The sequence below is a fragment of the Lactuca sativa genome, chromosome 8 (assembly GCF_002870075.4).
Source record: "Lactuca sativa cultivar Salinas chromosome 8, Lsat_Salinas_v11, whole genome shotgun sequence".
Taxonomy (NCBI): Eukaryota; Viridiplantae; Streptophyta; class Magnoliopsida; order Asterales; family Asteraceae; genus Lactuca; species Lactuca sativa.
The window spans coordinates 204,023,467-204,095,555 of NC_056630.2; positions in this window are offsets into that span (position 1 = coordinate 204,023,467).

Sequence of the window (72,089 nt, forward strand, 5' to 3'; positions counted from 1 at the left end):
AGCAACTATCGACTTAGTAATGAAGACCCTTTTTAGTTCTCCAGTAAGTAACTCTAGTAACACAAAATACTCCTATATTATTTTAGACTTAGGTTCTGTTATAATGTTCTCATTGTGGTAGTGTTGGTAAGTTTTTAGACTTGTTGCCACATCACAACCATTCTTGTGCATGTGCTAATCACTCCTCGGACCAACATAGTTGATCAGGCTATGCAACTCCTAAGACTGACCATACATCCCCGAGCTTACTTGTGATATTCAACAATCGTAATACTTTTTTTCTTGTCATTGCGACACGGATTTTAGTATGAATGCGGGTATGTATACTTAGTTAAATATTTTATTATTTAAAAGTATAAACTCTGGGACAGAGTATATTTAATCCCACTGTATTTATAGTTAGCATATCTTTTATGGGTTGATATACTCAATTTACTATAAACAATGCTCTGATACCAATCTGTCACACCCCAAAACCGAGAACGGCAGAAATGTTCTGGGGTGGAGGACGTCATGTAAAGTATCACAACAATGCAAAGTAGTAAACAAGCAACAACATCATACATTGCATTATTAGTATAATTTTAAATACATATGTGTTCTTTCATAGTATAAAACAACATAATGAATAATCAAAATAAAAGACGAGTCTTGACTGCTCCGTCTTCACAAAACTTGGTCGTCGTACCTGTCTATATGAGACCTGAGAATACAAGTTATTTTGAAAGCGAGTATCAGCAATAAAGCTAGTGAATTCACAAGTATTAATGTGTCTTTGATTTGTAAAACTATAAAGTAAGGACTTGTAAATATTTGGAGAAAAGTTTGTATAAGTATGAAAATGTTTGTAAGTAATTGTAAACGTTTGAAAATTCTAGAAAATCTCATATTTCCTACTAGTATAAAAAGTAGTCTTCTACCAAGACTCGACTGTTTTGAAAGTAGCCTTCTACCAAGCCCTGACTGTTTTGAAAGTTTGAACCTTTAATTAAGTGAAGGTTTTTCCTTGTGCAACTATTATTATTCAAATCTAATCTACCTCATCGATTATGTGAATATGACACATAGTAAAGGTATTAATAATATATTAACTAGAATTTTATCCTTTTGTAATTGTCGTATGTAAAGTGTTAGTACTATAGTATTTGTAATAAGTGAATACTATTGTACTAATTGCCTTAATTGAGGGTTAAGGCATAATGTGATGGCTAGATCCCATACTAAACGCTCCCCTATCAAGAGATTCTGGGAACCAAACGCGACCCCTGCAATGATTGCAAGCTGTGAACATCCACATTATTATGATCATGTATACCCAATATAACTATCACCTTTTGTTTAAAACAATGCGTTAGTGATTCATTGGTATAGTTAGATCTTGTAATTGTTCCATGCTATATCACCTTATTATGTTTGTTCTGTTATCGTGTATTGTATCTTCCTCCCTGTTTCTCTTTATTATGTGTTCTCTTATGTTATCGTGGATTGTAATTGTATTTCTGTAATTGTATCTCTTCATATAGTATATATTGTAATAGTATAGATTCATGAATGAACTGACTCTTGTGTGATTCGTTGTACCTGGATTAGTAAGTAATATATCCTAACTATACCTATTATAGTTACTATAATGTACGTGTATAACCGAAAGCATGCCTTTGCTACCCAAAGGTACTGAACTGACTGATGGTACTTTTATGTATATATATGTATACATGATATATAACTAATATTTAGACGACATTCGGATGAGTAACCGATACCCTAAGGCCACATCCCAACGAGGAAAAGGAAATAAAGCGAGCTAGCCATCCTAAGTCCTTTAAACATTAATTATATAACTATAGATATCTAGGCATGCATTTGACAATATAAAAGTATAAAAGAAGTTTTGTAAAACTTTTGAAAAGTTTAATAACTAAGAAATTATGACTTGATGTCAGTTTATAAAACGATTTGAAAGTAGTTTGTTTCATAAGACAGTTTTAAATATAAGGAAAACCTTTGTTTGAAACACATTTGTAACAGAGTTTGAAAGGAAACATACAATATGTAAGACAGTTTGATAAATAGTTTTAACATGTAAAAACGGTTGAGAAAGTCATTTGAAGTAATAAGTTTGGTAAAACAGCTAAACATATAGTAAATTCGTTTCTTAGCTAATTATTAATCACATGTGATTGATATAATAACTAGCATGATTCAACTTGTATCCCCCCCCATAAAGCATTTATACTCCTAATTTGCTCCACCGATGGCCCACAACAGAATGCATGATAACATAATTCTAGATCAACAAGATGTGATCCACTCTTGACTCTCGGTTTGAAAATATGGTATATGACAACCCTTGATAATATTAACCAGGTAATGATAATGAAACTACGATCTTTAGGCGGGGACTTAAATAAACCCAACATAACGTTTCAACATCTAATCACATATGCAAAATCAATTAAAATATATTAAGGAATACATACACATGAGGTCTTGAAGTCTTGGCTTTACCTCCTGAAAGATCACGAGTGATGGGGCCTGAGTCGTCTCAATCGACAAACATGGGTAACATGCCCTAATATGACTGGGTTGATGACAACGATGAGACAATTCTACCTACAGGGTGCAATCTTGGCGAACATGACCCTTCTGATCGCATCTTCCTTATTTATACTTGCAATGCACAGGCTCGTGGGTTCCTCCACCCTTGATGAAGTTTTTGTGGCCTCTCTGGCCTCCAACAGTATGCATGCATTATTAAAAAATACCCTTTAATGACACTCATTGCATGTAGTAAAAGCCACAGATGACACGCAAATGTGTCTCAAGGAAGACCCTGTCATAAAGGAAGACGACACACTTTTGCGTGTCGAAAACTTACGACGCACATTTATGATGCGTGTTTACGACACGCATTGCATGTCAAGGAAGGAACTGTCATAAAAGAAGAAGACACGCATTTGTGTGTCGTAACCTTACAACGCGCGTTTAGGACTCACATTGTGTGTCATAATTTTAAATGTTATATATATATATATATATATATATATATATATATATATATATATATATATATATATATATATATATATAATTTATAGATTTTTTAATTTTCAAATTAGATGACAATTAATGTCTCATAACACAACATAAATTACATTATAAAACAAAAAAAAATCTATTTCATATAATAAATTACCAATATTCATTCATTTAATCTACTTTGTGTTTCATACACAAAATCTATTTCATACAATAAATTCCTCTTGACAACCTAAGAAGAGCATAGGACAATTTACTAGTCTTGTGTCTCTGATCTTTAACTAAGCAAAGCTTTCTTGACATCTCAGCACCTCTTCTTGATCCATGTAACACATAATAGATGTATAGCCTATAAAAATAACAAAAACAAAATAATTACACAATGGATTATAGTATGTGTGAAAATAGTCTTTTTACGAAGGGTCTTTACCGGTTCACATAAATATCAATTTTTCTTTCCTTTAAGAACAAGATCCGGGACCGCTTCACGATTGAACCGGTCGAACCTGCCGGTCCGGTCTGATTTTTAAAACATGAAAAAAAAACAAATAAAATTACAGACCATGGGCTTGAATATAAAGGATGTAAGAAAAAGAATAAGAAAAAATGATTTGCATCATGTTATGAACTACCTTCTCCATTTAATTCCAAAATTTAAAAAAGGTTTTAATTTTTGACCAAACATGGTGAAAGTCATAAAGTACAAGACACAATGACCATTTTGTAAATGAGTTAAGGGCTTTAAATAGGGTCCAAGACCCAAAATTAGGGTTTGAGACTGAGTCGCGTACGCCCAACTTACATCTGGTATGCCTAGCGTACCAGAGTGGACATATCGATCATCATAAGCTAGTACGCCCAATGCACACACCACACATGCCTAGTGTACGCGGCTTAACCCCAAAATCCATAACTTCTAACAGTCACAACTTTCGCGTCCCTCATTCTTTTTAAACATTCCTTATATGCTCAAAAAGGTAATGAGAAGCCCTCTACTCCTATACACTCTCCTTCACCTTAAAACCTTCTGAACTTAAATCCCAAATTCATGAAAGGCCGAGCGATCGCCTTTTTACCATTATACCCTTGGGCTCCAAAGCACAAACCAAACTCTAGGATCATATAATCTACATTACCCACATCCAAATGGGTCTAAACCTCTCTTTCCCCAAGGCTCGAAGCCTTATTATAGTTGATCTTTGGGTCACAACCCTGAATTATGATTCGACTCGATACAGAATGTTACAAAAACTTAACTCAGATCATAAATTTGGCATGAAAACTCCATTTGAGCTAAATTTGTTTTCATTAAGTTGTTTGACTCATTTTTTATGCCGGCAAGTCATACTTTTTTAGTTCCAAAGTAGGTTATTCAGTGAAAATTATGAAAGAAAACATCATAAATTTTACGTACGAACTTAATAACAATTACCAGACTGTCTAGACTCTCCCAATCACTAATGGTCACCTACAAAAAAGTGACAACTCGGAATTTCAATCTTGTTCAGTTATTTAAATCAATCAAGGTCAGACTCATTTTTGCTATCTTCTAGCATTGTTTAGAGTCAAATTGAGTGTTCTAAGCCTAGTATAATCAAGGTATGGGTCTTGGGATGAGTGTATTTGAGTTTAACACCTTTCAATTGAGACAAACACCCCTTCATGAGGTATGTGCGGCCGCACACATGGGTATACGGTTGTACACCCATCCTAACCGTACACTCTCATGTATAAATGAGACTCTCAGACTTCATTTACTTCTTTTCACACTCCTAATCCAAGAAATCAACATCTTTCTCAAGAATCATCTGATTTTTCATCGAGATCTTCAAGTTGTAAGTGTTTCTTCCTTTGAATTGTCAATTCTTTACACAATCTAGTAAGGATTCATGACTTCATCCATGAAATTACTTCTTTTGTTTAGATCTTCAAGTGTTCTCCAATAACACCAAGAACACACACTAAGTTTTTGGACTCTAAACACCCTTTCAAGCTTCTAACATGTGAGTACTCATTCCATAGCTTATTATTGTAACATCCCGAAATTTAGGTAAAGCTATTTAACCCTTCTTCTTTTTCCAAGTTGTCAATTAAGTCCCTTAAGTAAAAAGTTAGGCTAGTGAGTACACTGGGCGTACAAAGGAGTACGCTGTGCGTACTCGCACACTTAATTTGGACGCAGACTCGATTGGGTACGCTGGGCGTACCTAGGGTTACGCTGGGTGTAGCGAGCCCAGGTGTAAACCCTAATTTGGGGCTTGAGCACTATAAAAGGAATGGTATTGCCTTGACCTTAGCCTCCATTCTAGAGAGTGAAACCCTAAAAGAGAGTCCTCCTTCGTTTCTAGCTAGTGTGTTGGCGTTCTAAGCTTCTAAGTGTCATTTGAAGGTGGTGGAAGAGAAGCAGAGGTCATTTTGGAGGCTAGAAGTTCATAGGAAAGAGTAGATCTGAGCTTTTCAGAGGTTGGAGCTTGTTCCTGAGGTAAAAAGCTCAAAACTTGCATTGTTATTTGTGTTGTGTGCTTCTTGGACGACATTCTTGGGTTTTTGGTCCCAAGATGGAGAATTTATGAGCAAATGGTCTCCATTGGCCTAGATCTATCATATTTCAGGACTATAAGAGTTGTATGTTCATAAAAATGCAATCTTGGACGTACACATTGAGCCATGCATGAGATCTAGACTTTTGGAGGAAAAAGGAAAGGTGTTAGAGGGTGTAGGGACCTCTACAGCCATGCCAAGGCTTAAAGGTTCCGACTTTGTGGGATAAGAGGCCTAAGGAGAGTCAAATCTGGGAGTTGAAGGAGTGTCTTAACCGTTTAAGACCAAAATCCATGGAATGGCTGAAACTGAGACTTATGTTGGGCGTAACTCTCAGTATGCACAGCGTAAGGGGTTGAGACCCCGATTGTGGTTCGCCGGCGTACGCCCCGCGTACAGAGAAGGTACGCGCCGCGTGCAGCCTCATGTTGACTTTCGTTGAGTTTTAGGGTTTTGGTCAACCTTTGGACTTTTGGGTCAGAGAGGGGTAAAATGGTCTTTTACCCTTCTATGGAAATCATAGAGTGGATTTAATCTAGCCTTTGAGAGACGTTATTTATTTGAGAGTATTGTTTTGTGTTTAGGCGGGGGCTAGACCTGTGCATTCGAGTGCAAGATTATCCGAGATATCGAGGAGAGTCTTCTCACTATAATGTACCTGGAAGGGTACCTATGTGTGACTGGAAGGTCTTGTATGCTTTGAGATGTATGTGCTATATGATGTTATGTGATATGTATGTTATGTATGATAAGGACCGGAAGGTCAGGAGGTTACGAACCGGAAGGTCGATATGGGTAGGACCGGAAGGTCTACCGGGATTCGGGATGGAAGTCCCCTGAGACACTTGGATCGGAAGATCCTACAGAGTTATGGCCTGGAGAGGCGTATGTGTTGTATGTGGTATTTTGGGGAACTCACTAAGCATTTATGCTTACAGTGTTGTGTTATGTGTTTCAGGTACCAGTGAGGATCGCGGGAAGGCGCCGACCTGATCAGTACACACATGAGGAGTTTTTACATATTATGATCTTAGGAAGTAATGTTACAGGTTATTATGTGATACAATGACATTTTTATAACTATTATGAATGAAAATGTGTTTATAAAATGTGAAAAATTGTTTTGAAATTTTGGTTGTTACAGTTATGTACTAGAAACTCTTGATTCACCATGAAATAGACCATTTTTACAAGATGATCAAGGATGTACGGCCGTAGACTCCTTATGTGGCCGTACACACCCTTTTTGAGGTCCAAAATGGTAATAAACTTCCCTTAAGACTAAGCAGCGGTTAAAACACACTCCCTAGAAGCTTCATAAGAGTTTAAAACACACGTTGGCATGTTTCAGCATGAGTGTGCCGCACACCCACTTGGGCCGTACACTCTGGACGTATACACACATGAAACACACCATTCTGGACATATACACCAATGTGTGGCCATACACACATTATATGCAACCCTTGGCACTTCTAGCACTTCAATCTAAGTGTTTCCTATTGATGGGTTTTGAGCATTCTAACACTTCCTAAGTGTACATGCAACCCTAATAACCTTGGATCTATGTTTGTCTAATAATCATGCAAAGTTGAATTCCAAGGTTATATTCCTATCTAGCATACATGGGGAACAATTTTTAACTTGAATGAAAGATAGAATAACATACCTTGTTATTGCTTATGATCCTGGAAACCTTGTGAGCCTAGCACCCCAAGTGTGATTCCTCAAATGCTTCACAAAAAACCAAATGCTTTTGGAATGACTTTAGAGAGAATACACACTTCTAAAATTGGCCTAGACCTCTTGTTTCTTATGTGTAGCCGATTTTGGTGGAGAATATGTTCTTTATATAGTGTTCACACTTCTAGGGTTACACCATGTAAACCCTAATGTGTCATGACTCTTCATTTTCATGACCCATGGGTTTGTAACTCCCATGGAGCATCCTATACGTGAAACCCAGCTTGATAATCCATGGAGCTTCTTAGCTTACTATACAAGTTATGGATGATTTACATAATCAACCCATATATTTAATTAATTATCTTTTGATCACTTAATTAATTCTAAATTAATTATTAATCAAACTAATTAAATAATATTATTAATATATTAGAAGTTATAATATATTAATAAACCACAAGTGTTATTTCTCTCATTTAGTCTATCCAATTGCTTAGTGCCATGCAACCCAAATGGACCATGATGGGTCGGGTCAAGTACATACCAGAGATAGTTATGGATTTAGACACCTTATCCAACACCTATGTCGTAGGGTGTTTTTCCTTGCATGATTAGTTGTTTAAACACTAATTATATACATATATGTTTCATTATATGCTTACTAGGATCCGTTGTGCTCAAGTCTTCACTTGACACTTATCATCCTACAAACCGATCTTTCATTCGTATCACTCACTGCAGGTGAGTTCATACCCCTTAATCTACATTTTAAATGATTTTAAATGCTTTTATGGGGGGGGGGATACAAGTTGAAAAACATTATAGTTATTATATCAATCACATGTGATTAATAACTATCAAACAAGTGGACCCTATATACTTCAAAACTGTTTACTAAACAAACTCTTTAAAACATTTTATAAACTGACATCAAGCCATCCATTATTATTCAAATGGTTAAACCTCCTTTTTATGTTAAACTCTTTTATGCTAAAATTCGTTGTTAAACTCTTTTAAACTTATATATTGTCAAAATCATGTCTATATAGATATAGTTATATAAGTAAGGTTGAAAGGACTTAGGACTGATAACTCGCTTTATTTCTTGTTCCTTGTTTGATTGTGGACTTAGAGTATTTGGTTGTTTGTCCGAATGTCGTTTGAACCTTAGTTATATATTATGTATATGTGTATAGATATAAAAGCTTTTATCTCAGTTCAACACCTTTGGGTAGCAAAGGTGTACAAACACACTCAATCATTCAAACAACATTACTAGTAAACTATAATAGCTATAGTTTAGGAGATTACTACTCACTATTTCTAGTACAATGAAACATACAAGAGTCAGTTCATTCATGAGTCAATACAAACTTACTATTATGAGAAACAGAAAGAACATACTATGATGAGAAACTAAGAGAACATACATTATACTATATTGAAGAGAATTGTAATCGAGATTTTAGAAAGCAATCATGATTATATGAATGAAAAGGAAGAACACAAGGAGTACATATTAATCAGATCTTATATTGATGAGGAAACTAATTACAGACTTAAGTAGAGAAACATGCGAATGACTACTGAATCACTCGTTCAATTATTCTCTACTTCTAACCTCAGTCCCTATTTATAGGAAACATGAGTGTATAAAAAATATACTAAGTCCTTAACAATACGCTTTGCACAAATGAAGACTTAGTAAAATAATTAACATGCGAAACTAAGAACAGACACTTCGACTTTTACAATTTCTAGACTCTACATTCTCCCCCTTTGTAAACAGTCGAAGCTATTCAGTTTGTGAGATTCTGAACAACTGAGTGCATTGTTCTTCGGATAATTGAATACCAAGTGATGATCTTTTTAAGCTCCTTCTTGTATCCTTCATTATTCTTCGTGCAATTATTCATACGAACAATGAAATTCGTATATTGCGAAGTGTTGTATCTTTCAATCTCTGAGATTTGAAACAAAAATCTTTTAGGCTTCCCCTTGGTGTCTTTGCCTGCGAAAACCATGCCAAAAGGTTTAAGGCATATCTCCCCGTCTGCAAACTTCTTCAGTTCTGGTTGAGGCAATGTTGATTCCCAAGGAACTATGACTTTTCTTCCAAGGCCTGATGCGAGTTCTTCATCAGTTAAAGCCAAGCAATCAAAGTAGTTATCTATGAATATCTTGATATGTGCGAAACCAAGTCTAAACACATCAGTATAATATCCTTTGAGCTTGTTTTCTTCCATGTATTTCAGGATAAGAGCCACCTGAATGAGATCATTTAGATTCATTAAGGGAAAGTCAGCAATGGTAAAATCGAAAGGCTTGTTATTTGCTCGGACAACGAAGTATCATAAATTTTGAAGCATGTTCTCGAACAATTCATCCTTCTTGATAGTTAGCACTTTCTTTATCTTCACCAGAGACAAAACTTCCTCTTGATCCTTCGCAAGTACAGCATGAAATCTGATTTTCTTGTAGGTGTATTCATCAACATTTTCAAACTTTTCACTGATCTTGTACTGCGCTGTGATAAACATCATTTCGTTTATCGGAAAGTCAAGTTGGCATCTGTCTGAATTCGCAACATCATAACTTCTTCTAGGCTTTTTCTCAAATTCGTACATGTGATTTCCCAAGACTTTGGATTCGATGGTTTCGAATGAGTAAAACTTCGCAGGATCACCCTTGTTCAAAGTTGGTGGATCATTTGCTCTTTGCCTTAGAATGCTCTGAATATGTCTTTGTTTTTCCATTTCAGCTTCAGCCTCTGCTTTCTTTTCTTCTTTCGACTTTTCATAAGCCACCTCTTTACCTTTTCCAGTATCCACTATTTGAGGTTTCGCACTCGAACTCCCTCCTTCTGTTGAACCAATTATAATTACCTTAGAAATTGGCTTTGTAAATGACTTTGTTGTTACTATTGTTGAAGGAATTGGTTTCGTGAGTACAGGCAAAGTTGTTTTAAGCTGATTCAAATGTAGCTTTCCAATGGTTTTCGCATCATCCCCTTTACTTCCTTTTCTTTCTCCCCCTTGCACCCCTGTGAAAGCAGGTGGGGCATTCTTCGGTAAAACGGAGGTAAAATTTGTGATTGGGGCCTATGCCTTCTGAATAGCTTGCTCCAAAGTATTGACTTTAAGCGTTAAGAATTCCGGAGTAAGAATTGATTGTTGAGAAGGCTTCGAAACACAACTTTTTAATTCAGTGGCCAACTGAATTAGTTTTGCGAACTACTCCTTATTTTCTTTGTGATTGGCTTCGATAATTGGAGCAGGTAACTGATAATCAATGACAATCTTGGTAAGTGCTTCAGCATCAACATCAACACGTTTTTGTACTTCCAAGTTTTGCGAATTAGGATTTTGAAGCTCTTTTGCAATCTCCTTCTTTAACTCCTCAACCTTGAAGTTGACATCTTCCCTGACCTTCTTCACATCTTGTACAAAAAGAACGTACCGTTCTTTTGTAGCAGTTGTCAGAGCTTTTACATCACCATCAAAAGATTTTCCTTGAGCTTGAATGCGAAGCTCATTATTCTTACCAGAGTCATCAACTTTCGCAACTATTCTTTTCTCTGCAGCTTTGATCATTGTTTCAACCTCCAAACCCGATACAGAAGACTTTGTACCAGAATCAGCTTGTGATTGAAGAATTGTATTCAACTTTTGATTCAGGATTTTAAATTGCTTACCTGACATAAGCATATGATCAGGGATTTCCTCCTCCTCTGAATCAAAGTGTAAAGCTTCAAATGTTCCTCCAAAACCTCCTCCTTCGGTTTCTTCATCATACTGAGCTTGCGAAGGTATAGGTTTTGGTGCTTTAGGGGATTGTGATGGAAACAATGTAGTGAAGGGATGTTGTAAAGGATGATCAAAGATTGATGATGTGGTTATATTTGTATTCGGGAGAATGAATGGTGGTAATGAAGTAGATAAGTTCTCAGATGAGATGGGTAATGAAGTAGATAAAATGATTGGAATTGTAGTTTCGACACTCGTGATAGGTGCCCCCGTATCAGATACGTTAACAACCATATCAGAAGTAGGTACCTCCTCATGAACTGATTTGGTAGTGACTACTTCGAGTGGAATGGTTGTTGTAGTGGAAATTTGTGAAGTAATGGGAAGAGAGATGTTTACCATTGGTGAATTTGAAACAAGTGGAGTCTCAAGAACCACTTCATCTTCTGATGACTCATTGCGAATAATCATCTTCTTTTTCTTGTACAGTTTCTTAGTGATGTGCTTCGCAACATCTTGAGCTCTTCTTTTCTTTGACATAGGAGAAACAGGAGCCGAAATTTCTCTAAACATAGCCCCCTTACTACTCACTTTAGTTTTGTGAATAGTAGGAGAGGAAGTCTTCTTATGTGACAACTTGCGAAGCTTCTTTAAGACCCCTGACTTAGTCGGTATGATCTCCTTCGCAGTTTTGGTAGAAGGCTCAACTTTCTCAACCTCTTCAGCCTTTGATACTTTTGGGGCTTCGCGGTTTTCCTCCTTTTGAGTCTTCTTCTTCTTCTTGGATGACTCACCACTGACTTCAAGTAGCACTCTAGTTCGCACATAAGGATCAAAAGTCTTGATGTATCGAACTAACACCTTGTGAGTAGAGGACACTTTGCGAAGCATTGCATCAGGAATTCTTGCAACACTTGTGAAGATATTCGCATCATCTTCACCAACTTTGGGAAATTGGTACAAAGAGAACTCTGCGACATCTCCTCCGTCAGGAACTTGAATTCCTTCTTTCGCATATACTTTTTCCAAAATCAAACTCTAGTACCTTGCACAAGAAATCCACTTATCAACACTGGTGTTTTCTAAGTTTTTGATGAACTACTTCCAAAGCTGAGTTCCATAATCGACACTTAGATCATAGTAAATGCCCATAACCATTGCATAAACCTCCAGTCTTCCCCTGTCTAGACAAACACTCCTTCTGGTCAAGCATCGTAGAAAGATTCCAAACAAGAAGTTCCAAATGCAGGGTAAGCTTGATTTCCTGAAATCACTTATCTTTTCAAGAGTGGGTTGATGTCCCATCTCATTGAACATGAAGATAATTTGTGAGTTGGTTGGCTTAAAGAACAGTGGGTTATGAGGAATGTTCAAGAAGTCGATGAACATGTTCTTGGTAAGACGAACCCTCTTGTTATTCACCAGGTTGAAGGTTATCACATCTGTTGCATAGTTGAATGATGCAGTTGATGCCGCCATTGACAACCAAGTCATAGGAACTGGGAATGAACTGAACATAGCAGTTGACAATGCTGATTTTTTCAGTGCAATGATCAACATCTTCAATTCTTCTGGGTAAGATGAGACACTGGGATCAACTTGGAAATTTGTGCTTTGAATCTTCATGAGGGACTCTGAAATAACTTCTTCTGTTTTTGATTTAGTAGCAGCCATTGTTAATCTGAGAAATTTCTTGAAAGAAAGATTAGGGCTTTTTTTTCGTCTGACAATTTTGAATCATGTAATGATTCTTAAAAAAGATTATCTCTTTTATATGTTAATCCCAAAGATGAACCGTTTCCAAAAATAGAGTAGGCTACCTGTTCCTAGAAACGTGCAATCCATAGCCGTTGTAATGATCATGCCCCATAAAATGCCTTGAAACTAGGGCCAACTGTTACTGGAAACTTTTCGTGAGTACAACTGTGTGAAATAAGACCCTTCGGTATCGAGGTTGGGCTCTTTCGTTTATGGGATTTAAACGAAGTCATTTACCAGTCTTGCGAAATCTTCAGCCTAAGTTGGTATTACTTAGAACCTCAAGGATTTCGTGAGTGCACGTGATTCAAAGAAACGAGATAAGAAGCAAGTTAATTTTTTTGGGATTCTATGATGTCAAAATTTATTGACACAAAGCAGTAAAACCCCAGGCAAAGGTTACTTCATTAATTACCAAGAGAGGTAATCAACTGCTTTCGCTTTTTCCCGTGACATACAATCGAATACTTATAGAGAAGTATCGAACAGCTTCTTTTATAGGCTTAATATGGTGGTTTGCGAATTTCGTTACATATCATCCTAAACATAACGTGAGTAATTGTAACCGAAATTACTTGTTTGAACATTGTGTTCAGGGACAAGATTGCTTTGGATTATTTTTGAAAAGTGACAAGGATTTCAGATATATATTCACACGGAAATTATATTGAAAAAAAAATTTAAGTGCTAGACCCTGTTGGGAAACAAACTTCGTGGGCTTCGAAAATTTGATTAGGATCACTCATAAGAATGAAAATAATTTGGAGTATATGAAATATTAGGTACAGAAACAAGTGTTTCATAAAATCTGCAACATAGTTCTCTGTCAATTCCTTAATTTGTGAAGTTTGTGGGTTTCACTTATTTCACGGACTCATGAAACACGATCATTAACACAGAATGATGACATGTCTAAATCACGATTGGTTTGATCAAGTGACCTCATGAACATGTGTCTTTGTGTATGTATCGTGTTAAGAAATTTTGTGATGAAAAAGATTGGTTATAAGATCGAATGTACCTCTATTATTTGTGGACCAAAAAGAAAACTCTTTACTCATTTGAGAAGAGTAAGGTAGCTCTATTGACTAATGCGAATATAAGCCTGATTGGGAAGAAATTTTCATAAGATAATTTCATTAAGGCTTTCGTTTCTCACACATAGAGTCATATGAGGCTTAGGTCAACATGCTGCAGCATGCTTCTAGGGACATCCTAACTAGTACATAGTTGAAAGAAATGATACCTTCCCATAGAAACATAAGCATGACCTCTTCGCATTTTGCTCTTAAGTAATATTGAAAACACACAAAACTTAAAAAAACAAAGTTAAAAGAAATTTTTTTGTGATTTTGTATTTTTCAAAAATGAAAGATAAAATAAAAGAAAATCTTTTTGTTGTTTTTGAATTTTTCAAAAAAAAAATAGACAAACAAATGAAAATATTTTTGGTTTTTTGTGTTTTTCGCAAAGCAGAAAAGAACAAAATTAAATTGAACCTCAGTTACCAAATGTGCGAATGCGAAGCCGCTTAACGCATAGTAACTTCTGAATGATTCTGATTCAAAGCTGCTGAATGGACCTTTCATTCTTAAGTGATTGATTTTGGCACTGAATTCGCATCGATCATCCCTAAACCTACTAAAATTCTCACAAATGATTTTTCATCAAGATGTTTAGTAAAAATACCAGCAAGTTGTTCAGTGGTTTTAACAAAATGTACTTCGATATTCCCATCTTCCACATGATCTTTTATAAAGTGATATCGAAGAGCAATATGTTTTGTCTTTGAGTGTTGTACTGGATTATGACAAATGCGAATTGCACTTTGAGAATCACAATACATGGGAATCTTTTTCATATTTATAGCATAATCACGAAGTTGACTCTGAATCCAAATGATTTGCGAAGTGCAAGCAGCAGCTGAAATATATTCAGCTTCAGCAGTTGATATAGCAACACAAGTTTGCTTCTTCGACTGCCAACTCACCAATTTTCCATCCAATAGTTGGCATCCACCACTTGTACTTTTTCTATCCAAAAGACATCCTCTTAGATTAGCATCTGAAAAAGCTTGAATGAAGAATCCTGATTTCGAAGGATACCAAAGTCCGAACGAAATTATCCCCTTAAGATAGCGAAAAATATTTTTCACTACAGTTAAGTGAGGTTCTCTGGGATTAGCTTGATACCTAGCACAATTACATACTGAGAACATAATATCAGGTCTGCTTGCAGTTAAGTACAATAAAGACCCTATCATGCTTCAATAAAGTGTTAAATCAACAGCAGGAGTATCCAACGAAGGAGTTAGTCTTGTTCCCACTGCCATTGGTACTCTAAACTTCGTGTTGTTTGTCATTCCAAACTTTTCGAGCAGATTCTTTGTATATTTTTCTTGGTTGATGAAAATTCCATCCCTGTTCTGTCTTATATTTAAACCAAGAAAATTACTAATTTTTCCCATCATGCTCATTTCAAATTGACTCTTCATGAGATTTTCAAATTCAGTAGACAATACTGGGTCGGTTGAGCCAAAAATAATATCATCAACATAAATTTGAACAAGCATAAGATGATTCCCAACTTTCTTGCGAAATAATGTGGGGTCAACTGATCCTTGTTTAAATTTAAATTGTTTCAAAAAATTTGTAAGTGTTGCGTACCAGGCTCTTGGTGCTTGTTTTAACCCATAAACTGCTTTGTCTAGTATGTAAACATGATCAGGATGTTCCTTATTTACAAATCCTGGTGGTTGTTCAACATAAACTGTTTCTTCTAGTTCTCCATTTAAAAATGAATACTTAACGTCCATTTGAAAAACATTGAAGTCTTTGTGAGCTGAATAAGCTAAAAATATGCGAACTGCTTCGTGTCTTGCAACAGGAGCAAATGTTTCTTCATAGTCTATTCCTTCTTCTTGCGAATAGCCTTTAACAACTAGTCTAGCTTTATTTCGAATAATATTGCCATCTTTTTCGGTTTTATTTTTGAAATCCATTTTAATCCGACAATCGAAACATCAAAAGGTTTAGGAATTAATCTCCAAACCTGTTTTGTTCAAACTCAGCCAGTTTAGATTGCATAGCAACTACCCAATCTGAGTGTTCCATAGCATTCTTTACTATCTTTGACTCTATTTTCGATATAAAAACATTAAACATACATAATTCTAGGTTCGCATTCAGTACCTCATTTTTCGCACGAATTTGAGCTCTTGTCAACACACCATCTTGTGGATTCCCAATCACCTGTTCCTTGGGATGATTCCTTGTCCATTTCTTAAGTGGTGGAAAATCTGGATTGAATTCCAATGGTGCATCTTCATACATATCTTCATTTTCAGATCGTGCAACAGAAAAATTATCATTTAATTCATGAATTTCATCATTTTCATCAAGAATAATTGTCTCTGTTTCATCATGCTCCCCCTCAACATGATGTTCATCTTGATGCTCCCCCTCAAAATGATGTTCTTGTTGATCATTTAAAGGTAATTGCGAATGCTCCCCCTCAACTTGATGACTCATAGTCTCATTCTCCCCCTCGAAAGTTTGTTGACCCTGTATATTTGTGGTCATATGCTCCCCCTCCATACGAACTTCAGGCACACTTTCGTCAGTTATTGAATTCGTAGTAAGTGTTGAATCATCAGTATGTTTTGAGGATTCTGATGTTTGATTATCAGGAGCATGAACTTCCGAATCAATTGCCCTGTCAGGAATTCCGAAAATTAAGTCATAATCAAAATCATTGATATCTGAATTTTCAATTTGAGTATCTGAATCAACAAGAATTGATTTATTTTCAAATTTACTATCCGTTTGTTTAAGATAGTAATCATCGAAGGTTAAGTTGAAAGTTTCTTCAACTTTTCTTGTTTGCTTGTTTAACACCCTGTATGCAATAGAATTTTGCGAATATCCTAAGAATATGCCGTCATCAGATTTCGCTTGGAACTTGGTCAAATTATCTTTTAGATTCATTATAAAACACCTGCAACCAAAAACATGGAAAAATTTTACATTAGGTTTTCGATTGTTGAGTATTTCATATGGAGTAATATTGAATCTTCGATGAATGAATGAACGATTCTGAGTAAAACATGCAGTCGACACAGCTTCAGCCCAAAGATATTGAGGTAAGTTCGCATATGTTAGCATGGTCCTTGCCGCTTCGCATAGAGACCTATTTATTCTTTCAACAACACCATTTTGTTGTGGAGTATATGTTGATGAGAAATTATGCGAAATGCCTTTGGCTATGAGAAATGAATCCAACGTTTGATTTTTAAACTCAAAACCATTCTCACTTTTTATTTCTGTGAATATTCTTTTTTAAGACTCATCTCAATCTTTTTGATAAAATCAATCATCGTCTGAGCAACTTCAGATTTTAACCTGAGAAAGAATACCCATGTAAATCGAGAAAAATCATCAACAATAACTAAAATGTATCGCTTTTTATTGATTGTAGCAACAGTCGACGGTCCACATAAGTCAATGTGAAGAAGTTCCAACGGTTCCACGATTTTTGAATCTATCACAATTGGATGACCTTTTCTATGTTGTTTTCCTTGTTCACAAGTTGCACACAAAGTATCATTCTCAAATTTTAGTACAGGTAAACCTCGAACCAAATCTTTAGTGACAAGCTTGTTAATATTGCGAAAGTTCAAATGAGACAATCTTCTATGCCAAAGCCAACTAACATCATTAGAGGCCTTTGACATTAGACATATTGCAGGTTTGCCCACAATCGGTTCTATGTCGAGTGTGAACATGTCTCCATATCTTTTGGATTTGAGAAGTACTTCATTTGTCTCTAACTTTCGAAATGATACTTCCTTCTTCATTGAACACAACCTGATTTCCAGTACCCATAACAAGTTGCGAAACACTAATCAATTTATGTTGAAGACCTTCGACATAAGCAACCCGGTTAACTGTGAACTGTCCATTTGTGACTTTTCCATAACCTTTCACTTGACACTTGTGATTGTTTCCAAATTTGACTACTCCAGCATTTTCCAAGCTTCTATAATCTCGCAAGTTTTCCTTTCTTCCAGTCATGTGACGAGAGCAACCACTATCAATATACCATTTCGCATCATATTGCTCGTCAGATATCACCTGCATTTAATGAAAGAATTTAGGAACCCAAGATTTGTTGGGTCCTTCATTAGTAGCGTTGAACAAATTCTTTGAATTTAAAAACCACGTTTTCACTTTGTCTGTGAAATTATCGATTAAATCAACATCATCAGATCTAGATATTAAAATATAGTTGTTCGATAGTTTTGGATTTCCATTGAATTTCACCACATCCTTCACAACCTTTGCAAATTTTACAACTGGTTTCCACTTTTGTACTGGAACTTGCGAATCATGAGATGATGAACTACCAGTAGAAGACTCATTCACAAACTTGTCGAATGCAGTCTTTATCTGTTGCTTTGAAAACTTTCCATTTTGGTATTGTTTTCCTTGCCCTTCAAGCTGATGGGATTAAAACAACTTTTAATCTATGAAGATCGATTAGATCTTGAACAAGTATATGAATATGAAACAGTAAAAACGCAATAATAAGAACAAAGCAGCTTGAACCAAACGTGTCGAATGATTAAATAAAATCCTCAGAAGAGCTCGATTAAGAACATCAACTGTAGAGGATTAGAAGATTACAAGAACGATTAAAGAAAAATATTGTACTCTGTATGAATCGCTATCACGATAATCTCTAAAAACGTTAACCTAATATGCATGCAAGCATTAACTTATATACAATACATAAAAGGCTCTCGGTTGGACAGGCCCAAACCGGAGAATACAAGGCTAAACTAACGAGCCCAAAAGACGCAACATCAAAACTATCTTCAGCCCAATAATCTCCCCCTCTGCGTCAATTTGGAGCGAGACCTTCACTTGTGACTTGGGCCGGCAGCTGAAGCTGGTACCTTCTTCTTCACGGTGTTAAACAGACACTTGGTTATGGAAAGGATGGTCTGTCTAAACCGAATGTACCAATTGATCATATCATTGAAGTACTTGATGTCATCAGCCGAATTCTCCTTACACCGCTTGATGATTGATAAGACGTGTTCCAAGCAAGCTGTGGTGTAAAGGTGCTTGTCAGCTAAAGCGAAGAGACATTTCTGTCCTTCGGCTCTAGTGAACATCACTGAGTTTCGCCTTGGATCTATCTTGCCCATTTGCATTGTGTTTAGATCACTGGCCGATCCCACTGGTGCTACCTTCGGTTTCTTTTTGAAAACAGTGGCGACCTCCTGATCCATTTGGGCAACCTCCATGATGTAGCAAGCCAACATCCTTTTGACATGGTCTATGATGGGACCATATTCAGATTCATCTGTCAGCAGGATATTGTACAAGACTATCCAGTCATGAGGATTCAGATTCGGCAGATCCGCCAGGGTGATAATGTGAGCAGTTCTTGCAGATCCACGAATAAGCTTGAACTTAACGTTTGTGAATCTCCCCACGGCATAAGGCTTCAGCACCCGAACATTAACAATCTTCTGGGCGCTCCATGTAAGGTATTGAGGGCGAGCGGCCTCCAGGTAGAAGTCAATGAGCTCCCTGTCAAGCTCATCGTTCGGATGCGGGACTTCAAAAATGTTAGAGAAGGCGTGGAAGATGAACGCCTTTCGAGTCAGCGGCATATCAAACTGCGAATTGATAGAGTTGTTGCAGTCGAATGATATCACCAGCTCGAGCCATAGTATGCTTGGAGTCTCTATGGCCTCTTTTATCATACGATCCCTGGTCCAGGCAGGGAAGAGCAACTTTCGGCTCTCAAGGAGATCATGGGCTTCTTTTTGCTTTTGTTCGGCTTCTTCAGCCTCACGCGCCACACGATTGACATCGTCTTCAGCATTGCGACTGTTCTTTCTCTTTAACATGTCAGCAATGGTCTCCTTGTCTTCATCTTCATCTTCATCTTCATCTTCATCTCCTCCCTCAACTATATTTTTGCCCTTGTTCTTCACACCCGAACCCGAGGCATGACCAGTTGGGGTTGGTTCGGTTGTGTGAGTAGCTTTGGAGGAAGGAGGTTTCGATCCTTTCAACTCATCTCCCCCTTGTTTCAGAATGGACACGAAACTCGGTAGGCCTTCAATTTTGCTTAAAAGGTCCATGGCCGGAGAGAGTTTTTCAGCGAGGGTACGCCTCACTGAGTGGTTCAGGATGGGGTCATGTGCTTCCAGGATGTTTGATAATGCTGCGTGGACATCTGAAACACACGATTTGATCACCTCCCGTTCAGATCGAAGAGCATCCAGTTGTTCTTGAGAGTTGGATAGTTGTGTGCTCTTGACCTTTAGGGCGGTTGTTTTACTCGCCAAGACGTCCATCAGAGAATTTTCTGCCGCAAGATCCTCTTGTAGCTTTGCCAGGCGGGCATCGATGGAGGCACGAAGTGCCGAGTTGTCGTCGCTAAGATGTTGTTTGAGAGTAGCGAACGAAGACAGCTCCGTCGAGACAAACCTGGCCAATTGTTGAATAACTGGTTCCAGAGTTGTCTTAGTGGCTTCGGCGCTCTCCTGCAATGACTGCAGTAGGACAGAAGCATCATTGAATAGTTTATCGACTTTTTCGGTCGCTGCCTCACAGGCTCGGGTGGAGGCGTCGATAGCAGCAGTTGCTGAGGCCACAGAATCATGTTGAGCCCTGGAGAAGGCGTCAACGATCTTCTGAAGGACAGCTTCAGACAAAGATGATTGCTGGTTGGAAGAGGAGGCGAGAAGTTGATCAACCTTCTCGTTAAGCTCGCGAAGATGCTTCTTTGTTATAGGAGCATCATCCTCCGCGTCACTCTGAACTTGAAACGGACTATAGTAGACCGAATCGAAGTTCATGTGATCACCACCAAGGTACTGAGCATCGCCATCAGAGGCGTCTTCTGGAGATTGAGGTGGTGGTGAAGCTGGGGGTGTTATGGGTTTGGTTGGTTCAGGTTGAGTGGGTGGGGGGTTAGTTTTGGGTGGTGGTTGTGTATGGGTAGGGTCGGTTGTATGTGTTTGAGTTTGTGGTGGTTCGGTTACCGGAGGGGTTTCGGTAACTGGTGGTGTTTCGGTTGATGTGGTGAAAATGGGTGGTGGTATAGGGTAAGAGGTTGGTGGAATAGTAGGGTTTACGGTTGGAATGAAAATAGGAATCGTTGGTGGGGGTGAAGGAACCGGGGATTGATGAAGTTCCATCTCTGGGGTTGGGGACCGAGGTGGTGTGTTGCCTCGTTGAGGAGATTCGTCTCCTTGAGATCCTTCAGAGTCCGAACTTCCACCCTCAGATTCGCTTGAAGAAGAGGGAATAGTAAGCTTGCGCTTCGGTTGAGTCTTCCTCCTCTTCGGCTGTAGAGACGGAGCAGCCTTCGGTTGTTTCCTCTTTTTGGGAGAAGGTCCCTGTGGAGCTTTGGAGACTTGCTTCCCTTTGTCACCCTTTTTGCCCCTGGCCACTGGTTTATCGGCATCATGAATCGATCGCAGCATGTCCGGTGTCAGTTCCCTCGGACCAGCTGGCCTAAACTCCTTGATCGTCCTGATCAGTCTGCTATCGGCGGGCACATCGGCATACATCAACTCCGGGATAGAGCCAATGAATGAGAATTTTGATGCATCGGATACGATGATCTTCTTGGTATGAAACGTACCAATAGAAGACATCGATACACCATCGGCTGTTGGAACATTGAACTTGTCCATGGCCCATCTTGTGATCAAGATCCAGAACCGGGCCAACGACACCTCAGAGTGTCGGGAAGAGGAAGAGAGGCTCTGAATCAGCTGTTGCCAAAGGACAAACCCATAGTCCAGGTTTATCCCATTGTACACCCCATACATTATCGAGAGGAAAAGACGACTTGCACCGTCAGATCCTGAGCTCCTCTCTGACAGTCCCTTGAAGAGAACTATAAATAACCCATTCCACTGGGGCGGTAGGCAGGACTTCTTAAACTTGGCGACAGAGGTGAGAACCTCTGTGTAGCCCATGTTGTAAAACATACTGTACAACATCCCAACCGGAATCGTCTCTGGGTGAACTCGCGATGGGTCAGCAGCAAACCCTAACATAGTGCAGAAACGGGGGCGAGAAATCAAGGTCTTGTGTTCTGCCACTTCAAAGAATACTCTGTCGACGGCCTTGTCGTAGTAAGCCGTCGCATAGACCTGCGATAGAGCCACCATCGGCACGGTTTCAATTCTGGTCAGTGCAGGTGCAAGCTGGGAGTACTTAAGGCATTCTATGATCGGCGACATGTAGGAACCGTTTCCATTTCCACACGCGCCTCTAATGCCAGAGTGATGACGCTTCAATATCGCACACGCGCCCTTTAAGTGTCAGAAAAAGCGCGGCCGTTTCAAATTCACGCGCCCTCCTTTTTACCGTCGTTTGAATTTTTATCCTTTGAACTCCCGCCGCGTCAGCAACCTTTCGTCTTATCCCTTTTAAATGGCATTGTAGAATAAATGAACCACGTGGATAGTTTCTGACCACAATTTCATTATTTACCATCCAGTAATAATCCAGCCTGTAAAATAATTAGTAACGGAATTTTGGAAAATCTAGGATTTTCGTGCAAAGAGTGTAAAAGAAAAAGAAATAAAGCAACTCTTTTTAGGATATTCTGTGATGTCAATAATGACACGAAACTGTGATGTCAATAAGGTCAAGAGAGTCCTCAAAGTGTTAGTTTGGAATCCCGTTGAATTACGATCAAACATTTATTAATAAATGTTGAAAGGCTTCGTTTAATAAGGCTAATTAAAGGTGGTTTCGCTTTGATTCATCAATTCTATACTTGATATAAGAAAGAAAGTGAACAAAGTACTTGTGAGACCGGTGTAGTCTGTTGAACAAGTAGGTTGGAGTTGATTTTGTTTTGGCTTTGATTAAGATGAAATCTCATATGAAAATTTAAAACTGGATCCCTTGGGAAGAAATGTTATGGTGTGTAACAATTTCATGGGAATCACTCAAAAGAAAAATTGAGATTTCATGAGGGTACATTCGTCAATTCATTGGTGAAATCTTGATCAAATTAATTGGTCACCGTCAATTCGTTGGTGTTGAATTTTGGGTTTCACTCAGCTCGTAGTGGCACGAAACTAAGATCATAAACACAGATGTTGTGTAACCATAAACCTCAGTGGTAGTTTCTGATAGTCTCAAGGGTTACGTTGATGAAACGAATGTAATGGAGAAGGGTAATGGGGATGGTGTAAGAAAACATAGTACCTCTGCTGCGAACATAAGGACCAAGCAGGAAACTCTTAACTCATGTGAGAAAAGAGTGAGGTAGCTCACGATTAGAATAAATATGTTAGCCTTAGTGGGAAGACAAGGTTTGTGTATACCAGGTCATGAAGGCTATTATTCAAAATCTTATGAGGCTTGGGACACATACAGCAGCATGCTTCTAGGGACACTTAAGTAGGTCATCAAATATATCCTCGTAAACAAATGAGCACACACAAAAAAAATAAAATATTTTTGGAGTTTTGATAATTAAAAAAAATTATAAAAGAGTTAAAAGAAAAAAAATACGATTTTAAAAAAACTTTGGAAAAAAATTGAAAAACCGAACCCGAACGTTCGGTTGGTTTCGGTTGGGAAAAAGTTGAAAAACCGAACCCGAGCGTTCGGTTGATTTCGGTTCAGGAAAATTTTGAAAAAACCGAACCCGAACCTTCGGTTGGTTTCGGTTCAGGAAAATTTTGAAAAACCAAACCCGAACCTTCGGTTGGTTTCGGTTGAGGAAAATTTTGGAAAACCGAAGGAGTTTAGATATGCAATTTGGAAAAACGTTTTACACAAAGAAAAACAAATTTTGTACAAAGAAAATGTACAACTCAGAAAAACTACCTTTGAAGTAATGAGCGAGTCAGATGGTGGAACCGAACCCGAACGTTCGGTTGGTTTCGCTTCTTACGTTTGAGTTTGAGAGGTAGTGTGAGGTACTGACTCTGATTCCATCATACCTAGCCCTTGCAATATTTTATTGAATGATGCTTCAGGAAGAGCTTGGGTAAAGACGTCAGCCAGTTGATCAGTGGTTCTTACGAAGTGAACTTTGACATTTCCATCTTCCACATGATCTTTGATGAAGTGATACCTCAGTGCTATGTGTTTGGTTTTAGAATGTTGCACTGGGTTATGACAGATCCTAATTGCACTTTCAGAGTCACAATATAGTGGGATCTTCTTCATATTGAGTCCATAGTCTCGAAGTTGACTCTGGATCCAAATCACTTGGGATGTGCAGGATGTAGCGGCAATGTATTCCGCTTCGGCAGTAGACAACGACATAGACGTTTGTTTCTTTGATTGCCAGCTGACCAACTTCCCATCAAGAAATTGACAGCCACCAGTTGTTCTTTTACAGTCGAGTCCACATCCTCCAAGGTCAGCATCAGAATAGGCTTGAACGAAGAAGCATGAATTGGATGGATACCATAGACCTAAGGAGGTGGTTCGCTTGAGATAGCGTAGGATGTTCTTTACTGCCAGCATGTGAGGTTCGCGTGGGTTAGCCTGAAATCGAGCACAATAACACACAGAAAACATGATATCAGGCCTGCTAGCAGTTAAATACATCAGTGAGCCTATCATTTGACGATAGAGCTGTTGGGTTTTGAGCATTCTAACACTTCCTAAGTGTACATGCAACCCTAAATACCTTGGATCTATGTTTTCTCTATTATACATGCAAATAAGAACTTCCAAGGTATTATCCTAATCTAGCATACAAAACAATGAATGTAACAAGATAGAATACATACCTCTTGATGTAGAAAGTCTTCATGAAGCTTGAGTGCTTAGTGCCCCAAGTGTGACACCTCAAATGGAATCACAATCATCAAAACACTTAGAATGATTTGAGAGAATTCTACACTCTTCAAAATCGGCTAGCCCTTTCTTCACACACACTAGTGGCCGATTTTTCCTCAATAATAAGATGCTTATATAGTTACACAATTAGGGTAAACTCTTAATTGTCATGGCTTTCCATTTCCTTGGATCCATGGGTACAAATACACCATGGAGCATCCATGGACCATCCTATGGGTTTTAGCCCAACTTGATTATCCATGGAGCATTAGCCCACTATACAAGTATGGATGATTTACACAATCAACCCATATATTTAATTAGTCTTCTTTTGATCACTTAATTAATCCTAGATTAATTCTTGATCAATACTAATTAAATAATCTTATTATTCTTATTATTAATATACTAGAACTTATAATATATTAATAACCATAAGTGTCTTATTTCTCTCATTCAAGTGCATGATGGTATGCAACCCAAATGGACCATGCCGGGTCGGGTCAAGTCTTACCAATTATAGTTATGGACTTAGACATTAATCCAACAGTCTTCCACTTGGATAAGTCTAAAACTATTATTGCGTATGACTTCAGGAACCAACCGGCAATCGTAGCTCTCAAAAGCTTCTGTCGAACTCTGACCTTGTCGATGAACTCTGACCTTTGTCAATGACTTGTCCATTAGATAAGGGATCATATATTCCTCCATTCCAGATATCATATGGACTGAGACATGGATTATAATCATTCTCTCTGTCCATTTGTTGTTTCCCGATTTCCGATTTATGATGACTGACTAATTGAACAAATCAAATCAGTCCTGGCCCGGCCGAGCACTTCCATTTGTCATCATCAAATCATCGAGGGGCCCACAGATATCGCTTTTATCCCGAAGGTAAAAGGAACGTATAAACTTCGACTCATATGGCTTGTTCTACTACTTGTTGAATCATACACAAAGGCACGTTTTATAGCACAGAGTTACCAAATGCGGTTTCGTGTAATTAATGTACTATCAACTCATAGTAACAACTCATATCTCTAGGTTTGAAGAATATAAGATATTATCGTCTCATGATCACTCGTGATAAAATCCATGAAGTGATTCCAATGAGCGCGGGTTGAATCCAATACTCAGAACTTATGAGCACTCATGATTGTTGTAGCCTTGTCCAACACCTTAGACCTCTACAACCCATCATGACAGTCTTAATTCATATCTACTTCCAAAATATGACCGACTGTGGATGGTTTGAATAACTTAGTCATTCCGGAAGAATAACCTAGTTTATTCGGGAAGTCAAAACATGCAAAGTGAAACACAATAATAATTGAATCTAATATGGTATCAACCCTTTGAACATAAATAAAACACCTTTTATTTATCACCATATGATTACACATTATTCATTGTATACTGTTTCAGCTATCAACTTTATTCTTGAATTTAAAACAATAGTTGTCCCATGCTCCAAGCATGTACACTATGTTTTCTTAAACACTAGTCATGCCACACACCAAGTATGCATACTATGTTTGTCTATGATCTTTACTTTGTGAACTAGATCAATTGAACATAACTTCAATGATTCTCTTTTCACACTCCCAAATCCTTACTGCAAATGCAAGAATTCCAAATTCATGCCATTTACTGAAATCTGTTAGATTCTAAACTTATATGCATTGATCCTCTCATAATGATTATGCACAAAGTCATAAAGACTTGGCAACAATCATTACATAGTATTCCAAAGGAGATCAACTCCTTGGAAATATCCTTCTTGCATTAAGTTTCCTTAATCTTACACAGATTGAAAATTCTAACTTTGAAACATTTCCAGATTCCATTTTGACTATCACTTCTGAACAAGAGTTGCCTCCTTACAGATTATGTCAATATGGTCCTTCCAGAATTATCACTATACTTCCAACTGTCCTTGAGCAACCAATCTTTGGTAAACCTTAGATTGTTCTCGACAATTGTTTAATCCTTTTAGTCATATCCAGTTCTAAACCTTTTTCCCTTCTTAATGCCCCAGGCATTTGGAAAATTTTAGAACGGATGAATATAGCACATGTAATCGATCCTATATCCGAAGCATATGGGACACGATTCATGATGTCTCACATAAAGACTAAACCAGTCTTTTGCTATAATATTTCCATTTCAATTTGCCAAGTTCTCATAATTCAGATTATGAAAAGGGATGCCGTAATCATAATCGAATTTTAGAACGCAAATAATGGACCCGTATACAGAATTTCCTTATGTTGAGCCATTCCAACATGAAATTCATATATATCCTTGACTAAATGATTAAAACCTCACGATCTAAGCTTATAGATTTGAGATGAAGCATAATTTCCTCTCCCTTAATTATAGCAAAACAACTTTTTCCCAATTGAAACTTTTGTTTTCTATAATTAACATTGCTGACTTGCAATACTTATCATAATTATCATGCTCCCACTAACATGATGATTATTAGCATAACACTTATGCTCCCACTAGCTTTGACATGTACTCAGAAATCAGCTGGACAGTCTGAAATTTAGATTCATACACCCTTTCCGCAAAGTTTTAAAATAAAAGAAAATTTTTTATTTTATTTATTTTAAAATATCCTTACAATGGGAAAAGGGATACCGTAATCATGGTCTCAATTGCTTAGGCATTTGCCATTTCTCACAAGTCCATGTTAGTGTGCCGGTTAACCACACGCGCTCCACTAACGACTTTTTGAAAATGCAAATGACACAATTGATATCTTCGTAAAATCTACTTAGTGAAAGCGTTTCCTCACCATCATTTTCATGAATCGGAGAGAAACCTTATGACACTTAGATTTATATGGTGTATGAGTTCCTACCCATATGAATTTGTCAAACCATAATCACAAGACAAAGATAATGACAAATCCAAAACCATATGGATTGAACTCAATCTTAACTTCTTGCCACCTGGCAGCTCAAGGGCCTGCCATTGCTTCCAAGTTGTTATGCAACAAACTGAGAACTCTAAGAACTCATATGCAAAGCCAACTTTAACTGGAATGGGCACAGATATGTCAACACGATAGGTTATAAACCTCAAGTCGTGTGCTAGTGAAGAACTTGAGGTTTTATTCTTGATTATTTCTTGAGACTTTCAAGACCTTTAACACTCCCACTGTCCTCTTGACATATAAGACTCCCTTGTCAAACATCCAAGAGATAGTGCGGATTCTAATCAAGAAAAACACTTTACCCAATTGGCCTAAGTTGGTCTTTGTTTTATCCAAAACATCACAACTTACCAATTTCAAATGTACAAGAGTAGAAAACTTTTACTCTTACATTTGACAAGTGTTTTAAACCTTCTTTTGAGACATGTCACTCAAGTTACAATCTTGGAGTATGACTCTAAGACTTGTATTGGGACGAAGTATGACTCATCTTCTTGATTTAACCATTTCAACAATTCAAGTTCCTCTTCTTAGTCATAAGAATGCACTAAGATTTCCTTAGAGAACTAATTTTGATATGGTTTCTTAATCATTAAGATGATCACAAAACTGATACTAAAGTACTCTCCCATCTTTTCAGATTTGAGAAACTTTTATCCTTCTGCCTAATTTGATTCTTCTTATTCGCTCTGCCTTACTTTGGAACCTTTTTTCCAATGTCTCAGAGTTACACTTAAGCTTGTAAGTATAATCATATTTACTGAGCTTTAGTAAACTATGACGAATAGTCTTATCAAACTTTTGTGGTGGACTAAATCAGTGAACAAGACTATGTACTCGATCCCTTAGTCCATTACTTGACTCACACATCCATGTGAATAAGTAATTAATCTTAATTTTTCCAAAACTTGAAAGTTCTCATTCATCATGCTATACAACTTGCATGATTCCAAGTTCCGGTCCACTTGAGACTTGGGTGATGAGAATCTTTCCTTATTTGGTAAATTTAGACATTACCACAAATGAAAGAATCAATTTCATATTTCCACTCTTGCTCTTAATGGAATCATATAAGCAACAATTTTTCCTCAAATGCCATTGTAAGGATATTTTAAAATAAATAAAATAAAAAATTTTCTTTTATTTTAAAACTTTGCGGAAAAACTTATCCTTACAATCCATATGAAAACTTGTTGTTATCTATTCCTTAAGCAATATCTCATAACTCCTAAGAAGTAGCTCAAGAATCCGATCTTCAAACTACGCGATAGAAATCCATCTACGCCATCAGATTCCGCATATTCTTTCTTTAAGTTTCTTCACTTTTCTTTCATTCTTAAAACATCACCATGTGACCCAGTCACATCATGTATCAAGAATCTCAGAATAGAAACTTAACAGAGTTAGATAGTGGACTTTACCTGAAGTAGAGTCAAACTTATTGACTTTAACATCCTTCGGTAAATTTTGGCAGCTTCGCAACCAATGCCCCTTTCTTTGGCAATATAAACATATGGACCCTTTGATAAAGACACACAGGACTATCACAGACTTAGCTTTTCTCTTTACCATTTGGTCAACCGAATTGACTATGGCCGATCCCTTTCCATTGGGAAGAGAATGCTTTACTGGATTTCCAGTGTCACTATTGTCAATGTCCATCAAGTATTAAAGAAGTTGATCTTAACAAATAGATAAGATCATTAAGGGTCTTGTCATAGTCTGTTTCATAGGTGTCCCAAAGGAACTCACTATGTGACTTAGAAAGTGATTGAACCACCAACTTTCTCAAGACTTAGACACCCAACTCTCCCGGCTTGTCAATATGTGACTACATCTCCAAGATGTGCTCACACCTAGACCTTGCCTTGCCAATAGGGCTTGAGTGACCTTAAACTTTTCAAGAACTTGTGGGTTAGGGAGAATAATTGGAGGAGGAGAAAGAAGTATGATATCCATGGGACATCATCTTCATTAGGAAACCTTGTTTCAAGAGATTTGGGAAGATCATAAGTGTCTAAACCAGACATCTTTTGGGAGATATTCAAGATAGTTGATCTTAAGTCCTTAATATGACACCCAATATGAAATATTAAGGCTAGGACCCAACAAACTATTTTATAACTTAGAAGAGGTATGCCGTAATCCAAGCTATAAAATATTTGAAGGTAGGTGAATGACGATTCACCAATTTCCACCAAGATAAACGAAATGTATTATTAGGTTTTAATTGGTTTTGAAACTCCTAGATCTTTGAGATTCATTGAACTTTTCAAAGGCATGTTTCAATCTCGAGTGTGCCCTTCAGGTTTTGTGACTGGGGTGCCGAGGATCACAAAACAAGGTGTGAAGTAACCATGCAAATCACTTGGTACCCTTAATAAATTACCCCTCAATCGATGTGCCGGTTAACCACACACGCTCCATCGATACTATGATAAATATTAAGTCACCCTTTACCTACCTTGTTAAGTCCAAGTTAGTGTGCCGGTTAACCACACACGCTCCACTAACGACTTAGACAAAGTGTAAAGTGTAATTTCATGGATTAGCACCTTATTCACATTTTTCCTAAGTAACTAAGATTGGGTATTATTAAGAGTTTAGTTACTTAGTATTATCATTAATACTTTTAATGGAGGGAGAATTCTAGTCCTGTCAAACCCGTTCGGCTAACGACCCTCCACCAGTCAAGCAAGCGGTGGGTGAGAGTGGACACCCATTAAGTTGCCATTTTATAGGCAACAACCTTATACCCACCTTATAGACCGGCTTCGTGAATGAGGCGTACTAGCGGTAAGACTGACTTTACTCTTATACATATATATATTATTAACTTATAATATTATAAAGTATAAGGGTTGAATTTTAACTTTTAAAATTCTAAGGGCTAACTTGGAATTAAAGTATTCATTAGAGAAAACTTTACAAATTCCAAAACTTGAGGGCAAGTTTTGAAACTATTCAAAACTAATTAATTCCATAACTTATGTGTTTAAAGTAGTTTTAATCCAAAAACTCTTCAAGTTCCATAACTTGAGGACAAGTTATGGAAGACTTTAAACTAATAAAAGAATTAACTTTTCTTTATTTTATAACTTATGGATTTAATTATGGTTACATATTTTTCTTTAATGAAGTGACTCTTGAACTTCCGTAACTTGAGTACAAGTTATGGAGTCATAAAAAAAATTATTCAATGACACAAGACTCTTCATTTTGTAACCATTGCCAACTTTATGAGTTTTAAGATTCATAAATGTGACTTTTAAGTTACATAAACACATTTTATGAACTTCTTTTAGATTAATTTGGATTAAAACCAACTATCACATAATTTTCATCATTAATCTAAATTCACTCATAAAACAAGATAACAAAAAACTTTTGGTGATCCATAACTTATTCTTAAGTTATGGAATCCTTTAAAACATTAACACCAAATTTTGTAACTCCAAAAAAAAAACTTTAAATCAATTTTTTTTTTAAAACCTTTTTCAAATCCATAACTTATGGAGGTTTCAAAAAAAAATAAAACTTTTTAGATCAAACTTTTAAAACTAATAAAATAATCATATTATTTTATCTTTTATTAAATTTGACCTAATTCAACTCATAAAGCAAATTATTCAAAATTTACAAATAATTAGTTTTTCACAAGAACAAGTAATTATTTTAAAATTTGACAAACTTCATGTTTTTTTTCTTTTTTTTTCAACTTTGAAAATAAAATATTTGCATCAATATAACAGAAAACAACCCGTGGCTCTGATACCACTGTTGGGTTTTGAGCATTCTAACACTTCCTAAGTGTACATGCAACCCTAAATACCTTGGATCTATGTTTTCTCTATTATACATGCAAATAAGAACTTCCAAGGTATTATCCTAATCTAGCATACAAAACAATGAATGTAACAAGATAGAATACATACCTCTTGATGTAGAAAGTCTTCATGAAGCTTGAGTGCTTAGTGCCCCAAGTGTGACACCTCAAATGGAATCACAATCATCAAAACACTTAGAATGATTTGAGAGAATTCTACACTCTTCAAAATCGGCTAGCCCTTTCTTCACACACACTAGTGGCCGATTTTTCCTCAATAATAAGATGCTTATATAGTTACACAATTAGGGTAAACTCTTAATTGTCATGGCTTTCCATTTCCTTGGATCCATGGGTACAAATACACCATGGAGCATCCATGGACCATCCTATGGGTTTTAGCCCAACTTGATTATCCATGGAGCATTAGCCCACTATACAAGTATGGATGATTTACACAATCAACCCATATATTTAATTAGTCTTCTTTTGATCACTTAATTAATCCTAGATTAATTCTTGATCAATACTAATTAAATAATCTTATTATTCTTATTATTAATATACTAGAACTTATAATATATTAATAACCATAAGTGTCTTATTTCTCTCATTCAAGTGCATGATGGTATGCAACCCAAATGGACCATGCCGGGTCGGGTCAAGTCTTACCAATTATAGTTATGGACTTAGACATTAATCCAACAAGAGCATGATATCGACAGCCGGTTTGTCTAGTGAAGGAGTAAGCTTGGTGCCAAATGCCATTGGGACTTTTACTTTTGAGTCTCCCATCATTCCAAACTTCGCTAGGAGAGTTTTCGTGTAAGCTTCCTGATTGATAAAGATGCCTTCGGGTCCCTGTCTTATATTTAAACCAAGGAAAAAAATTAATAGGACCCATTGAGCTCATTTCAAACTTAGTCTCCATCAACTTTCTGAATTCAGCTGTTAAGCTGGGATTCGTAGAGCCAAAGATGATGTCATCGACATAAATCTGAACTATCATAAGGTGGTTACCTTCCTTTTTGCGAAAGAAGGTTGGGTCAACCGAACCTTGTTTGAATTTAGACATCTTTAAAAATTTTGTAAGCGTTTCATACCAGGCTCTCGGAGCTTGTTTGAGGCCGTACACAGCTTTATCCAGAATATAGCAATGATTTGGATACTTTTCGTTGACAAACCCAGGAGGTTGCTCCACATACACAGTTTCTTCGAGTTCTCCATTGAGAAATGCACACTTGACGTCCATTTGGAAAACCTCAATGTTTTTGTGAGCAGCATAGGCCAGAAATATTCGAACAGATTCTAGCCTAGCTACTGGAGCGAACGTCTCTTCGTAATCTATCCCTTCCTCCTGATAGTATCCTTTGACCACCAGACGAGCCTTGTTCCTTATGACATTACCTTCCTTATCCATTTTGTTCCTAAAAACCCATTTGAGACCAACAACCGAAGCATCTGGAGGAGTTGGAATGAGGCGCCAGACTTTGTTCCTTTCAAACTCGTTCAGTTCGTCTTGCATTGCTTGAACCCAATCAGAGTGATCGAGGGCAGTGTTCACTGTCTTCGGTTCAACTTTAGATACGAATGAGTTAAACATACAAAACTCAACCTTTGAAAATAAGGATGTCTGTTTTGCCTTCAGTTGAGATCGGGTTAGAACTTTTTCAGATACATCACCAACTACTTGAGAGATAGGATGATCTCTGGTACATTTGGTAAGAGGAGGGTAATTCGGATCGAAGGTTGGATCTAGTTCAGCATTGATCATCTCTTCTGGCTCAGATTGGCTATCGTAATCAAGCGTCATATCATCATGCTCCCCCTCAATTGATGAGTCTTGAGAAACATGAGGTTCAGGGGTTTCTTGCGGTGCTGGACTTTCAGACGTTGAAGCACCTTCGTTTGGAGGGGCATCTTCGGTTGGAGAGGCACCTTCGGTTGGTGAAGGACCTTCGGTTGAAGATGTAGAGTTTGGCTCCCCCTGGACTTGTGAGCTTGGCTCCCCCTCGATAGAAGCATTGATGGATGGAGATTCATCAGTGGGCGATTCTCCTTCATGCATTCTTCTTGCAGCATCTTCGACAATCTGCTTCATATGATCAACTTTGTTTTCAGCTGCACCTGCTTCTGAGAGAGAAGCTTTTTCCGGTTTGTCAAAGAGTTCCATAAATTTTTCGTATAAATTGGCGATCGAGACTGTGACTTGGCCAGTTTGAGGAAAGATTTCCCCGGCAGTGTCTTCTATGGCATGTAGCTTCTTGACATAGCTATCGTCAAAGGTCACATAGTATGTCTCTTCAATCCTTCTTGAACATTTGTTTAGGACCCTGTACGCCTTGGATGTGAGTGAGTAACCCAGAAAGATTCCCTCGTCGGCTTTGACATCAAACTTGTTGCGGTGTTCTTTAGAGTTAAAGATGAAACACCTTGAGCCAAACACATGGAAAAATTTCACATTGGGTTTTTTGTTATTTATTATCTCATATGGTGTGAGCGTGAATCGCTTATTGAGATAGGACCTGTTCTGTGTATAACAAGCAGCAGAAATAGCGTCAGCCCAAAAATAAAGAGGTAAGGAAGCGAAACTTAGCATAGTTCGGGCAGCTTCACACAAGGATCGGTTTCGTCTTTCGACTATTCCGTTCTGTTGTGATGTGTAGGGAGCTGAGAAATTGTGACTAATTCCCTTTTCTGCAAGAAACTCTTCAAACTCCCTGTTCTTGAATTCAAGACCATTGTCGCTCCTGATGTTGCGAACGACCTTCTTGAGCTGGACTTCAATTTGCTTGATAAACACTTTCAGCTTTTGAGTCGCTTCAGATTTGAGCTTTAGAAAGAACACCCATGTAAATCGTGAAAAGTCATCAACGATAACAAGAATATACTTGCTACCACCAATGCTTTCGATAGATGAAGGACCACACAAATCGATATGAAGCAATTCGAGTGGTTCAACAACTTTTGTGTTGGTTACAGATGGGTGACTTTGACGACTCTGTTTTCCCATTTCGCATGCAGCACACAAATGCTCTCTGTCGAACTTGAGCAATGGAAGACCCCTAACATGACCTCCAGTGACAAGTCGGTTGATATCTTTGAAATTGAGATGAGAGAGTCTTCTGTGCCACAACCAGCTTTCGTCGGATTGAGCTTTTGATAACAGACATATGACTGGGTTTCCTTTGATGGGTTTCATGTTCAGAGGAAACATTTCACCCTTTCGCTCTGACTTTAGAATCACTTTCTTTGTCTTTTTCTCTATGATTTCAGAACCTTCATCATCGAATGAGACTTTGAGACCTGTACCTCCAACAAGCTGAGATACACTGATGAGGTTGTGTTGGAGTCCTTCCACATAAGCCACCTTCCTTATTGTAAAGTCACCATTCGTTATCATCCCGTATCCCTTTATGGTGCCGAAAGAGTTATTTCCAAACTTAACGTTGCCACCATTTGCAAGAGATCTGTATTCCCTGAGCTCCTCTTTCCTCCCTGTCATGTAACGCGAGCAACCACTATCGATGTACCATTCTTCGTCAAACTGCTCGTCACTTATAACCTGCAAAAATTAAGCAGATTTAGGAACCCAAAGTTTCTTGGGTCCATGTGAGCTTTTCATGGGAACGGGAATAGTAAGAGAGATGTCAACTAGATATGTTCGTTTTATTAGAGTTGTTTCATCTTTCTTTTTAATGGTAAAGACTTTTATTTTGTTAGGATTGGGTGTGTTCGTTTTGGACTCTGGTTTGGATTCATCGACCTTCTGCTTTCCCTTCTGTTCAGTTGATGAATGAGGTTTTTAAGAACAAGCGGGATTAGCTTTAGAGCAAGATGGAGATGAATTGGTGGAAGTAGAAGAATTAGAAGAACGAGAAGAGTTAGAATGAGAGGTTTTGGATGGAGAGGACTTCCTGGCTGGTGACTCTAGGTGACTCTTTTGCTTTTGATCATTGGAGGGACTGACCTTAGAGTCTTGTTCTCCTTTGACTTCAGAACTGAACCTCTGCGTTTGGTTGGAGTTGTTCTTGGAACCAAACCTTTGGTTTCGGTTGAAGTCCTTTTCAGAACCGAACCTTTGCCTTCGGTTGGTATCTTCTTGTGAACCGAACCTTGGCTTTCGGTTGTTGGAACTTTCAGGCTTTCTTACAGGATTGTTTTCATACTTCAGATTCTTGTCTTTGTGTGAATAGTATGCATTCTGGGAGTGCCAGAATTGTTTTCTTTCAGAAAGGTTTTTCCTGTATCTTTGGTTCCTTTCTATCTTCTTATCCCTCATCTGCTTAGGTTGATGATGAACGTTCGCTTTCGTTTTTGTTGTCACCTTGGCTGGTTCCTTTTGAACTTCAGGAGTTTTACTTTGAGCCGAGGGAGCAGAGGGAATATCCGAAGAAGATTCAGTTTGCACTGAGGAAGTGGAAGGAATATCTGATGAAGTTTCACTTTGAGCTGTTGGAGAAGAGGGAATGTCTTCTTTTGCTGAATGATCATTCTCCTGAGGAATATCTTTCGTACCACTGGTACTTGGCTCATTGAAGTTATCCGGCTTATTTAATGGTTCAGGGATGTATCTTCCTTTGCTCATCCAGGAGGTTCTTTCAGACAAGCCAACGGTTTCGTTTGCATTATCAATAGGAGCTTCCCAGAAGTACTCATCACAGCCATCAACATTGTCTTCGTTAACAATAGCTGTGAGTTCAGCTGTTTGATGTTCGGTTACTCCAGTCACCTTGTATACTTGATTCGGAGTGGTCCTGACCTTTTGATACACAACAACTTTTTCTACTAATTTCGGGGACTTTTGTTGGGACAATCAAGCGAATTCCACATATTTTTCAGAAATAAGATTTTTGTGGTTTTCAGTTTCGCTTTTAACAAATTATGAGCAGTCAACCGTATCCTCTACAGAAATTTCACTCATGTTTTCGTCCTCGTTACGCTCAGATGCATTTTCAACATCGATTTTATTTTCTGAGCTTACGTTGGCGTTTAGAGAGTCAAATTTTTGCATGGTTTCGGTTCTCAGTTTAAGTCTGTCGTTTTCGTCCAAAAGACTTTTGAGCATGTCCTTGTGGTCTTTGGATTTGATGAAGGACTCAATTTTGTCCAGTCCATACATATAGGTTGGGTTGACCTCATCAGACGATATCACACTCTCACAATTGAAGGCTTCGGCATCGATTTCATCCTCCTTAAACTCTAGGAAGGGCAAAATCATGCGATGGATCTTTTGGCCTATCTCACAGTCTAAGTGAAGTTGAGTAATATTGGAATATAAACGTTTAGCAATTAAACAAAAAACATTTCGTTGTTTTAACAATTTTAAATTGTCTCTCTGCAAATAAATGTTTTCGTCTTTGACTTTAACTAATTCCAACTCTTTTAACTCAATCCACATTCGCCGCTCCTCACTCTTCGACGCCACCCTGCTTAATTGATCAGTCAGGTTAGAATTGGTTACTCGAGTTTGAGTTAAGCTACTATCTAAATGAGAAATTCTTGTATTAACATTTTTTAGTTCTTTCTCATATGAGGATGGTGGTACTTTAGATGAAATAAAAACAGATTGTACCTTCTTTATCAGTTCATCGAGCTCATTGAACTGCTGGCTGAGTGGTTTGGCCGTAAAGCACATATCCTCCTGTACCTTCGGTCGATCGCTTCCTCCATCGGTTTTGTATCCCCTCATTTGTGATACGCCAGTCACCATGAAGCATTTTCCTCCACTGCTTTCCTCCTTAGCCACATACGCCTTTACATGTGTAGGCTTCCTCACTTCTTCATCTTCTGAGTCAGTAGACCAAACTTCTGTGCTACCGAACTCATCGTCATTAACCGAACCCTGCACAATAAGAGCATTAATAGAAGGGTTAGCTGTAGACTTCTTCTTTCTCAACTCATCCAATCTCTTCTGCAACACGGCTTCCTCATCATTTCCATCGTCCTTTTCAGCCATCTTCTTAAGAACACAGTCCTTAGCATAGTGGTTCTTGCCACCACAGTAGAAACAGCTTACTCCGGAATCGCCATCTGCCTTCGGTTCCTTCTTGGGCTCCTCAGCCTTCGGTTCATTGTTCGCTTTTTCAGAGCTGTAACTCCCCTGCCAGTTTCGGTTTTTTTTGCTGGGGAATCTCTTCTTTATGAACCTCTTAGGATTGGACACCATCATGGCATAATCCTCAGACGTGAGGTCATATTCCTCCAAGTTAAGCTCTTCGTCCTCCATCACAACTTTACTTTTAGATAGGAGGGCCAACGAACCAAGACTAGAAACAACGTTCTTCTCTTGTACCACAATCTTCTCGTGAGACTTTAGAATACCCACCAGTTTCGCCAAAGAGTATGATTTAAACTGCTCATGGGCTTTGACTGTGGAAACCACTGCTCTCCACTCAGACCTTAGTCCGTTCAAGAAAGTAACCTTCTGTTCGATAAGCTTTCTTTCAATGTCGTGTTTGATCATCTTGCTGAGAAGATGATTGAAGCGATCAAACGTCTGGGTCACCGTTTCTTCGGCCCCTTGCCTGAATTCTCCAAACTCAGATAGAAGCAAGGTTTGGATAGAATGTTCAAGATCTTCGTCTGTGGAATACAGTTCGCGAAGTCTATCCCATACTTCCTTCGCCGTAGTACATGAGCTGACCAGTCTGAATGTGTCTGACTGAAGGGCGAATTTGATCAACCTTAACGCCTTAATATTACACTGGAATTTGTCTTTCTCGTCTTGTGCAATATCCTTCACGTCCTTAAGCAGATCGTTGTACTCTTTTTGTGTCTTGATGATTCTGGATGTAGCAGAATGAGAAAACGGTCCATTGATGATGGCTTCCCATATGAGATAACCATTGTCCTCCGATCCAATCACGTAATCTTCAAAATGATGCGCCCATACTTCATAGTCATGGGTGTATAAGATTGGAATCTTTGTCGTCGAACCGATGCTGTTGGAAATATTAATAGGGTTTGATTGCGTCGCGTCCATTATGATCGTAAAAACCTGTTCAAAGATCAGACTTGTAATAAAGCAGATTAGGGCAAAACAATAAATATTAAGATACGTCAATTAAGATGACGGCTCAATAAATATCGATGATTGCGGAAAACCCTAATGGAAATCTTTTTCACAGAAAAGATGTGTATCGATTACACAGCCTCCTGCTCTGATACCAATTGATGGGATTAAAACAACTTTTAATCTATGAAGATCGATTAGATCTTGAACAAGTATATGAATATGAAACAGTAAAAATGCAATAATAAGAACAAAGCATCTTGAATCAAACGTGTCGAATGATTAAATAAAATCCTCAGAAGAGCTCGATTAAGAACATCAACTGTAGAGGATTAGAAGATTACAAGAACGATTAAAGAAAAATATTGTACTCTGTATGAATCGCTGTCACGATAATCTCTAAAAACGTTAACCTAATATGCATGCAAGCATTAACTTATATACAATACATAAAAGGCTCTCGGTTGGACAGGCCCAAACCGGAGAATACAAGGCTAAACTAACGAGCCCAAAAGACGCAACATCAAAACTATCTTCAGCCCAACACAAGCCAATTGTTGATCGTATATACATCATATTTTCCTTTTGTATACGAAACTCTGGTCGGTTTTGTTATCGAAGGATTTGGAAAATTTGGTTGTTTGGGTGAAAATTTTGGTTTTGTTTGAGTTTTGACATTCAAAGTTGGTGAATTATTCGTTAATTTTCTAACATTTTGAAACTTATGATCATTCACAAAATTTTGCGAAGTCTCAAATTTTCTAATGTTGTCAAATTTTCGAACAGATTCATCTTTATTTTTCATTGAAATTTTGTCAACAGAATATATTGGTTTGTGAAAACTTGTATCCTTTTGTTTGTTTGTTCTCTGAAATTTTGATGGTTTTGTTCTTGGAATTTGTGCTTTCGCAACTTTAGATTTATCATTAGACACAACTTGTCAAAAGATTGCTTTTCTTGCTTTTCTTTTTGAAACATTGTTTTCTTTTGAATACTTTCCAACCATCAACTTAAATTCATGAGAATTCAATTTCACTTCCATCTTTGGTTTTTCATCTTTTTCAAAAACTTTGTTTTCTTTTTCACTTTTAACCATCCATTTTTGTGATGATTTTTGGCGTTGAAAAACATAAGAGTTTTGAGTTAAATTGTTTTCTACCATATTTTGATTTGCAAAGAAACCTTCGGTAGTTGACCCTTTGTTGTCATTTTCAACCATTTTGTTGAATTCAGGCTTGATTTTCTCAACATTTCCAGCTGTGATGAATACTTGATTTGGAAAAATCGTGTTATCAGTGCATGTAAAATTTGGATAGACCACAGTGTTGGTTTCCAAATAATGTGCACCTTTGTCATTAAGAACTTTGTCGAATTCTTTTGTATCACCAAACGCTTGATTAACAACAACACATTGAGGTGATTCATGCGAATCTTTCACTTCTTCTTTGTCTTCATCAGTGTCATCTGACTTACAGCTTTCAACTTCCACATTGTCAAAGTCACAAGTTTGCGAAGTAGAGGGTTTATCATTTTCATCCTTTACTATCGAATCAACTATAATTTCTTTACCTTTGACCTTAGATGTTATATTAATGATAGACAGTTGAGAACAATCAACCTCTTCTTCCTCTTCGATCTCACTGATTTCACTCACATTATCTGAATTGTCATCGACATCAGCATAATTGTGTTGAGAATCAAGAGTTGAAGTTTCAGTTTTCTTTAAGATTTTCACTTGTTCATTCATTGTCAAACTTTCATTAACAATATTAACCAATTCATTCGCATTCAAAAATTCATCAATTTTGACAATACCATATGCGAATCTATCATCATGTATTTTGTCAAATTGAGCAATAGTATTCTCGCAATCATAAGAAACAACATCAACTTTTTCGCGTTCATATTCAAGAAAAGGTAGTAGTTTCCTATGTTGTTCTTTGCTTATCTCAGGTGAATGATGTAAAGCTGTTAACTTCGCATATAAATGTTTAGCAGAGTTACGATAAATGTTTCATTGTGCTAGTAACAACCTAACTTCTTTATCAAGATTGTCCCTATCACAATTTACATTTGTCTTTTGTAATTCAAGTTTATCTATTCTGCTTCGTTTTATTTTGTAATAGTCTTCTTGTCTCAACTAGTTGCGAATTTAGATTTTGTGCTTCAGTACTAGCAGACACAATAACAGCATCAAAATAAGCAACAGTATCATCAAATGAAGTTATTCCAGCATCATAAGCAGATAAAGGAATATTAAAGGATTCAAGAATAGCACGTACTTTAGTGGTCATTGGGGATTTATCGATGGACTTGGACACAAAGCATCGTCTAGAAACATTCTCTTCGCAATTTTCTTCATAACTTGCGAACATTGCACCATGAGTTGGGTGCCTCATCTCTTCATCATCAGATCCTGAAGACCATATCTGATAAGTTCTACTTTCTTCTTCTTCAGACTCTCCTTTCGCAACCAAAGACAATCCTTTCGCCTTCGCACGCACCTCCTCAAGCTTCTCTGAGTAGTAGACTTCATCTTTGATTTTGCTCTTCTTCTCCTCTTTCTTCCTAAACATGTAATCAGCTGCAAAATGATTCGCACCATTGCAGTAATGACAATCAATTCCAAACTCACCTTTTAGTATCTTCTCTGCTTTCGCATCTTTCTGCTTTTCTTCAACCTTCTCAAATTTCTTCTTCTCCTCACTTCCAGTTTTTATGAAACCACTCTTTGTATCAATTTGCTTTCCTTTTGGATTGAAAGGCTTTTCGAAAAATTTCTTAACTCTGTTGTTCGAATAAAATGCAACTACTTCATCATCTGAATTCATTAAGAAATCTTTATTGTCTGATTCTTCCTTCTCACCAGCATCAATTTTAGTAACCTTCGAAACTAAAGCCAATGGACCTCCTAGACTCTGTTTCGATTCTTCAAACATTTCTGTAACTTCGCTTTCATGTGTTTTTAGCTGGTTGTAGAGATCATTCAAGGTGGAAGTATCAAAACTTTGTTGGTTCTTTATCATTACACTCACACTACGCCACTCTTTGCGAAGACCCATTATGAATGTCAGATTGAATTCCATGAGAGATCTTGTGATGCCATACCTGCTGCAACGATAAACAAGCTCATTCAGACGATCATAGTAGTTTTCAATTGTTTCAGCATCCTTTTGTCTGAATTCCTTAAGCTCAACAAGACATTGCTTAACGGAATTGATCTTTGTCTTCTCACTGCCTTGATACTTCTCTTTCAGTGTGATCCAAGTCTCCTTGGCTGTTTTACAACTACGAATGTAATTGTAAACCACAGGAGGCAGAGCACCTCTTAGCTCCCTCATACATCTTTTCTCATTCTTCTTCAGGCGATTCTATTGTTCAGTAACATCGTTTGAAGAAGCAGATGCTCCAATTGATTGAACATTTACAGGAGGTAGAACTGTTCCATTGATACAATTCCAGAGCTCTTCACCAATTCTATTTAAGTAATCCTCCATCCTATCAGCCCACTGATCATAGTACTCAGGGATTAACATTGGAATTTTGGTTGAAGAACCAAGCAAGTGTGAGAAAGAAGTCATGGCATTCATGTTGAAGTTCGCCATTGATGAACACGAGAATTTTTCAGAAAAACTTGAAAAACTTGATGAATTTGTGAATTGATCAAATGAATTGATCACCGATTGCTAATCGATCACTCGACTAAACAATTCAAATGCAAAATCGATTCAAATCTGAAGATCAAGAGAGATTTTTAGAACCAAAATGCGCGGAAATTTTTTGAGTAAAATCACTACTCAAAAAGCAAATGATTCTAAAATGAAAATCGGATCAATGCAGTTTGAATCCCGCTCTGATACCAATTGAAGAGAATTGTAATCGAGATTTTAGAAAGCAATAATGATTATATGAATGAAAAGTAAGAACACAAGGAGTAAATATTAATCAGATCTTATATTGATGAAGAAACTGATTACAAACTTAAGCAAAGAAACATGCGAATGACTAGTGAATCACTGCTTCAATTATTCTATACTTCTAACCTCAGTCCCTATTTATAGGAAACATGAGTGTACAAAAATATACTAAGTCCTTAACAATACGCTTCACACAAATGAAGACTTAGTAAAATAATTAACATGCGAAACTAAGAACATACACTTTGACTTTTACAATTTCTAGACTCTACATATACAAGAGAACATACTATACACTAGTACAGAGAGAATATACAATACACTAGAACATACTGTACAAACACTAGAATTCTATAACATTAATGTGAGCCACTACTTCATGGCATGGAAATCTACTGCTGTGCCATGTTTTGTAACCAGAGTCTTCTGGAGGGAGAGCGTGAATTTGTGTATAGATATATACGGGACTGACCGTCCTACACCATGATGCTAGCTACAGTGGGACCTGCAGGTCTACGAGTTATGAATGTCATACCATTTCGACGTCTTCGAGTGTCATGTCTTACTAGTCGATCAAGTATGGTTATTGTTGGATAAGGTGTCTATCTCCATAACTTATTTGGTATATACTTGACCCGACCCGGCATGGTCCATTTGGGTTGCACTTCACCCAAACTATTTATGGATAATTTTATGAGAATTGTATACTTACGATTTATTAATATATTATAAGTTATAATATATTAATATAAAGTCATGTTATTTAATTAGTTTTAATCTTGAAATAATTATGAATTAATTTGGTGATTAAAAGGAAGACTAATTAAATCATGGGCTATTATATTTATATGGTGTGGGCTAATACTCATTAGTTAATGGGCTAAGCTTAGATGGAAGTCCATGGATGATCCATGGAGATTATAACCCATGGATCCTTGGAAAGGAAAAGACATGGGTTATTAGGGTTTCACCCTAACCATGCACACTATATAAACAAGCTTATGTTGCATGAAATAGCACCCTAGAGAGTGTGTGTGTGTAAGGTGTGGCCGATTTCTAAGAGTGTGTATACTCTCTCATAAAGTTTTCCAAGTTTGTGGTGATTTGTGATTTCCATTTGAGGCATTCACATTATTGGTGCTTGGCTCTCAAACTCCAAGGAATCAACACTCATCAAAAGACAAACATAGATTCAAGGTTTATTAGGGATGCATGTACACTTAGGAAGTGTTAGAATGCTCAAAACCCAACTGTGGTATCAGAGCCTAGGCTTGTTTGTTTGATACTTGATGCAAAATAGTGGAAAAAGTCGATTTTTTGCTGTCTAGCAGTTGAACTCGCCGAGTCCATGGGGGGACTCGCCGAGTTCATGTGTAAACTCATCCTACTCGCCGAGTAGGTTCGTGCACTCGACGAGTAGGAGCCTCAGAATGCAAATTTTCGACTTTTGCTGCTGGAAATGGACTAGAAACATTACCCTAAATTGTATTGGTACTTGAAAACTTGTTTTAGTTGGTGTAATGGTTGTTCTAATCCATTTACAATAGCTTATATCAAAATTTCATGCTTTGTATGTGTTCATATAATCCTTGAAACTTTGATGATCATGTTCATGTTCTTATGAATTTAGAAGATGATAGGATTATTTGCTGAATTGTTTAGGATTAATTCTTGATCATTTATGTGTTTTAATGGAGACCATAATTTATCCTCAAGTTATGGATATCCAAAGTTCGCTTCTTTTAAACACACATTTAAACACATAAGTTACATAAAAATGAAGAGTCTTCATTTTTATGAACCTTTAATTCATAAGTTATGAAGTGAAAAGTTTTGGATAGTTACAAAACTTGCCCTCAAGTTTTGGAATTTGTAAAGTTTCACACACTTTAATAAACTTTAATTCCAACCCTTAGAGTTTTAATAGTTAAAATTCAACACTTATACTATTTATAATATTAATGGTTAATGATTATATATATATATATATATATATATATATATATATATATATATATATATATATATATGTATAAGAATAAGTCGTTCTACCGTTAGTAGACCTCATTCACGAAGCCGGTCTATAAGGGGGGTATAAGGTTGCTGCCTATGAAATGGCAGCTAAATGGGTGTCCACTCTCATCCACCGCTTCCTTGATCGGTGGAGGGTTGTTAGCCGAACGGGTAGGACAATGACTTTAAATCCTCATTAAAAGTATAATGATTATTATAAAGTAACTAAATATTTTAATTCTCAATCTTAGGTACTTTAGGAAAAATGTGAACATGGTGCTAGTCCATGGAATTCACACTTTGTACCTTACCAAGTCGTTGGTAGAGCGTGTGTGGTTAACCGGCACACTAACTTGGACTAGTAAGGATCACGAAGGGTGACTTAATGTTTGTCATAGATCAATGGAGTGTGTGTGGTTAACCGGCACATTGATTAGGTGATAATATTAAGTGTACCAAGTGAATTAGTATGGTTATTCACAACTTGTTTTGTGACCCTCGGCATCCCAGTCACAAAAATTGAAGGGCACAATCGAGATTGAAACATGCCATTGAAAATTTCAATGAATCTCAAAAGAATCTAGGAATTTCAAATCCAATTAAAACCTAATAATTCATTTCGTTTTTTATGGTCGAAATTGGTGAATCTCCATTCACCTACCTTTCAAATATGTTATTACTTAGATTATGACATCCCTCTTCTAAGTATAATATATTGTGATTGGATCCTAGCCTTAATATTTCATATTGGGTGTTATATTAAGGATTTTGAATCAACTAACTTGATTATCTCCCATTATAGATGTGTGGTTCAGACAACTATGATCTTCCCAAATCTCTTGGAAAAAGCTTTCCTCTTAAAGATGATGTCCCTCAACATCATGCTTCTCTTCCTCCGCCTCCTCTATTTATTCTCCCTAACCCACAAGTTTAAGGTCAGTCAAGCCCTATTGGCAAGCATAGTCTATGTGTGCCCACATCTTGGAGATAAAGTCACACATTGACAAGCCGGGAGTGTTGGGTGTCAAAGTCTTGTGAAAGTTGGATGTTCAATCACTTTCTTGGTAACATAGTGAGTCCCTTTGGGACTACTATGAGACAGACTTTAACATGACCCTTAGTGATCTTAACTATTTGCTTGGTGCTATGGAATCAGCAATGATTTGGAACACTAGTAAAGCAAATTTTGTTAGAAGATCAACTTCCCAAACATTAAATGGACATTGACAATGGTAGTAGTGGATATCTAGAAAAGGATTTCTCTTCCTAATGGAAAGGGATTGGCCATAGTCAACTCGGTTGACCAAATGGTAAAGAGAAAGGCTAAGTCTGAGATAGTCTCATGTGCCATTACCAAAGGGTCCATATGTTTTGTTGCCAAAGGGAGGGACACTGATTGCTAAGCTGCTATATTTACCTGAAAGATCATAAGATTGATCAAGTCAAGAAATTCGACTCTAGTTCAGTTAAATTCCACTGTCTAACTCTATTAAGTTCCTATTTGGAGATTCTTATTACATAATGTGAATGGGTCACATGTTGTTTTTAAGAATCAAAGAATAGATAGGAAGTTTAAAGGAAGTATATGATGATTCTGATTGCGAAGATGGGTTTCAATCGCATGGTTCGATGATAAGAATTTTGAGTTGTTGCTTGAGAGTTATGATATATTACTTAGGAATAGATAGCAACAAGGTTTTCATATGGATTGTAAGGATAAGTTTTTCCGCAAAGTATAAAATAAAAAAGGGGTTTTTATTTTATTTATTTTAAAAAATATCCTTACAATAGCATTTGTGAAAAATTGTTGCTTTTATGTTTCCAGTAATAGCAATATTGGAAAGTGGATATGATTCTTTCATTTGTGGTAGTGTCTGAATTTACCAAATGAGGAAAGGTTCTCATCACCCAAGTTTCAATTGGACCGAAACTTGGAATCATACAAGTTGTATTGTATGATGGATGAGAATTTTCATCTTTGTAAAATTAAGACTAATTCATTGATCACATGCATATGTGAGTCAATTAAAGGACTGGAATTTGGTACACCGGGTGTGTGCTAGTCAAAGTCCACCACAAAGATCGATTCATCATGATTTACTATAAATTAGTACATATGGTTATACTTACAAGTTTAATAATAATTTTGAAGCATTGGAAAGTTTTCAATGTGTGGCATAACGAATGGGAAAGAATCAAATTAGGCAGAAAGATAAAAGTTTCTCAAATCTGAAAAGATGGGAGAGTACTGTAGTATCGTGTTTTATGATCATCTTAATGATTAAGATACCATATCACAATTCATACACTAAGGACATCTTAGTGCATTGTTATGACTAAGAAGAGGGGTCATGAATTGTTGGAATGTTTAAAATGAAGAAGATGAATCATACTTCGTTCCAAAACAATTCTTAGAGTTATACTCCAGGATTGTAACATTGAGTGACATAAAGTAAGGTTTAAAACACTTATCAAATGTAGTGTAAAATGTTTTCTACTCTTGTACATTTGAATTTGGTAAGTTGTGATGTCTTGGTTGAGACAAAGACCAACTAAGACCAATTGTGTGAAGTGTTATTCTTGATAAGAATCTGCGCTATCCCTTGAATATTTGTTTTGTCAGGGAATGGTCCTTGACTAGGGAAACTTATATGTCAAGAGGACAGTGGGAGCCTTAAAGATCCTGAAAGATTTAGCCATCTACAAACTCGATTCATGACAGTCTTAATTCATACCTACTTCCAACATATGAACGACCGTGGAGTGTTTAAATAACTTAGTCATTCGGAAAGAATAACCTAGCTATTCTGGAAGTCAAAACGTGCAAAGTGAAACACAATAATAATCGAATCCAATATGGTCTTAGAACCCTTTTGAATATAAATACAACCACCTTTTATTTATCACCATATTGATTACACATTATTCATTTTATAATGTTTTAAATAATCAACTTAATACTTGAATAAAAACAACAGTTGTCCCATGCTCCTAGCATGTACACTTTGTTTTTCTAAACAATAGTTATGCCATACTCCAAGTATGCACACTATGTTTGTTTATGATCTTTACTTTGTGAAATAGATCAATTGAACATGATTCCAATGATGCTCATTTCACAATCCCAAATCCTTATTGTAAATGTAAGAATTCCTAATTCCTACCATTTACCAAAAATCAGTTAGATTTTAAACTTTTATGCAATGTTCCTCTTGTAATGATTATGCACATAGTCACAAAAATTGTCAACAGTCATTACAGAGTATTCCAAAGAAGATCAGCTCTATGGAAACGAAGTCTCATATTCAAAGTACATTGCTTTGAACATCCTTCTTGCATTAAGTTTTCTAATCTCACGAAGATTGAACGAATAACTTCAACATATGGAAACAGTTCCTTATTCCATTTTGACTATCACTTATGAACAAGAGTTACCACTTTTCAGAATATGTCAATATGGTACTTTCCAACAATTTATATCCTACTTCCAACTGTCCCTGAGCAACCAATCTTTGGCGAACCTTAGATTGTCCTCGACAATTGCTTAATCACTTTAGTCATATCCAATTCTATACTTTTCCCTTCTCAATGCCTTGAGCATTTGGAAAATTTAGAAAGGATGAATATTATAGCACATGCAATCGATCCTATATCCGAAGCATATGGAACACGATTCATGATGTCTCACACAAAGACATGATACTAGACAAGTCTTTTGCTACAATATTTTTATTCGTCATGTTTTCAAAATTTAACTATGAGAGGGATGCCGTAGTCATAATCGAATTTTGAGAACGCAGTATATATAGAATTTCCTTAAGTCGAACCATTCAGACTTAAAATTCATATATATGTCCTTGACTAAAGATGATTAAAATCTCAATCTAACCTTCTAGAATTGAAATAAAGTATAATTTCCTCTCCTTTAATTATAGCAAAATGACTTTTTCAACCCCTGCAACTTCACGAATTGAAACTTTTGTTTTTCTATAATTAACATTGCTAGCTTGCAATAATAATAATCATAATTATCATGCTCCCACTAACATGATGATTATTAGCATAACACTTATGATCCCACTAGCTTTGACATGTATTCAGAAATCGGTTGGACTTCTAAAATTTAGATTTATACACCCTTTCGTAGATAGCTCACATGTGCGACTAAACTATTTCAAGAACCATGAAAAGGGATGCCGTAATCATAGTCTCAATTGTTTAGACCTTTTCCATTTCTCACAAGTCCATGTTATTGTGCCGGTTAACCACACACGCTCCACTAAAGACTTTTGAAAATGCAAATAACACAATTGCTATCTACTTAAAATCTACTTAGTGAAAGCGTTTCCTAACCATCTTTCTCATGAATCGGAGAGAAACCTTATGACACTTAGATTTTATGGTGTATAGGTTCCTATCCATGTGAATTTGTCAAAACCATAATCACAAGACAAGGTTAGTAACAAATTCAGCCTTACATGGATTGAACTTGTTAAATCTTAATTTTTGTCACCTGGTAGCACAAGGCCCACCAATGCTTCCAAGCTATTATGCTCACAGTTTAGAACTAACAGAACTCACATGCGTAGTCAACTTAATAGGAACAGACACAGAAACAAGAATTATGTCAACTTAATAGGTTGCAAACCTTAAGTCGTATGCTAGTGATAAAACTCAGGTTTTACTCTTGATTAAATCTTGAAATCCTTTCAGGATCTGTAAGACTCCCACTATCCTCTTGACATATAAGTTTCCCTAGTCAAGGACTTGACAAAATATATATTCAAGGGATAGTGCGAATTCTTATCAAGATAAACACTTAACATAATTGGTCTTAGTTGGTCATTGTCTTATCCAAGACATCACAACTTACCAATTTCAAATGCACAAGAGTAGAAAACATTTTACACTACATTTGACAAGTGTTTTAAACCTTACTTTATGTCACTCAAGGTTATAATCATGGAGTATGACTCTAAGAGTTGTTTTGGAACGAAGTATGATTCATCTTCTTGTTTTTAACCATTCCAACAATTCATGACCCCTCTTCTTAGTCATAACAATGCACTAAGATGTCCTTAGAGTATGAATTTGTGATATGTTATCTTAATCATTAAGATGATCATAAAACATGATACTAAAGTACTCTCCCATCTTTTCAGATTTGAGAAACTTTTATCTTTCTGCCTAAATTGATTCTTTCCCATTCATTCTGTCACGCATTGAAAACTATTAAATGCTTCAGAATTATACTTAAACTTGTAAGTATAACGATATTTACTAAGCTTTAGCAAATCATGATGAATAGTCTTATCAATCTTGGTGGTGGACTTGACCAGTGCACAAGCATGTGTACTCGATCCCTTTAGTCCTATCCTTGTTCACATAAGGAATTAGTCTTAATTTTCCAAAGATGAAAATTCTCATCCATCATACAATACAACTTGTATGATTCCAAGTTTCGGTCCAATTGAAACTTGGGTGATGAGAACCTTTCCTCATTTGGTAAATACAGACACTACCACAAATGAAAGAATCAAATCCACTTTCCAATATTGCTATTACTGGAAACATAAAAGCAACAATTTTCACAAATGCTATTGTAAGGATATTTTTTAAAATAAATAAAATAAAAACCCCTTTTCTATTTTAAACATTGCGGAAAAACTTATCCTTACAATCCATATGAAAATCTTGTTGTTGTCTATTCCTAAGTAATATATAATAACTCTCAAACAACAACTCAAAATTCTTATCACCGAACCATGCGATTGAAACCCATCTTCGCAATCAGAATCATCATATACTTCCTTTAAACTTCCTATCTATTCTTTGATTCTTAAAAACATCAACATGTGACCCATTCACATTATGTAATAAGAATCTCCAAATAGGAACTTAATAGAGTTAGACAGTGGAATTTAACTAAAGTAGAATCAAATTTCTTGACTTGATCAATCTTATGATCTTTCAGGTAAATATAGCAGCTTAGCAATCAGTGTCCCTCCCTTTGGCAATAAAACATATGGACCCTTTGGTAATGGCACATGAGACTATCTCAGACTTAGCCTTTCTCTTTACCATTTGGTCAACCGAGTTGACTATGGCCGATCCCTTTCCGTTGGGAAGAGAAATCCTTTTCTGTATATCCAATGCTACCATTGTCAATGTCCATTTAAGGTTTGGGAAGTTGATCTTCTAACAAAATTTGCTTTACTAGTGTTCCAAATCATTGCTGATTCCGCAGCACCAAGCAAATAGATAAGATCACTAAGGGTCATGTCATAGTCTCTCTCATAGTAGTCCCAAAGGGACTCACTATGTTACCATGTAAGTGATTGAACATCCAACTTTCACAAGACTTTGACACCCAACTCTCCCGGCTTGTTAATATATGACTTTATCTCCAAGATGTGAGCACACATAGACTATGCTTGCCAATAGGGCTTTGAATGACCTTAAACTTGTGGGTTAGGGAGAATAAATTGAGGAGGTGGAGGAAGTGAAGCATGATGTTGAGGGACATCATCTTTAAGAGGAAAGCTTGTTCCAAGAGATTTGGGAAGATCATAGTTGCCTGAACCAGACATCTATAATGGGAGAAAATCAAGTTAGTTGATTCAAAATCCTTAATATAACACCCAATATGAAATATTAAGGCTAGGACCCAACACAATATTTTCTAACTTGAAAGAGGGATGTCGTAATTCAAGCTATAATATATTTGAAGGTAGGCGAATCACGATTCAACAATTTCCACCATGAAAAATGAAATAATTTATTAGGTTTTAATTGGATTTGAAACTCCTAGATCTTTTGAGATTCATTGAACTTTTTCAACGACATGTTTCAATCTCGAGTGTGCCCTCTCAAATTTTGTGACTGGGATGCCGAGGATCACAAAACAAGGTGTGAATAACCATACTAATTCACTTGGTACACTTAATATTATCACCTAATCAATGTGCCGGTTAACCACACACTCTCCATTGATCTATGAAAAACATTAAGTCACCCTTCGTGATCCTTACTAGTCCAAGTTAGTGTGTCGGTTAACCACACACGCTCCACCAACGACTTGGTAAGGTACAAAGTGTGAATTTCATGGACTAGCACCATGTTCAAATTTTCCCTAAAGTAACTAAGATTGGGAATTAAAATATTTAGTTACTTTATTATAATCATTATACTTTTAATGAGGATTTAAAGTCATTGTCCTACCCGTTCGGCTAACGACCCTCCACCGATCAAGGAAGCGGTGGGTGAGAGTGGACACCCATTAAGCTGCCATTTTATAGGCAAGAACCTTATACCCCCTTATAGACCGGCTTCGTGAATGAGGCCTACTAACGGTAAAACGACTTGTTCTTATATATATATATATATATATATATATATATATATATATATATATATATATTTATAATTATTAACCATTAATCTTATAATAGCATAAGGGAAGAATTTTAACTTTTAAAACATCTAGGGTATGGAATTAAAGTTTGTGTGAGACTTTACAAATTCCAAAACTTGAGGGCAAGTTTTGAACAATTCATAAACTTTTGGATATTCATAACTTATGAGTTTTAATTAAGTGTTTAAAACTTTTAATGAAGAGTCTCTTGGAAATCCTTAACTTGTGGACAAGTTTTGGAGTCCATAAAAACATTTATTTGAAAAAAACTCTTCAAAAGGGTAACTTATGACTTCTTAAAAAAACATTTAAAAGAAAAAACTTTTGGATTTCCATAACTTGAGGACAAGTTATGGAGTTCATTCAATGTCATAAAGATCAAGAATTATACTATCAAACAATTTGCACATAATTCCTATGATCTATCAAAACTCATAAGTTCATGAACATTCATAATCAACAACTTTCAAGAATCATATAAGCATATATAAACTTGAAACTTTGATTATAACTTTGAAATTGGTCCACCATCATCATTACCACATCAAAAGCATGTTTTATAAGTTCAAAACAGTTTAAGGTAATGATTCTAGACCAATTCCAGCACCAAAACTCGAAAATCTACACTCAAGCATGCCAACTCGTCGTGTGCATGAACTGACTCGGCGAGTTGGTTAAATATACACATGGACTCGGCGAGTACCATGAAGGACTCGGCGAGTCAGCTGTGCTGAATGCCGTTTTTCAACATTTTTCAGCAATTTGCATCAAGTATTCAAGAAAACAAGCCTAGGCTTTGATACCACTGTTGGGTTTTGAGCATTCTAACACTCCTAAGTGTACATGCAACCCTAATAAACCTTGGATCTATGTTTTCTCTAAAATACATGCAAATAATAATTTCCAAGGTTTACATCCTAACTAGCATGGCATGAAGAACTAGAATCATAAAAGACTATAAGAATGACATACCTTTTGATAGTGATTGATTGCTTGGAGTTTGAGAGCCACACCAATGACGTGAATGCCTCAAGTGGAATCACAAATCACCACAAACTTGGAAAAACCTTGATAGAATAATATGCTATGTAGAAATCGGCCACCACAAGGTCTCACACAACTAGTTGCCATTTCTTGCAATATATGCATCTTTATATAGTGTGGAGGATTAGGGTAAACCCTAATAACCCATGCTTTTCCTTTCCAAGGATCCATGGGTTAAAAGCTCCATGGATCATCCATGGACCCCTATGCATGCTTAGCCCATTCCAAATGAGTTTAAGCCCACCTTATATAAAATGCAATAGCCCATCTTTAATTAGTCTTCCTTTTAATCACTAAATTAATTCATAATTAATTTAAGACTAAAAACTAATTAAATAAAATGACTTCATATTAATATATTATAACTTATAATATATTAATAAATCATAAACATACTATTCTCATAAGATTATCCATATAAATTGTTCCGATGAAGTGCAACACAAATGGACCATGCCGGGTCGGGTCAAGTATATACCAAATAAGTTATGGAATTAGACACCTTATCGAACGGTAACCTATCATGGTGACACAATTCTTGTGCCAATTAAGTTGACTATGCATATGAGTTCTGTTAGTGCTAAATTGTGAGCATAACAACTTGAAAGCATTGGTGGGCCTTGTGCTACCAGGTGACAAGAAATTAAGATTTAACAAGTTCAATCCATGTAAGGCTGAATTTGTCACTAACCTTGTCTTAGATTATGGTTTTGACAAATTCACATGGATATGAACTTATACACCATAAAGTCTAAGTGTCATGAGGTTTCTTTCCGATTCATGAGAATGATGGTGAGGAAACGCTTTCACTAAGTAGATTTTAAGTAGATAGCAATTGTGTTATTTTCATTTTCAAAATTCGTTAGTGGAGCGTGTGTGGTTAACCGATACACTAACACGGACTTGTGAGAAATGGCAAAGGTCTAAAAATTTGAGAATATGATTGCGACATCTCTTTTCATAGTTCTTGAAATTGTTTAGACATACATGTGAACTATCTACGGAAGGGTGTATGAATCTAAATTCTAGAAGTCCAACCGATTTCTGAATACATGTCAAAGCTAGTGGGAGCATAAGTGTTATGCTAATAATCATCATGTTAGTGGGAGCATGATAATTATGATTATTATTGCAAGCTAGCAATGTTAATTATAGAAAAACAAAAGTTTCAATTCGTGAAGTTGCAGGGGTTGGAAAAGTTGTTTCGCTATAATTAAGGGAGAGGAAATTATACTTCAATTCAATTCTAAAAGCTTAGATTGAGATTTTAATCATCTTTAGTCAAGGATATATATATATATATATATATATATATATATATATATATATATATATATATATATATATATATATATATATATATATATTATGTTGGAATGGTTCAACTTAAAGAAATTCTATATATATTGCATTATCAAAATTTGATTATGATTACGGCATCCCTCTTCATAGTTAAAATTTTGAAAACATGGAAAATAAAGAAATATTGTAGCAAAAGACTGGTCTAGTATCATGTATTTATGTGAGACATCATGAATCGTGTCCCATATGCTTCGGATATAGGATCGATTTCATGTGCTATAATATTCATCCTTTCTAAATTTTCCAAATGCTCAGGGCATTTAGAAGGGAAAAGTCTAGAACTGGATATGATTAAAGTGATTAAGCAATTGTCGAGGACAATCTGAGGTTTGCCAAAGATTTAGGGACATTTGGAAGTATAGTGTTAATTTTGGCAGGACCATATTGACATTTTTTGAAAAGAGGCAACTCTTGTTTAGAAGTGATAGTCAAAATGGGACTATGGAAATGTCTCCATAGGTAGAAGTTATTCAATCTGTGTAAGATTAGAAAACCTTAATGCAAGAAGGATGTTCAAAGCAATGTACTTTGAATACGCGACCTCGTTTCCATAGAGTTGATCTCCTTTGGAATCCTCTGTAATGACTGATGACAAGGTTTTGGTGACCTTGTGCATAATCATTATGAGAGGATCAATGCATATAAGTTTATAATCTTACAGATTTTTAGTAAATGGTAGGAATTAGGAATTCTTACATTTACAATAAGGACATGGGATTTTTAAATGAGCATCATTGGAATCATGTTCAATTAATCTATTTCACAAAGTAACGATCATAGACAAACATAATGTGCATACTTGGAGTATGGCATAACTATTGTTTAGAAAAACAAAGTGTACATGCTAGGAGCATGGGACAACTGTTGTTTTTATTCAAGTATTAAGTTGATTATTTGAAACATTATACAATGAATAATGTGTAATCAATATGGTGATAAATAAAAGGTGGTTTTATTTTTATTCAAAAGGGTTCTGAGACCATAATGGATTCGATTATTATTGTGTTTCACTTTGCATGTTTTGACTTCTAGAATAGCTAGGTTATTCTTTCCGAATAACTAAGTTATTTAAACACTCCACGATCGTTCATATGTTGGAAGCAGGTAGGAATTAAGACTGTCATGAATCGAGTTTGTAGATGGCTAAATGTGTTTATACATAGCAATGGTTGCTACAACATTCATGAGTGCTCATAAGTTATGAGTATTGGAATTAACGCACGCTCACTTGTATCACTTCATGGAATTTATCTCGAGTGATCGTGAGATGGTAATATCATACAAGTCTTCAAACCTAGAGATATGAGTTGTTGCCTATGAGTTGTTTGTGCATTGATTGCACGAAAGTGCAAGTAACTTGATGTTATAAAACGTGCATTTGTGTACAATTCAACAAGTAGTAGAACAAGCTTATGAGTCATAGTTTATATGTTCCTTCTAGAAATAGAAACGATATCTGGGCCCCTCGATGATTTTGTTTTGAACTATGTACCGGGCCCGGTTAGAACTAAATTGATGTGTTTGATTAAGTTCTTTGTAAAACAAATCGGAAATCGAGAAACAACAGCCAGACAATAAGTAAGACATTGTTCTATGTATTTGTCCGGCTGATATCATGAGAATAGAGGACTATATCTAAAATGGCGCTTCATAGTTCTACAGAGTTTTCGAGAGCTATGATTGCCGGTTGGTTCCTGAAGTAATATTGGCAAATATAGTTATTAAACTTATCCAAGTGGGAGTCTGTGTTACACCCCGAAACCGAAGGCGGGAACGTTCTGGGGCGGAGGACGTCATATATATCGCAACCAGTGTACATAGTAAGGATAGTAAACACAAAACATTACATTACATAGAATTATTACATTTGTTTGAAACCAAAGAGTTACAAGTGTTATACATATATATCATTTGAACAAAGTAAAGACGTGAATTCTATGCCCCGTCTTCGCCAAAAGGATCGTTGGGTACCTGTCTAATGTGGACCTGAGAATACAAGCAGTTTGAAAATCAGCATAAAGCTGGTGAGTTCATAAGAGGTTTGTTTTCTGAAAATGTACAAGTTTCCTTTGGTTTTACGAAAAAGTTTGTTATCCAAGAAAATCCCATATTTTCTTATAAGTATAGTTTAGTTATCCGTTTGTTATACGATCCGGTTATGTACAGTTTGTTATCCCAGGAAAAACTCTTATTTTCCTTAAAAGTTTATAGTTGGTTATCGGTTTCTGAAAGTAATGTACAGGTGTCTACCATACTTTATGTGTTCGTGTGATGTTTCCTGAAAACATGATTATCCTAGTAAAGTACATTAGTTTAAACACATATATAAAACTAATAAGTAAGTATAAAAGTATTCATAATCTAAATTGCGAGTTCCATAACCATACTATAGACTGGATAAGGCTCGAAACAGGGGCCAATATCTTTTTACGACTTTTGTCACCCTTGAACCTTTCAGTTCAACTGTAGCTAGCAGCCAGGTGCAGGGTTGTCAATCCCGTATAGATCTATACACTCAAGTCACGTTCTCCCTCCAAGAGATTCTGGTTACGGGGGTAGTCCTACACACTCGTAACTAGGGGAAGTGTTACAAGGACGTGTCTCTAATCTTAAGATTAATGAATTAAAAGATAATAAAATGGGAAATTCTATTTATTTAGTCCCTTCACTCTCGTAACTAGGGGGAGTGGTAAGGTTCTAAGTTTAATGTTATTATTCCTTCACTCTCGTACCTACGGGGAGTGGTAAAGTTCTAAGTTTAATGTTATTATTCCTACACTCTCGTATCTACGGGGTGTTATATCAAGAAAATTTTAAGGTTATAAGATTCATGCTTTTAAAAGTAATGATGCGGAAATACATTTGTGAAATACAAAATATAACATTTTAAAACGAGTTTCACAAATAACATGACGGTTTACTCTACAAGTTGAACGATTGGTTAATACAGTTTTCCGCGTTAAAAGCATATGAAATATGAAATAGATCAAATGAAATCATAAGTTTGAGTACAAGATTTCCTTGTACTTTTGCTTGTATTCCCCCCTGAAAACATTGAAAACATGGAAAAACGTAGGGGTATGAACTCACCAGTCGAGAAGTGTGTCGGTTTGGATGCTAAACGTCAGTTCGAGGCTTGATTACGTGCGAGGTTCCTATGTAATATGAAATGATACACAATTGTATCTAATTAGACTTTGAACCACTAGTTAGATAAGATTATACACTCCAAGACACGAAAACACTTCAAAATAAGTGTTTGGAGTGACACGGGTGACATCTAAGGACGTAGATGGCTTGGATATGGAGTTTACTCTTCAAGATTAAACTCATAAGAGAGGTTACGGCCCTAATGACCCACTCCCATGAGTTTATGGCCGTAAACTCATGGTGGGGTGTTCTAGGGTGCTAAATGGCCTTATAACACATGAGGGATGATGCTAGGTTTGGTTCTAATGCATTGGAATGGAATTAAATCAACACATGGACCATTTGAGGAATTTAAGGCAGTAAACTAGGAGTTTACGGTCGTAAGCTCCCTCACACCCCTTCATTTGATGTTTGGGTGGTCCTAGGTCAATCACATGTGATTCAAACTCATTTTACAAGCCTTAGGATGAATTTATAACATCATTTGACTAGGATATAGGAGTTTACGACCCAGGAACCTATCCTTGGGGCGTTTACGGCTTTAAGCTCCTAATGGGGTGGTTTTTATCAAGTTTAAGGCCTCTAACTCGTTTGTGGTTGCTTCTAGACTTTAATCCATGCCAAGGCTTAAGAGGTGTTTAAGTGGCATTTTAACACCTTAACATGAGTTTACTACCCAAGAAATGGTGTTTACGGTCCAATCATGTGCTTAGGCCATAAACTCATGTTTACACCCTAAATGATGAGTTCAAGGTGTTCTAAGTCCAGTTTGGTAAGCCCCTAAGTGATATCTAAGCTCCAAATGTGGTTTGGAAGGGTTTTAAGGCTCAAAAACCCCTTTTGCATGTGTTCACGGCCTAAGGTTGTTCTAGGGCCGTAAACACATGTTTATGGTCCTATTTCATATATTAATCACGAATTTGATGGCTAAGGATGTTATACTAGGAGCTAGGATAGTTACCTTGATGATTTGTAGCTTTAATTTGATGATTTTGGACCTAGAGCTTGGATTGGAAGTGAGAGAGAGAGTAGAGAGAGAGTGGAAAAGGATTCAAATGAGGTTCATTCCACTTTATATATGGTTAAAGTTTGGGACACGTGGAATTGTACCCGATACTGATGTTAAGCAAGGCTTTTGGTCGCACCCGATTAAGTTGTTGTAACCCGATATGGTCGAAACTAAAATTTTTCTAATTATTCGATTGGGGTGTTTTCTTGAATTTCTAATGTGTTTGGACAACCATTAAGTCATAATAGCAAACTCCAAATTAATGACTTAATTTAGAAACAAAATGGAAACAATTCAAAACGACGAATTTTTAATGACGGAACGGGTTACGATGACGGAACGAACTTCGGGTTGTCACATTATCCCCCCGTTAGAGGGAATTTCATCCCGAAATTCAAAGTTTAGATGCGACTCGTGAATTTGGAAAGAGAATACAGATACTTCTGTTTTATCGGATCATCGCGCTCCCAAGTGAATTCGGATCCTCGCATGACATTCCAGGGAACCTTTCACTTATCGGGATACGGCTTGTTTCATACGTTTAATCTCTTGATCTATGATTTCGATTGGTTCTTCTATTGGGTTCAGACTTTCGTTGATTTCGGTCTCATCAAGGGGGTTACTAGGGTTTCGCCGAATAGGCACTTCTTAAGAACAGAGACGTGGAATACCGGATGGATGCTGCTAAGTTCTGAGGGTAGTCGGAGTTTGTAGGCTACGGGATCGATCCTAATGAGGATTTCAAAAAGTTCTATGTACCTTGGGATACGCGTTTCAGAATGTAACATGCCTTCTTCGCTTACTACGTGACCAAAGAAATGGTTAGGCCGAAGGGCATCACTACATCTTTGCAGTGACCATATCGAGTCCTGAATGCTGTTTTGAAAACATCATTCCTATGAACTCGTAGCTGACAGGGTAACTCCTGCATTTCTGCTGGAGCCTATCGATATGGAGATTTGGCTACAGAGTTTGCTCTAGGAATTAGATCGATGCGAAACTCTATTTGGCGTTCGGGAGGAATTTCTGGGAGCTCTTCGGAAAGTCATCATGAAAATTATAGACTTCGGGGATGCAACTTCCTGTTTTTCGATGGTCACATAGACTAGGAATTTATGGCACTCCCTTCAGAGAAGCCTTTTGAGCTTTGATGTATGAAATGATGCAACGGCTGAAACTAAGTTTATCGTCGTAGATTATAAGAGTTTGACCAGGGGGAAGGTTGAAATGGATACATTTTTCGGAACAAAGGATATCAGCAGGATTGAGACTCAATCAATCCATGCCAACGAATACTTCAAAGCTCTTAATTGAAAAATCGGCATAAGATCGATGGGAAAAGGATGATCGCCGAGGGTAAGGGTACAACCTATGAATATATTGCTAACGTCCTCTTTCTCGTTGTTAGACATCTCGACGGTAGACATTTCGGTTACTAATGGAGGACTAAGGTTAAGATGAGATTTGATTGACTACGTAACAAATTCTCTTTCAACAATATAATCGAAAAGGATTGCAAGTATAAGGGCTGTCGAGGAAGAATATACCTGTGGCAACGGTGGGATCGGCGGCTGCCTCATCTTGTCCTATAGATAGGACTCTTCCAGTGTTGCCAGTTGTTGCTGTCTTGGGGTAGTTTCGCTTGAAATGCCCGACTTCGCCGCAACCGTAGCTGGCCGGACTGATTCCCGCTCCGGAAGCTTGATTGGTTGATTGGGTTGGTGTCTTACAATTTTTCGCAGTGTGACCCTTTTTGCCACAGCTATTACAAAATACCTCTCGACATGGGCTGGAAGTGAGGTGATGATAGTTGCACTTGTTACATGGAGGGAGGGTACCAGCATACCTACTGGTAGGAGTTTGAGTTGTGGATCCGACGGCAGAGACAGCAGCAGGGACAATAGCAGCGCGAATTGCCACCGTTTGCTGCTTCTTCGAGGACTCTTGAGAAAGCTGAGTCTTCTTCTTTTTCCAAGATTTTCTTTTCTCACCACTCCTCTCTGTCAGCTCAGGAGTGGTGGATGCTTCCTCTAGGTCATCGCTATGGTCGATCAGGGTTTGCGCTAAGCATTTGGCGCTGTCATAGGTGTCAGGCTTCGCAGCCAAGACATTTCCTTTGGTTGGCTGGGTCAACCCCTAGATGAACCTCTCAATCTTTTTACTCTCCGGGTTAACCATTCCCGGACAAAGTAGCGCCAAGTCATCGAATCTTGAAGTGTAAGCGGCGATATCAGAACCCTTCATCTTCAGGTTCCAGAGTTCGTGTTCTAGCTTTTGCATTTTGCCCCGAGGGCAGTACTCTGCAAGCAGAAGTTCCTTCATGGCCTCCCAACCCATGGCATTGGCTACAGGTAGGGTTAGGGATTTGACTCGGCCATTCCACCAGGCTAGGGCTTTATCGGTAAATGTGCATGCAACAAACTTCACCTTATCCGACTCAGAGCAGGCACGGATTTCGAAAATAGATTCGATTTTCTCGAACCATCGGGTCAAGGAAATGACACCTCCAGTGCCATCAAAAGATGTGGGTTTCACGCTCATAAAGTCTTTATAGGAACACTCATTCCGGTGTCCCTATCTACCTTCTTGTTTTTGGGGCTGGGGACCACCTCCTGGACCACAGGGGCCACTGGGGTTTATTTGAGACATGGCGGCTGCCACGGCGGCAGCAACAGCTGCCTGGAACATTACGGGATCAAATTGGGGAGGAGGTGGTGGCGGAGGGTCGTTGTTGTTCTTTGAACTGGGTCTATTTCTTGGATGCATCTTGATCTAAAAAGATCAAGAAAGAGAGGATGGTAAGTCCTCTGAATTGACTCAAGAGATATGATACAAGGGATATCTCATTATGACCGATATAGAATTCTATTAAGCGATAAAGTAGGAAAGAGTTATCAAAGCAGATAAACTATCACTAAAGGAATGATTGAGGAGCAACGCTGGAATGAGGATTTCTATAACGGATTTGGCTCAAGAAATACTCTCATAGTATTTCATGTCTCGCTGCAACGACGACTCGTTGTTTGGGTATTGGGTAAGTTTTAGGCATGCCGCATACCACAGTCACTCCCAAGCACATGTTGGTCGTGTCTCGAATGAATATAGTTGGCCATGCTATATTGATCCTAGACACGACTACATAACCGCCCAGGTTTAACCGCAGCGTACAACACCCATTTACTTATGTTTTGTTCTACTTCTAGTTACAGATTTCGATGGTTAGCTATACTTGTATACTTTTGAAAATACTTATATTTTAAGGTATACTTTTAGTTCAGAGCACTTAGGCCCCTTAGTGTTTATAGTCTTATACCATGTAAGGTTTGGTATACTAGTTCACTATAAACAAGGGCTCTGATACCAATCTGTCACACCCCAAAACCAAAGGCGGAAACGTTCTGGGGCGGAGGACGTCATGTACATCGCAACTAGTGTACATAGTAAGTGTAAAGACGTGACTTCTATGCTCTGTATTCACCAAAAGGATCGCTGGGTACCTGTCTAATGTGGACCTGAGAATACAAGCAGTTTGAAAATAATCATAAAGCTGGTGAGTTCATAAGAGGTTTGTTTTCTGAAAATGTACAAGTTTCCTTTGGTTTTCCGAAAGAGTTTGTTATCCAAGAAAATCCCATATTTTCTTATAAGTATAGTTTAGTTATCCGTTTGTTATATGATCCAGTTATGTACAATTTGTTATCCCAGGAAAAACCCTTATTTTCCTTAAAAGTTTATAGTTGGTTATCGGTTTCTGAAAGTAATGTACAAGTGTCTACCATACTTTATGTGTTCGTGTGATGTTTCCTGAAAACCTGATTATCCTAGTAAAGTACATTAGTTTTAACACGTATATAAAACTAATAAGTAAGTATAAAAGTATTCATAATCTAAATTGCGAGTTCCATAACTATACTATAGAGTGGATAAGGCTCGAAACAGGGGCCAATATCTTTTTACGACTTTTGTCACCCTTGAACCTTTCGGTTCGACTGTAGCTAGCAGCCAGGTGCGCGGTTGCCAATCCCGTATAGATCTATACACTCAAGTCATGTTCTCCCTCCAAGAGATTCTGGTTACGGGGGTAGTCCTACACTCTCGTAACTAGGGGAAGTGTTACAAGGATGTGTCTCCAATCTTAAGATTAATGAATGAAAAGATAATAAAACGGGAAATTCTATTTATTTAGTCCCTTCACTCTCGTAACTAGGGGGAGTATTATCAAGGACTTGTATAAAGTTCTATGTTTAATGTTACTATTCCACCACTCTCATAAATAGGGGGAGTGGTAAGGTTCTAAGTTTAATGTTATTGTTCCTTCACTCTCGTATCTACGGGGAGTGGTAAAGTTCTAAGTTTAATGTTATTATTCCTGCACTCTCGTATCTACGGGGAGTTATATCAAGAACATTTTAAAGTTTTAAGATTCATGCTTTTAACAGTAATGATGTGGAAATACATTTGTGAAATATAAAATATAACATTTTAAAACGAGTTTCACAAATAACATGACGGTTTACTCTGCAAGTTGAACGACTGGTTAATACAGTTTTCCGTGTTAAAAGAACACAAAATATGAAATAGATCAAATGAAATCATAAGTTTTAGTACAAGATCTCCTTGTACTTTTTCTTTTATCCCCCCCCCCCCCCCCCTGAAAACATTGAAAACATGGAAAAACATAGGGGTATGAACTCACCAGTTTAGAAGTGTGTCGGTTTGGATGCTAAACGTCAGTTCGAGGCTTGATTACGCGCGAGGTTCCTATGTAATATGAACTGATACACAATTGTATCTATTAGACTTTGAACCACTAGTTAGATAAGATTATACACTCCAAGACGCGAAAACACTTCAGAATAAGTGTTTGGAGTGACCCGGGTGACATCTAAGGACGTATATGGCATGGATATGGAGTTTAATCTTCAATAGTAAACTCATATGAGATTTTACCGCCCTAATGAGCCACTCCCCATGAGGTTACGACCGTAAAGTCATGGTGGGGTGTTCTAGGGTGCTAAATGGCCTTATAACATATGAGGGATGATGCTAGGTTTGGTTCTAATGCATTGGAATGGAATTAAATCAACACAAGAACCATTTGAGGAGTTTACGGTAGTAAACAAGGAGTTTACGGCCATAAGCTCCCTCATCCCCCTTCATTTGATGTATGGGTGGTCCTAGGTCAATCACATGTGATTCAAACTCATTTTACAAGCCTTGGGATGAATTTAGAACATCATTTGACTAGGATATAGGATTTTACGGCCCAGGAACCAATCCTTGGGGGGTTTATGGCCGTAAGCTCCTATAGGGGTGGTTTTTATCAAGTTTAAGGCCTCTAACTCGTTTGTGGTTGCTTCTAGACTTTAATCCAAAGCTTAGGAGGTGTTTAAGTGGCATTTTAACACCTTAAAATGAGTTTACTACCCAAGAAATGGTGTTTACGGTCCAATCATGTGCTTAGGCCGTAAACTCATGTTTACACCTTAAATAATGAGTTCAAGGTGTTCTAAGTCCAGTTTGGTAAGCCCCTAGGTCATATATATGCTCCAAATGTGGTTTGGAAGGGTTTTAAGGCTCAAAAACCCCTTTTGCATGTGTTCACAGCCTAAGGCTATTCCAGGGCTGTAAACACATGTTTATGGTCCTATTTCATATATTAATCATGAAGTTGAAGGGTAAGGATGTTATACTAGGAGCTAGGATAGTTACCTTGATGATTTGGAGCTTTAATTTGATGATTTTGGACCTAGAGCTTGGATTGGAGGAGAAAGAGTAGAGAGAGAGTGGAAAAGGCTTCAAATGAGGCTCATTCCACTTTATATATGGTTAAAGTTTGGGAAACGGTGGAATTCTACCCGATACTGATGTTAAGCGAGACTTTTGGTCGCACCCGATTAAGTTGTTGTAACCCGATATGGTCGAAACTAAAATTTTTCTAATTATTAGATTGGGGTGTTTTCTTGAATTTCTAATGTGTTTGGACAACCATTAAGTCATAATAGCAAAATCAAAATTAATGACTTAATTTGGAAATGAAACGGAAACAATTCAAAACGACGAATTTTTAACGACGGAACGGGTTACGATGACGGAACGAACTTCGGGTTGTCACAGTCTGTTGGATAAGGTGTCTAAGTCCTTAACTTATTTGGTATATACTTGACCCGACCCAACATGGTCCATTTGGGTTGCACTTCACCCAAGCTATTTATGGATAATTTTATGAGAATTGTATACTTACGATTTATTAATATATTATAAGTTATAATATATTAATATAAAGTCATATTATTTAATTAGTTTTAATCTTGAATTAATTATGAATTTATTTGGTGATTAAAAGGAAGACTAATTAAATCATGGGCTATTATATTTATATGGTGTGGGCTAATACTCATTAGTTAATGGGCTAAGCTTATATGGAAGTCCATGGATGATCCATGGAGCTTTTAACCCATGGATCCTTGGAAAGGAAAAGACATGGGTTATTAGGGTTTCACCCTAACCATGCACACTATATAAACAACCTTATGTGGCATGAAATAGCACCCTAGAGTGTGTGTGTGTAAGGTGTGGCCGATTTCTAAGAGTGTGTATACTCTCTCATAATGTTTTCCAAGTTTGTGGTGATTTGTGATTTCCATTTGAGGCATTCACATTATTGGTGCTTGGATCTCAAACTCCATGGAATCAACACTCATCAAAAGGTATGTAATTCATCTAGTTCCTTTTATGTTTAAAAGTTCCCCATGCCATGCTAGATAAGTTATAAAACTTGGAAAACAAATTTTGCATGTATTTAGACAAACATAGATTCAAGGTTTATTAGGTTTACTTGTACACTTAGGAAGTGTTAGAATGCTCAAAACCCAACAGTTACAATCATATCACATCTTACCTTAATCAACAAATTGGTTTAAGGTGGTTAGTACATTGGTAGTTACTTACATACAATACTATAGTACTTTATTATTTTCCCATTGCGTTCACGTTGTGATCTTCTCACATAAACGGTAATGTAAAAACTATATTTTCGGTAATGATAGTCATACTTGGGAAAGATACACACTTTTACAAACAAACAGGACACATAACATTTGGGTCTTGGTAGAAGTCTACTTTTTATTAGAAAATATAGGATTTTCTAGGAGATGCAATCATTTACTACAAACACTTACAAACTTTTACATGAAACATTTTACAAACATTTTCATGAAAACAATGACACTAAAATACTTATGAACTCACCAGCTTAAATGTTGATCCTCTCTTCCAAAATAACTTGTATTCTTAGGTCATCAGTAGACAGGTACCGATGCCAGGTTTTGAGATGACGGATCTTTCAAGACTCGTCTTTATTTTGAGTATTCATTTTGGTGTCTTATTACTATACATAACACGCTTGTATTAACTTATATTATGAATGCAATGGATGATGTTGTTGCTTGTTTACTATTATGCATTGTTGTGATACTATACATGACGTCCTCCGCCCCCAAATGTTTCCGCCAATTCGGATTGGGGGTGCGATAGATTGGTATCAGAGCATTGTTTATAGTGAATCGAATATATCAACTCATAAAAGATATACAAACTATAAACAAAACGGGATTAAAATACTCTGACCAATAGTTTATACTTTTAATTAATAAAATATTTAACTAAGTATATATACCTGCATTCAAACTAAAATCAGTGTCACTAGGATATAACAAAAGTATTACGATTGTTGAATAACACAATTAGGCTGAGAGACATATGATCGGATCTGTGAGTAATATAGCCTGATCAACTATACTTTCCGAGAAGTGATTATCATGTGCCTAAGAATGGTTGTGGTGTTGCAACAAGTCTAAAAACTTACCAACACTACTACAATGAAAACATTAGAACAGAACATAAACCTAAAATACTATAGGAGTATTTTGTGTTACTATAATTACTTGTTTGAGAACTAAAGATCTTTATTAGCAGATCAAAAATTGCTTAGTGGATACACTAAGGTTATATGTGACTAAGGTGTCATAGACTTAGAATCTGTGATCTTTTCATTATTTCTTGTTCCTTTTTTGGTTGTGGACTTGGAGTTAGGGTCACTTATTCAAAGGTCTATTCTATTTTGGTTACATATGACTGGTATGCACTACGCAACTATTGAAGTAACTAGTAAAAATCATCCGATCATTATCTTAATTAGTACATCTATTAACTATTTCTTTTATCCCTATTATCGTGTAGATATCATGGCTAGATTCCATCTCCCTGGCGACCCGTACTTCCCAAATCAAGGAAACGTTGGTTGGCTCGATGCCGAACCAGAAGAAGAACCTGCAATCCCCTTAGATGATGACTTCGTAGAGAACTTTTCAGAGGATTTTGACTATGAGCCCGAAGTCAATAATCTACCCCCTGTGGCTCCTATCCCAAATCCTAACCCTCGTCCTGGATTTCAAGGCCCCACACCTCTATGGGCAACAAACTTGAACTGATGGAGTCACGAGCAGGGTTAACCCTTACCCTACAATGGAGACCGAAGCTTCTACAATCTGAGCAAGGGAGGCTTAGCGGACAGAGTCCTGCCAATTCTGATTCGCAGGATTCCCCCACAATGTAGTACAGGGAAGGGCTAATGCAGGTCGAATTCTAGAGGTCGATGCTGATACGGGAGTCAATACCGTTCGCTTCCTCCAATTGGAGTATGCTCAGGGAAGGGCCCCAAACCATAATGCAGCCCTACAAAGGGAACTTACTAAAACCCAAGACGAAGTCAGGGTACTGCGAGCCCGTTAGGCAACCGTTGGAAGGCGCATGCGGGATTTGAAGCGTCTCCTGGCAGAATCAAGGACTCGTCCCAGCAACTCTCGCCGCGAATAGAGCCTACCCTAACTTCTCTTTTGGATAACTTAGGTCTATGTAAAAACTCTAGTTTTAAGTTTCTGTCTATGGTTAGACTTTTGAAAACGCTCTGTCTACTAGTTATCCCATACTGTCAAAAGTTTTCTCTGTATGGTTTGATGTAAGACATACTTTTAGGTCATTTTCCCGAACTTATTACATCATTAATGCCAATATTATTGACAATTATCTAATCTTTTGCGAAATCAATATCCAAGTAATTTCAGACTGCTACTACTAAATCTTTATATCAATCATACTCTCATTTGTTTTGTTGGACTATGGAGAGTTAGTCCATGGATCACACTCATTATACTTATAATTGATTCTTACTATCATCATCAATCTTTGTAAACTTTCAGCTAAAAAATGCCTCCTCGAAGAGTGACAAGGCATAATCCTCTGATAACTCCTACGTAAACTCCTCCTCCTCCACCTCAATATAATCTGGCAGCTATCCAAGCTGCTGTGAATGCGGCTGTTACGGCAGCCCTAGCTCAGTTATGTGCTAATGGAACTAGCGGGAGTGGAACGACTATGCATTCCACTCAAGGTGATGCTCCAGTATGCTCTAGGGAGTGCTCGTATAAGGAATTCACCAACTGCAAGCCCAGGTCCTTCAATGGGCTGGCGGAATCATTGCCCTCTCGCAATGGTTCGAGAAAACGGAATTGATCTTTGAGATCTGTTCCTGTCCGGAAGGAAGCAAAGATAAATTTGCTACCTGCACCTTCTCTGACAGAGCCCTGACGTGGTGGAATAGCCATGTCAAGTCACTAACTCTATTAGTGGCTAATGCTATGGGCTGGGAAGCTCTTAAGGAGCTCATGATCGAAGAACACTACTCGAGGGGTGAAGTTCAGAAACTTGAACAAGAACTCTGGAGCCTAACCATGAAGAGCTCCGACATAGTCTCATACACTGCTAGATTCAGCGATCTGGTAGCACTATGTCCGGGAATGGTCCCTTGTGAAGCAAAGAAGGTGGAGAGGTATATCTGGGGGCTGGTGCCTCCATTCCAGGGGAATGTACTAGCCTCAAACCCCACTACTTTCAATAAATCCACGTGATTGGCACAACGACTCATTAACCATGGGGTCCATACCCTGCTCGCAACAACATCCCTACCCATCTCAGAACCCTCCAAAGCCGCTAATAACAAGCGGAAGTTCTGGGATGACAAGAAGAAGACCGCTGCACAAAAAACTGCCAAAAAGCAGCAGGTCGTAGCGGTTCGTACTGCGATAGCACCTACTGCTGCTGCGCTGATGAAGCAGTACACTAGAAACTTGCCGAAGTGCAACAAATGCAGTTTCCAACACAACGGACCTTGCTGGGAAATGCAGTGCTCTAACTGCAACAGGAAGGGGCACACTGCCCATTTCTGCAAAGCTCTAGCAAGACCAATCACCTAGGTCCCCGGTGCTGGTGTGGGCCAGTCTTGGTACGATTGTGGTGAGGTGGGCCACTACAAAAGGAACTGCCTAAAGGCATGGAATGCCGATGGAGTGGGAAGGGTTTTGGCTATAGGCCATGAGGAAGCAGTTGCCGATCCTACAGTGGTCACTGGTATGTTTCTCTTCGATAACTCTTATGCATTATGTTCGATAGTGGAGCAAAGAGGAGTTTTATGAACCAGAAATTCGCTCACTTGCTTAAACAAAAGTCTCATGCACTTAAAGAACCGTTCACCATAGAAATGGCTAATGGGAAAACTGAAAGCACTAGCAGTATATACATAGAATGTACTCTAACTCTAGATACCCATTCCTTTCCAATCGACCTCATGTCGATCCAAATTAAAAGTTTCGACGTCATAATCGACATGGATTGGTTGAGTCTTCATCGTGCTAGCATCATGTGTTATGAAAAAGTTGTTTGCCTTAATCTTCCATCTAGCAAAACCCTTATTATCTATGGCGACAAACTCAGTACAAACTTCCGTATCCTCTCGAGTATTCAAGCCCAGAAGTTTCTGCGAAAGGCATGTCATGCATTTCTTGCTCATGTTGTCAATACAATCCAAGAGACCAAATATCTAAAGAGTATCCCAATAGTACGCAACTTTCCCGACATCTTTCCAGAAGAACTCCCAGGATTACCTCCGCAACGTCAAGTTGAGTTCAGAATCGACGTAGTTCCACGGGATACCCTAGTAGCCAAATCGCCCTATCATCTAGCACCAGCCGAGATGCAGGAATTATCTAGTCAAATTAATGAAATGCTCAGCAAGGGCTTTATAATACCAAGCTTCTCACCTTGGGGAGTGCCGGTCTTGTTCATGAAGAAGAAAGACGGATCATTCCGTATGTGTATCGACTACAGAGATCTCAACAAGCTAATTGTCAAAAATTGTTACCCTCTGCCTCGCATTGACGATTTGTTTGAACAATTTCAAGGAGCGAACTTATTTTCAAAATAAGAAATGAGGTCCAGGTATCACCAGTTACAAGTGCTTGGGGAGGATGTTCCGAAGACATCCTTCCAGACTCTTTATGGACACTACGAGTTTGTAGTGATGCCGTTCGGATTGAGCAATGCGCCTGCAGTATTCATGGGCTTAATGAATCAGGTGTGTCGTCCTTACTTAGATTAGTTCTTCATCATCTTCATCGATGACATACTTATCTACTCTCGAAGTAAAGAGGAGCATAGTTGTCACACCCCAAAACCAAGAACGGCGGAAACGTTCTGGGGCGGAGGACGTCTTGTATAATATCACAACAATGTAAAGTAGTAAACAAGCAACAACATCATCCATTTCATTAATAATATAATTATTATACAAATGTGTTCTGTCAAATTTTGATAAACACTAAAGCATATATCAAAATGAAAGATGAGTCTTGAACAAGCTCCATCTTCCTTTCTCCTTGCATCGGTACCTGTCTATGATGACCTGAGGATACAAGTAATTTTGAAAGCGAGTATCAGCTTTAAATCTGGTGAGATCATAAGTATTTTAGTGTCTTAATTTGTATGTAAGAATTTGTAAGTTGATGAACTGTAAGGATGAAAATGCTTGTAAATGAACTGTAAGTATGAAAATGTTTGTAAAACTACTGTAAACGTTTGAAAAACTCTAGAATCCCTATGATTCCTACTATTATATAAGGGTGTCTTCTACCAAGACCTAACTGTTCTCAATGTTCGTGTCATGTAAAAGTGTGTAATTTTCCCAAGTGTAACTATTATTAACAAAATATAGTTTTTACATTTATAGTTTAAGTGAAAAGATCACTAAATATATGGACAGGGAAAATTAATGTAGTACTAAAACGTAGCGCTATAAGAACTACTGCTGTACTAACTACCTTAAACCGGATTTATATTTAGGCATCATGTGATTTATTGTACCATACTATTGACTGGTAACAACGACATAAGAATGGTCGTAATAACGTAATGACGTTTGGCACCCGCAGACCTGCAGGTCCGGGTGTAGCTAGCAGCAAGGTGTAGGATAGTCAATCCAGTATAGATCTATATGCAAACTCACGCTCTCCCTCCAAGAGAATTATGGCTACAACTCGGGCCATGACATTTAAGGCATGCTCCGATACAGTGGATCACAATTATTAACGTATTCATGTATATGTAATCTAATGAACTGTTCTAGCTGTAATGTACGTGCTCTCTACCTACAAAGTATAGTAATGTAATCGTTCTAATATCGTTGCATATGTTCTCTTTCTAGTATAGTTGTATATGTTCTTCTCTAGTATAGTTGTATATGGTCTTCTCTAGTATAGTTGTATATGTTCTTCTAGTAGTAAGTATTGACTCATGAATGAACTGACTCATAGAATGATATCGCATTCTAGTAATAGTTCTAGTATCTTCCTAAACTACCCATATGGTAGTTTACTAGTAATCTAACTGGTACGTATGGACATGGATGTATACCCTTGCTACCCAAGGGCATGGGATGAACTGGAATGGCCTTTATGACTATATATGTACATATGTTATATAACTAATATTTAAACGACCTTCGGACGAGTACCCGATATCCCACCAGACCACATCTCAAGCGCGAAAAGGAAATAGGGTGGATAGCCTTCCTAAGTCTTTTAAACATTTCTTATACAACTATACAAATAGAGGCATGAAATTTATAATATAAAAGCATAAATAAGTTTTGTAATACATTTGAAACATAATTATTATTTTAAGAAAAGATCGACTTAATGTCAATCTATAAAACAATTTGAAGGCATGGGTTTGATAAAACAGTTTAGTATAAAGAAACATTTGTTTGAAACACAATTGTAAATAAGTTTGAAATGTAATATACAGAGTAAAATGTACAGTGTAATAAGGAGTTTAAAATATATAAAATGTTTATAAAAATCATTTGAAGGAAACTGTTTGGTAAAACGGCTAATGTGTAGTAAATCATTTGAATGCTGCATATTAATCACATGTGATTGATATAATAACTAGCATAATTCTACTTATTAATCACATGTGATTGATATAATAACTAGCATGATTCTACTTGTATCCCCCCCATAAAACATTTAAAAATAGTTTAAAACATTATTTAACGGGTATGAACTCACCTGCAGTAAGTGACTGGAATTGAACGGACTATTATCGTAAGGAAGGATCGGACAAGTGCTTGGTGTCAAGTGAAGACTTTAGACACACACAATGATCCTAATTACATATGAAGACATATGTATATAAATAATTAGTGATTAAAAAACTAATTATACAAGTATAAACATTTAAACGCGAGGAAAACACTTTTGGTCAAGTGCTAGGAGGCTAATGGGTTACAACAAAGGAGTTCAATGCCCCTAATGGGAGTTTATGGTATAATGGCCATATGTTTTGGAGTTTACAGCCCAGGGGAGTAAACTCCTGGCT